We start from the raw sequence: 61,893 nt of genomic DNA on the forward strand, positions 1-61,893 counted from the left end.
AGATACCAAATTGGTCAATCAAAACATTAGGGAAATGGGTATTGAAGAAAAACAAAAACTTCAAAAAGATAAAATGGGAAAAAAAAAAAAAGGGGGGGGTGGTGGAACCTGTAACAATGGCAGTGAGGCCAGTAGCATCAATTCCTTGAGTAACTGCTTCAGCAGTAGAAGAAGCTGAAAATCCAGATCCTCCTTTCCTTCCAAAAATCCACATCTTTTTTGCTCTGAGTTTTTCTTTGGAGTGTTGACTTGTTGATTAGTGTAGATCAAGGAAATGCTGTAATTACTTCTTTATTTCTATAAAATATGAAATCTAATATATTACTAGTATATTATATTATTACGTTTTAAAGAGTAAAGACAAATTTTCTTTCTTGGGCACAGAGGTATTGATAAAACCAAGAATTTTACCTATAAAACAACAAAGGAAAAAGGCAAAGGCAATCCACTATTTGTTTCTTTTTAGAGTGGATTACACGCAAAAATTACACCATCAACTTAATATTATTATGAATAATTATAATATTTACCTTAATGAAATTATGGGTAAATTACTCTGATATTATTATTATTATTAAAGTCTTACTTTATTAAACTGACAAGGTGAAAAAGAATTTACTATCAAATCATTTAAAACGTAATTACATGTAAGTACTCATATCAAAAGGAATTATTAAGGTCGATTGTCGTCGTTGGATATTGATGAAAATAATGCAAGGTCCAGAAAATAAGTGCAATAATCTACAATTACAAATATGTAAAAGCCTTTTGAAAATTGAATTTAATTCCCCAAATGTATTTTCCTTTTTCCTTCTTTTTATTTTTGTGATTGATAGAGTAAGGCCATAAAAAATAATTTTATGGAAGATAAATTGAACTGCCGAAATTAATTACATTCCCTACCAAAAAGTATACAGGTATGTTATATATATATATATATATAATACACTATGTATGTGAATATACATTTATTAACAATACACTCTGCTTAGCTTTTGTTGTATAGGTAAATAGGTCATAACTTCCTATAGACATATACTATCGAGTATCTATTACCTCACACCGACATAAATTAAAAAATTATGTGTGTGACAGTTAAAATTTGAACCTAAGACTATTGTCAACTTTGCTACCTCTACCTATTCTTTAGCATTAACTGGTTCAAATCCAGGGGGAGGGGGAAGAGTACTAATAGTAATAGGATAAAATAAAGAACCTTCATTGATAGGGTGCAATACAACATAACCTGATAATTTACACACAGAATAGACATTTGAACACAAGAAAATCCACATTACAAATACATCAGAAGGAGAGGATTAAAATTTAACCCCAAAAAAAAGGTACAAAGTCTTGAAAATTCAGAAAGCTAAGGCTTCTTGAGCAAACTTAAGAAGACTTGTGGAATGGAATGGCTCTGATAATTATTTGGTGGTATACTGCAGCAAGTGCAGCTCCAATGAATGGTCCAACCCAAAAGATCCACTGTTGAAAATCAACAAAAACAAATTACAACTTGTTAGCTATAGCTCTTTACCATGCCACAAAAAAGATATATTGTTCTTTTTTTTTTTTTTGTTACAATAACGATGACGTTCACACCAACTTGAGAGAAAGAAATGTTTCTTAAGATTTAGATTGAACACTTACGTGGTCGTCCCATGCCTGATCTGTGTTGTAGATGATCGCAGCTCCAAGACTCCTAGCAGGGTTGATGCCAGTTCCGGTGATGGGAATAGTGGCCAAATGAACCAAGAACACCGCGAATCCAATGGGAAGTGGTGCCAAAATCTGCAACACCATCCAAAATTTTCACAATGATGTCTTGTTTTTAATAAGAATTTTTATGTCTCTACGCTGAACAGTGTAAAGTTATATTGTCAAATCACCAAAAAGATAACTACAGATGATCGTCAACACACAAGTTATATGTTATTAGTTTGGTTAGATTGGTGGTAAGGACTCATTGTTTCATACTACAACCAAAGAGCATGACTTGTGACCCAAATCTCAACTTCTCTAAACAAAGGCAGCCCGGTGCACTAAGCTCTCACTATGCGCGGGTCCGAGGAAGGGCCGGACCACAAGGGTCTATTGTACGCAGCCTTACCCTACATCAAGAGGCTGTTTCCACGGCTTGAACCCGTGACCTCATGGTCACATTACAACAACTTTTCTCAACTTTTCTAAAAGAAAGAGAATAAATTTTAAACCCTTTTTGGAGTAGATGAGAATTCTTTCAAACACAACTAGGACCACAACATTATGATATGGTGAATCCCTGCATTATTTCATCCAACAAAAAGAGCCAAACCTACAGTAGCTCATTCACGTGAACATCACCATCTTTAGCCAAACTCATATCATATTTTTCAATGGCATGGGTGCCCACCAAGATAACACACAACACCAACTAAAAGCACTTGCTAACAAAACCAAACATGCCACATGCTAGCATGGACATCATTTTTGCTGCACCAAAAAAGTAAGACCGCTTGTCCTAAATAATTTAACTTTTGTATACAATAACTTTTACACTATCGGTCTAATTTAACATATCATGTAGGTATCATGTCCTTTTCTCACGGTTACTAATTTCACTTTTTATAAATAATTTTATAAATAGTTACCATAGTAGCTTAAAAAGTTTTCATACTATTAATGTATAAACTCTTATTATTATGGACAGTCACTTATAGCCATCCTGAGTTCCTGATAATATAAAAATAAAAATTTCACTTTGTTTAAACTCTATCCTAAAACCAATCCACTCACCCACCCCCACAACTTCAGCTTCCCCAAAAGACCTTTGCACAAAGTAATACTGAATTCAGATAAGAAAGTGGGAAAACAGATTCAAGTAGAATTTACATCCAATTCTCTACTTAGCCATATGGTCACATGGTCACAAGGGTGGTCAGTCGACCGCCCGTCGAAAAATTGCACTGTGTATATAGATAAAATATTATGTTTTAGAAGTATATAACACATATTGAACACCCTTTATCGGGAATTTTTTTCACTTCTTTCAAATTTGAATACGAGAAATTCCTAGCTTCGCCACTGTTCCCACTATACCAAAGCTTACAAGTACAGGGTCAACAACAGCAACAAAAAAAACCCCTAGTGTAATTTCACAAGTTGGGTCTGGGGAGGGTAGAGTGTACGCAAAACTTACCCCTACCTTCAAGAAGGCAGAGAGGTTGTTTCCGGTAAACCCTCGGCTTAGGAAAGGTACAAGTACAGGGTCAAATGAAAACTAAATCTAACAGGTAAATTTTCAAGATAAGCAATTTCATATCACAAAAGAGTAATGATATTGAACCAAAAACATGTTAAATATGAAGTTACAATAGAATACTTACAGGAACATGTGAGTCTCTGGCATTTCTCTTAGCATCAGTAGCAGAGAAAACAGTGTAAACAAGGACAAAAGTGCCAATAATTTCAGCACCAAGGCCATCACCTTTGGTGTAACCAGGGTTAACAACATTAGCACCACCACCAAGTCTCTGGTATGGACCAACCATGAATCCCTTCACAACACCAGCACCACAGATTGCACCAAGGCATTGCATCACTATGTAGAAAACAGCCCTGGTTAAGGACAGTTTCCTTGCCAAGAACAATCCAAAGGTCACAGCTGGGTTAATGTGTCCTCCTGTTATTTCAAAACACAATATAAGTCAGTTTTAGAGAGAAATATATAAACCCCATATGTCCAAAAGGCAAATCAAAGAAGGAAAAGACTCCCCTTTTTGTAATTTAGACAGAGAAAGTAAACCATTAAACATGTTCTCAACCTCTAAAACAGGAAAAAACTGATCTTTTTTGCAAGTAAATTCAAGAATCCATTTAATTACTACTTGACAAAAGTATGATATACAAAGCAAGTAACTAAGAGCACAAATATGGTGAGCAAAAGAGAATAAGCAAGGAGGATTAGCCACAAAAGGTCGTATTAAAGTATAAAGAGGTAAAGATACAAGCTTGAGCAAGGCAAATGACTAAGAACCAACAAGAATGGAAGGGAAAACTCCATTCTTGTAATTTAGACACAGCAAGTAAACCAAATACATGTCTTGAACCTCTAAAACAGGGAAAAACTGAATCTTTTTATAAATACTCAAGAATCAATTAAATTAGTTGACAAAAATATGATTCAAGTACAAAGTAAGTAACTACGAGCTAAAATATGGTGAGCAAAATAAAGGGAAAACAAAGAGAATCAGCCACAAAAGGCCATAATTTAAAGGAACAAGCTTTAGCAAGGTAATGACTTAGAACCAACAAGAATCGACCATTCTTGTAATTTTGACATAGTAAAGTAAACCAATAACATGTTTTAAACTACTAAAAACAGGCTCAAATAAGTAACTACAAGCTCAAATATGGTGCCACAAAAGGCTATACTAGAAGTATAATAAGAGAAAAGGAAAAAACTTTAGCAAGATAATGACTAAGAAACAACAATAACAACGACAACAACAACCACTTGTATTTCCACAAGTGGGGTCTGGTAGAGAGGTGACCCTCGGCTAAAAAAAATAACTACGAAAAAACAAGAAATGGGAAGGAAAAAACTAACCTGAGATACCAGCAGTGCAGTAAACCAAAGCAAAGATCATACCACCAAAAGCCCAAGCAACACCTTGAATACCAACTGAACTACACAGACTATCAGATCTCTTAAGACCCATAACAGTCAAGATAGTGATGTACAAAAACAAGAAAGTAGCCATGAATTCTGCAATTCCAGCTCTGTAAAAAGACCATGATGATAACTCCCCTGGTTCAAACAAAGGAGCTGGTGGTGGCTCTTTGTAATCCTTATCTGTTTGAGCAGCTGTTCCTAATGGCTGTGTTTCTCTGAATTTGTTAGCTCCAAGCTTAACATCTTCTTCTTTGTTTTCTGCCATTTGAACACTCACTAAACTTAGCTTCTTCTTTTTTTCTCTCTTTTTTTGTGCTAAGTGGATAGTACAAAAACCAAGTTTGGTGTTGAGAAAAGATAGGGTTGTGGTTGTTTTATAGTGGAGAAATCATTATGAAGACAAATTAATTAAACTGTGACATTCTTATTTAATTGGTCTGGTTAATTATTGAGTTGGTCGGTCTATATCTTTTTTCCTAATTAGCAAAATCATTCTGTCATTAATCGTGAGTGGAACTTTCACGCAACCGGTAAAGTTGCTATCATGTAATCAAGAGGTTATGGGATTGAGTCGTAAAAATAATTTAAGGTAAGATTGCATACAATAAACTCTTATGGTTCGGCCCTTCCCCAAACCTTATGCGTAGCGGGGCTTAATGCACCGGACTGCCCTTTATTCTATCATTAACATATTATGTGTCATATCCTGTGGGCTAGTTTGGTACGAGGTATAAGGGATAACTAATCTCGGGATTAAATTTGAGATGGGTTTATCCTATGTTTGGTTGAAATAAAATCGAGACATAACTAAGATTAGTTATTGCGGGATTGTAGTATTATTTTTATTCATATGGGAAAGTGGGATAATAATCGCAGAATAACTGATCTAGAAATAATTAATTTTTGGATAACGTGTTTTGCCAACCAAACGATACCTATGAGAATATATTTAGTCTCTTGACAAAAAATAATGGTATGTATTTTATATCAAATACGAATGAATGCATGATATATATATATATATCAACTAATATATGTATTTCTTACTTCAACTTTTAATTACTGAACCAAAATTATATTTTACTATAAATATTGAGTGCTAGTAAGTACTTACACAAATAAATAAAAGTGTGACAAACTTATTGAAATGATATGATTAATTATTGGGTTGGTCTAATCTTAATTTATCTAATTAAAATAATTATTTTGTTAATGACATTATGGACAGTACTATATGAGAATATTATTAGTGTCTTGACTCTTGAACAGGGAAAGAAAAGAGTGTTCTGGAAATATGGGCCAGAGTGGGAGAGGGATGTTGACAGATTATTATTATTATTATTATTATTATTATTATTATTGTGTGGTTTATTTGTTATTCTTATCCTATACAGAGTGTCAGTATTAATTATTTGAAAACATTTTGTACTTGATTAGCTGGTCTGGAAACAACTTATTCACCTAATCTTTCAATAGTTGTAAGAATGTGGGCAGCTAAGCAAAATTTAGAAAATTAATAATCATCAGATAATGGGGTGCAAAACCTCTTAATTATTAATGAGCTCCAATAAAATTATTGCCTCAGAGAAAGCTCCATATATTTTCAATTTTTCAATTGCCTTAAATATTTTTCTGTTCCATTGTTACCATAAAAGTGGACTTGGTTAACATTCGGGCAAAATATAAAATTAGTTGGTCGGTCGAAATTATTTATATTTGCTAACAAAAAATCGATATATTTTATCTACTATTATTTTTTAGAGGAGCTAAAAATACAAATTTCTTAAAATTTCATGGATATCATCACTCCATGATGCTATTATTTGCTTTCTATCGATTAACAGCTTGTTTGGATGGTTGTTATCTACTGTATTGTATCGTATTGTTACTTTAAACATCATACTTGTTTTGATTGTTACTTAAATTTTATTATTTCGTATAGTTAAATTCGTTGTTACGTATCGACGGAAAGGACGAAAAGTGTCACTGTATGTAACGACGGATTTGGTGTTGTATCGTCGTTACCTTTCTTTTCTCTCATTTTGCCCTTCTTTATTATTAAATAACATATTTTATCATTTACCCTACTTTTTTATATAATGATTCTACTTCGTATCTTGTTTTTTTAGTAATATTGCAAGTTTATTCTTCATATTTTGGTGCGTGACATCATGAAACGATGACAAACGATATAATCTATCCAAAAATTGTATTCATCAAACAATACTATATGATACATTATAAAACGACATGTAACAACTTTCCAAACAAGCAGTAATTTATGCTATGTATTTTTCAAATATCTGTAATAAAGCAAAATTTCCATACTATGCAAGAATAATTCTGACATAGCAAAAAGAGATTGAGAAAATTGGACAACAATTATCACGACAATAGAAGAACTATTTATACTTTATCTTTTTTCTTTTTTTGGATGTTAGAAGCAAAGCCAAACTTTTAACCTTTCCAATGGAATATTCTAGGAGAACAATCACTTTTACACTAAAAAAAATCGTTAATCTTGTGACTCAATTCTTTCTTTCTTTTTTAGTTTTAGAACTCTTGAGTGTGTTTGTATGCAATATTAAAGATTGTAAAATAAAATTCACTTAATTGATATATGTACATACTTTCATCCAGTAATCAATGAATCGCTAATTAAATCTAAAAGGTAAAAGATAATATTATGTCTATTAGAGTTTGTTCATTTTGTCTATGAGTATAAAACTTGTGACGGCTCAACAAACCCTTGAATCAAAATCAATTACTAGCATATATTTTTTTTTAAATAAAGCAAAAAGAATGTTATCCTTGCGGCTTAGAAGCATAAGCTTACCTAAGCAAACCTAATAAAGCTCATAAGTCAAGCCCTAAACCATTTTTTTGGAGTATTATTATTTTTAGTTCGCGCCAGAAATTATTTATATTTGGTAGCTGAAAAAGTATAAAATTTGTATAATATTTGTATATAATATATATAATATTTATATATAAAAAGAATATATAAATTTTATATATTTTTTCGTCTATTATTTTTATATTGGCTATACAGTGTCAGTTTTGCTATTCTTTTACCGAGGAAAAACACATCCACAAACAACCACGGAAAAGGGGGGAAAATTAAAATAAAAAAATAAATAAATAAAAAGGGTGAAAAAGATGTGAAGTTAATCGAATGGCTGAGGAAAAAGTAGCCGTTTTAATTATGTGACCGTTAAGGAAAGGGACAGCCCTAGAATAAGCACATGGGCCAAGGCCCAACGGCTACGATGGGCTGAGATGAAGATCATGATCCATCAATGTCATTCCTAGGTGTGACATCAAAATGGGCCCCATCTTTTTGGAATTGTTTTCTATAAAAAATTGCAGAAATATAACATTTTTTGCGGCCGTCTTTAACTTTTGACCATCGCTTGTTCCATGGGCAGAACTTTAAAATTAAAAGTTAAAAGTGTTGTCCACGGGACAGAACTTTGTTAAACTTAAAGTTCTGCCCATTGGATAAGCAAAGATAAAAAATTCAAGACCATCTACTTTGAAGGCTATTTAAGACCATATTCTATTGCACCTATCACTAACTTAAGGGTAAAGCGAGTAAAATCATCGTTTTAAGCACCAAAATATAGAGGCTCCAAAAATAGTATAATTATATGTAATTATTAATTTATATAATTACCATTAATAAAAGGTTTCAAAAATATACATATTTTTTCTTTTTTGAATTTGGTTGAAGTTACTTTGATGAGTGAGTTACGGATTTTTTTTTCCTATTTCATTAATTATATATTTCTTTACCTTTCCTTTTGAGCTCTGATTTTTCCATCTCTAGGTACACTTCTTTCATGTTCTTGTTTCTGACCATTTTCCTTTCCAATTTCAACTATTATTAGTTGCTCTTTATCTCCGTTTGATTAGTGCGTTGATCATAATATTAAGTTCTTTTGCCTCATTAGTGATTAATGTATGATTATTATGAAGTTAGAGGGGTCTCCTATTATTTTATTTATTTTATTTGGAAAAATGACACTGTATCCGCACTCAAAATAATAACCAAACAAATATATATTGTATATATATATTATATATGTCATATACAAAAATATACTATAAAATTTATATATTTTTTCGGCTACCGAACGTAAATATTTTCTGGCAGGGGCTAAAACTGATAACACCCCTTATTATTATTTGACTTTAGGACCTTCAAATTTGTTAAAATATCATGGTATAGCCAGTTTTCACACTGGTCAATGAAAAATAGCCAGCGTTTATCAAGTCAATGAAAAATAGCCACTATTTTGCTGCAACAGGGACCGGTCCAGTATAATATACGGGAGTTCTGGTGCATTTGTGTACGAACTCCAGCATATTATGCTGGACCGGTATACTTTGCTAACTCCTGTAAAATTTGCAGGAGACTGGAGCACCAGTGCTCCAAACTCCAGCATATTATACTGGACAATTATACTTGCTGGAACTCCCGTAAAATTTGCGGGAGTTCCAGCATAAGTTATCCTGGAACTCCCGTAAAATTTACGGGAGTTCAAGCATACTTATGCTGGAACTCCCGTAAAATTTGCGGGCGTATTTTTCCGGATTTTGAACAGTGTTTTCGCTCAGATTTAAAGTGGCTAAATTTCGATGACTTTTGAAACTTGGCTATTTTTCAACGACCAGTGGTAAATCTGGCTATTTTTGAATTTCGCTTTTTGATGCGTGGATCAATCAAATGTGACAAAAAGGAATAGCTAATTTAGAGAATCTGAATTGAAATTAAAAATTAAAATAGTAAAAAATATGAAAAAGACTATACATAAAGAAGAAGAAAAATAGATCTGATGAGAAGGTAAATGTATCATTTAATTTAGTGAGAGAAATATTTTATCCTATTAGATTATTCAATCCCACCTCTACCCAATTTCAAAAAAAACTATTAAAATTTAAAATATTTTAATCAAATAATTAATATAAATATAGATTATATATATTATATAATCATATAATAGTACTTTATATTTTTTTGGGCCTTTAAAATATTTTAGGGGCCTAAGGTCAAGAGCTTCACTTGCCTTACCCTAGAGCCGCCCTTGTTTAAATTTTAGCTTAAAAATTAAATTAAATTAGTCTGATTCAATGGTGAAAATAGGTCACATTAACCATGGATAGACAGAAAGTAACAAGCACATGAGATTGGCTGGAAACCACACAAAAAAGTACTTATACTATAAGGTTTTGACTTTAGGGATTTATCGGAAATTTGACCTTTTGACCTCCGGAATAGTCTTAACTCGTAAACAACTCGATCCATCAGTTTTTAGGGGAATATAGAGATGATAGTTTTTGGCTAATGCTCTTAGACTATTCCACATACAACAACAGTCAGGGGTGTACATGGATCGGGTTGTTCGGTTTTTATCAAAATCAAATCAAACCAACTATATCGATTTGAATTGGTTTAGTTTTGTCGGAGTTTTCGGGGTTTTTGTTATATGAATATTATTTGAATCTTACTTTGTTAATTTTTTGATAAGTAAAGTATATGTTTAGTAAAAATTTAGAAATTGACAAATATATGATCTATTAAAATATTCTTATGAAATAATTTTCTTAACACACGATAGTTATTTTTCAGTCGTCTGACAATAATTTTATGTTGATGTACACTTACACGGTTAACCGAATTTAATAATTAAACATAAAAATAAATATGATCTTATATAATGATATGTTCTATTTAATTTTAAATTATCAAAATATCATTTCGAATTCGAAAAAGATATAAGAATTTAATAGATCTTCATATATGAATATAGAAGAACAAGGAGATTGACGTATTTTACTAACACTTGATAAGAAAGTGACCATACAATCCATTATTTAAAGTTAATAAATATGGAGCACTTCATATTTAACTAAATATTACATTCCATAAGAGAATCACAAATATTTTTAGATAGTTTTTAAAGAAAATCTATAAAAAAAATCTTATAAGTATATATAAAAATGATATATATTTATGTCGGTTTGGTTCGATTTTTTTTACTTAATACCAAATTTAATCGGATTATTTAATCGTTTTGTTTGACTTTTCGGATTGGTGCGATTTTCCGATTCGGCTTGTACACCCCTAAAAACAATGAACGAAATGAGTTCAATATTTCAAGTTACTAACACTAAACCTATTGAATATTTGAAATTGTATATTCAAAATATAATATTTATTAAAATTCAATGGCTTTCTCACACACACACACCCCATTCGGCAACATACTTAATTCGGCAAGCTAAAAAGCTACTTCCGCCGCTGGTGCGTTAATTGGGAGACTTATAGACAAATTCCAAGATTGTATAGACAAATTTTTAAGACGAATTGCGACAATATGTTGACGCTGTCTGTGCAACAGTCCGCGTACAGTACACCATTGGAAATAGTTTTCAACCAGTAATAAATGGTTCTCAATAGTAGCTGCTCATTACCACACATGCAAATATCGGATGATTCACAAAAGGTTCAGCCATCTGACAAAACTTGAAAGACATGAAAAATGGCTCGGACCAAAAACGTTACTACCAACTCAAGTCTAAGCTTATCCTTTAGTATATCTCATTCATAAAATCAACCTACTTTTGCCTCGAGCAAAAATATCATGGTTAGATTCCTTTTTTAAAGTATACGCACGGAAGCTAGTAATAAGTACTAAAACTTAGCAACTGAAGCTGCTTCAGCTTTACGAAGTAGTATTTTTCTACTAATGCTATGCTGTTTGTGAAAGTTGAGAAATGAGGGAGCTCCGAGCTGCCTCCAATGGAGGTTGTGGAAGCTTCTCGAAGAGAGAGGATAACAAAGAGAAGAGTAAAGTCGGTTAACTGAAATTGATATTAACCAAAAACTAACTAAAAAGGTTGCTCTCAGTACATATATATACATATTGACTTATTGACTAACTGATGCTAACTAATAATGCTGACTCAGCATTGATACAAATAAATATACAGTAATATTCTCAATACCCCCCTCAAGTTGGAGGTGAAGGAGTCACACCCAACTTGCCAAGTACAGAAGAATGTTTGATTCCAGTGAGGACTTTAGTAAGAACATCAGCAAGTTGTTGCCCAGTCCCAATGTGATGTAGTGAAATGAGACCCTCTTGGAGCTTGGTGCGCACAAAATGGCAATCCACTTCAATATGCTTGGTTCTTTCATGGAATACAGGGTTCCTAGCAATGTGTAAAGCAGATAGACTATCACAATGTACAGGTATGGGTAGATTTATTGACACAGTAAGTTCTTCAAGCAGCCTGGATAGCCAAACAAGCTCACCAACAACCTTTCTGAGAGCTCTATATTCTGCTTCTGCTGAGGAGAGTGAAATAGTTTCTTGTTTCTTAGACTTCCAACTAATTGGGCTTCCACCTAGGAACACAATGTACCCGGATACTGACCTTCTGGAATCTGGACAAGCTGCCCAATCAGAGTCACAATATGCAGTCAGAGAAAGATCACCTTCATTTCTGAAACAAAGACCCATAGTGGGATCTCCTTTTAGGTATCTCAACATGCGATAGGCTGCCTTCAAATGGGGCTCCCTAGGGTCTTGCATGAATTGACTAAGATGCTGAACCCCATAAGCTATGTCCAGCCTGGTATTGGTGAGAAAATTTAACTTGCCAATTAACTTCTATAGAAAGTAGGATCAGAAAGTGGGGTTCCCTCTTTGGCTTTCAGCTTGATTGTAGGATCAAGAGGAGAAGTTAGGGGTGGATAATGAAGACATTCATAGTCTTTCAATAAGTCTAAAACAAACTTTCTTTGAGAGACAACAATGCCATCTGACTTGTAAAGGATCTCCAGACCCAAGAAGTAATGTAGCTGTCCCAAATCCTTGATTTTAAACTTATCATGTAAGAAAACTTTGAGTTGATCAATCTCTTCATAATCAGTCCCTGTGAGCAACACATCATCCACATACACTGCTGCAAAAACAATAGAGGAGTTCTGTCTTCTGTAAAATAAGGAATAATCATGCATGGAGTGCACATACCCTCTGGAATACAGCACTTCAGTTAGTTTATCATACCATTGCCTACTTGCCTGTTTTAAACCATAAAGTGACTTGTTTAGTTTACACACTAGTTGTGAAGAAGACACTTCAAGACCTGGAGGAGTTTGCATGTAGACCTCCTCATGAAAATCTCCATGGAGAAATGCATTATTCACATCTAGTTGTGAAATGTGCCACCTCTTCTTTGCTGCTATAGCAATGAGTGACCTCACAGTAGTCATCTTGACCACTGGGGAGAAGGTCTCTGTATAATCTACATCAGCTTGCTGAGTGTATCCTTTAACAACCAGTCTTGCTTTATACCTCTCAACACTACCATCTGCCCTATGTTTAACTTTATACACCCATCTACACCCAATGGCTTGTTTTCCTTTAGGTGAGGGAACCAAATCCCATGTTTTGTTGGCATACAAAGCATCAAATTCCTGTGTCATGGCATTCTGCCAGGCAGGATATACTGCAGCTTCTTCATATGAAGTTGGCTCTCTATCATTGCAAATGTTCTCTACAATATGCTGACTATTAGGATGTAGGGCATCATAAATGATGTGGTTATTACCAGAAGACATGGCATGTACAGAAAAATTGGCAGTACACTTCAGATTTGGTATCTTATAAACATAATCATTTAGATGAGATGGCAATCTATGCTCCCTATTGGATCTCCTGAAGGTTGGTTGTTCTGCCGGAGGTTGAGGGGATGAGACCAGATCTTGTAGTTGGTCTACTGGAATTTGAGACTCATGACTAGGGGACATAGGGGAGGACACATCAGAGGATGTGTTGGAGTTTGAAGAACTGGTAGTTTCCTGGTTATTAGTATTTTCACTATTGTGATGGTGTAGTTGAACATCAGTAGAATCAGGGGAATTCTCAAAGAATGGTATATTAGGAAGGATAGATGGAATGTTTGATGTAGAGTTAAGAGTGAAGGGGAAAACTGACTCATAAAATGTAACATCTCTAGAAACATGTATTTTCCTAGTGGCCAGACTTAGTACCTTGTAACCCTTTGTACCAAAAGGATATCCTACAAATACATGTGGACTGGTTCTTGGTTCTAGTTTATCTCTGAATGGTTTTGGTACTGTGGGGTAGCATAAGCACCCAAAACTTCTCAAGTGAGAGTAGTTTGGCTTCCTTTTGTATAATAGTTCAAAGGGACACTTGTTCTTTAGAGGAATGGTTGGTAATCTATTAATCAAGTATGTTGCTGTCAGGACACACTCTCCCCAATATTTTAATGGCAATCTGGATTGAAAAAGGAGTGCTCTAGCTACTTCAAGCAGGTATTTATGTTTTCTTTCCACCACCCCATTTTGTTTTGGTGTATAAGGACAAGTTTTCTGGTGGTTAATTCCTTTGGATTGGAAGAAAATGGCAGCTTCATTGCTGGTAAATTCCAGACCATTATCAGATCTTACACATTTGACAGTTGTCTTGAATTGGTTTTACCATGGCTGTAAAGGCCTTTATTATCTGCAAGGCATTGCTTTTGCAACTTAGGAGGTGTGTCCAAGTGGACCTACTGTAGTCATCTACCAGGGTTAGAAAATATTTGAAGTTATTGTGTGTAGATACATGATAAGGCCCCCACAAATCCACATGAAGTATTTCAAAGATTTCAGTAGTTTCTGTTGTTCTTTGGGGAAAAGAAAGTCTGGATTGTCTGGCCATGGGGCAAATATTGCATGTAAAAGGCTGTTTGTCAGAAAAGGTTACAGGTATAGTAGGAATTCCTTTCATTTTACTAAAAGGCACATGGCCAAGTCTGAAATACCACAAAACATCTAGATTATTAATATGAGATGAAACAGAAAACAAAATAGGGTTACTGTCTTTATTCTTGGTGTTGTGAATGGAATTATTTACAATTGGAAGTGCATTGAAGGACTGAATTAGACAGTGTACAGCCCTTACATCACTAGAATGAATGGAAAGACAAGAAGGACTACATTTCTGTTTAGAACTACCTTTCTTCAAGCACCTGGAGCAAAGAAAATATAAACCATCCAGCAACTTACCAATCTCCAGAGGCCTCTTCAGTGAAGGGGCCTGCAGCAGACAGGAAGTGTCTGAGAATGATGCAATACACTTTAAATGAACTGCCAAGGAACTGATGGACACCAAGTTAAATTTGAATGAAGGAATGAATAGAACTTTGTACAGGATGATTTCAGGTGTTAGGAATACACTTCCAATTTCACTTACTCTGACTTTATAGCCATTTGGAAGCTTTACTAATAGAGGATAAGGGAGATTTACTATGTTGTGTAATTGAGATTTATCAAAGGTCATGTGGTGTGATGCCCCGGAATCTAATATCCACAAGTCAGCCTTTGCATTAAAGCATCTACATGATGGGTTGTCAAAATCAATTGAAGAAGTGCAAGCAATCATACCTGCAAAATTCATTGATGCTCCACTAGCCATGTTCACACTAGCTGAGCCTTCTCCAATGCTTCCCGTATGAAAATGTTTCAATAGGCTGACAATCTGTCCATATTGCTCTTTTGTAAGGTTGACATTTTGGTTTTGGCTTTCTCCTTGGGACTCCAGTTTTTCTCCTTCCTCAACACTTGTCACTGCATTTGCTGTGACATTTGAACCTTGTATTGTTGTTGTACCCTTGCGTAACCCGCCTATGTTGTTGTTGTGATCCTTGATTGAAGCTTTGAGGATAGCCATGGAGTTTATAACATTTGTCCTTAGTGTGACCTTGTCGTTTGCAGTAATCACAGAAAGGTCGAGCCCTATTGTTCACATTTTGGTTTCCAGTTCCAGCAGTATAGTTTGTTTTAAAATTCCTTCCTCCCAGGTTTGCATTCAGTGCTGTAGAATCAATATCCAGCTGATTTCTGGGCTTAAATTCCCTCTGTTTTTCTTCTTGTATCAGGAGGGCAAATGCTTGTGCCATATTTGGTAACAGCTTCATCATAAGTATACTCCTTCGAACAACTGTATAGATCTCATTAAGCCCCATTAAGATTTGTATGAGTCTCCTATCCTGCTCTGCCTTATGCATGTTCTCCTTCGCTCCTCAGGTGCATATGCAGCTACAATGAGCCTTAACACTGAGAGTATTCAATTCCTCCCAGAGTTTCTTCATCTTCGTGTAATATCCAGTAATATCAAGTACTCCCTGGCTCAAATCGTTGATTTCCTTCTGAATTTGGTACAATTTGGCCCCATTCGTCTGATCATATCGATCCTGAAGCTCTTTCCACAATTCGACGGAATCATTCACATACTCAACACTGTCAGCTATATCTCTCGATAGAGAATTCAGAATCCACGAGGTGACCATATCATCACATCTTTCCCATTGGCGAAAGAGTGGAGAAGTCACAAGAGGTTTTTGAGTATCTCCAGTAATGAACCCTAGCTTATTCTTCACAGAGAGGGCTCTGAGTACACTCCTCCTCCAGGAGCGGTATCCAATTCCATCAAAAGGCACCGGAACTAGACTAGATCCTGGACTATCGGAAGGATGTATATAAAATGGACTCCCAGCGTCAATTGTCGTCTGCATCGTTGTTGTTGCTGTGGTGGTGGTTGCTTCATCAACATGATCTGTGACCGCCATGAGGATTTTGTGATAAATCTGCGAATGATAGTCAGAGTGTTCTTCGTACAGCTGAAATTTCTTCAATTCGCTAACGGATCATCACTGAATGTGCTCGATCCAAATTTTCCCCAAATCGTGATTATCAAAAAAGTTATAAGAAACCCTAAACTGCTCGAATCAACTGAAAATAGCAAAAAGATATGATGCGTGGTCGTTGATCGGACCTCCGCTCTGATACCATGTGAAAGTTGAGAAATGAGGGAGCTCCGAGCTACCTCCAATGGAGGTTGTGGAAGCTTCTCGAAGAGAGAGGATAACAAAGAGAAGAGTAAAGTCGGTTAACTGAAATTGATATTAACCAAAAACTAACTAAAAAGGTTGCTCTCAGTACATATATATACATATTGACTTATTGACTAACTGATGCTAACTAATAATGCTGACTCAGCATTGATACAAATAAATATACAGTAATATTCTCAATACTGTTCTATATACACACAAACCAGCAAGAGTTTAAGCTGTTAACATGTTCTCAGAAGAAAAATATGTACAGAGTAAAATTGAGGTATTTCATAACTATATTTCCTAGCTTTAAGTTTAAGTTTGTTCAAAAAGCTCCTTAGATTTCATGCTCTGTGGAGCTTTATCAGTTTTGGCCTTTTGTCTTTTAGCTTCCTTTTTCGAAATCTTTGAATTATCAATATGGGAAACCTGCAAAAATATTAAGCACAAGTTAACGTGAGCGTACAAAAATTTATTGATAGAAGTAGTAATATACAGTGAATGCCTACTGAGCCTGATGAGAATAGATGTCTTAAGAGGAAAAAAAACAGAGAAGAGGGAAGAGGTACTCTATTCGTACAATGTGAGACTTCCACTCAAATTTGGAAAGCCCACCAGGGTCACCAGCAGCAGGTTGTGTATAGTCTCGAACATGACGAAATATGTGAATAAGAACAGCAGCATCAAGAGCAGCATATTCTAGCTGCACAACCGTAGAAATATTACTATCGAATAATACAGAACCATAAGCCAAAATCACTATTTACCTGCACAAGGATCAGATCTTATCATTCACTTTTTTTTTTGGAGAATGGTAACATCAGGTTTTATCAGTTCACAAGGACAAAGTCACCAGCTTCTTAATCTCATTTCTTTAGAAAATACAGCAAAATAGACAATTAAATTAAATACATTTCATTTGCTGGAAGCTTTTCCACATACTAGCACTTTCTGTTTATCCGTGATAGAATAAAACGTATAAACATATATCATATAAACCTGAAACTGAGTTAAAGGCCGTTTCTCCCAGTTGCTATTCCTTCTTGTTTTGTTCAATCCAGCGCCCAAGATTTTCTGTATCCAGAAAGAAACCAAAAAAAACATGGAGTAGAATTATTCATCGTTTTCCTTATAAAAATTGCATCTCTTTTGACTAAAGAACCAACAAGAATCTGTATCTTGCATATATATATATATATATATATATATACACACACACACACACACACACACATGGATACATGTGTGATGTGACAATGCAAGAATGCAGAAAACATGTATCGATTACCTTTGCCAGACCAGAGAGACCACCCCTTGGTTCTTTGAACACATTCTGGATATCAAGTAGCATGTCGTAGTGCTTGAAGCATTGCAACTGTCCATAAGACCCAGCAAGCTGCTTCATGTCACACTGGAAGTTGTAACCTGGAAAATACCCAATTATGACTGCAGAAATTTCTCTGCAAATAGAGTTTACAGACTGAAAATATACTGGTACACCAAAGAAAAGCAGGAATGTGTTCCATACAAATATATTGTGATATCAGCGTTCCCCCTTAATGAATGCATACTGTTCGATATAAGTAGTGCAAAAATTGAAAAGAAGCCATGAGAATCAACGAGTTCTCTTTCTTGGAGCATAAAAGGTGTAATGAACCTTTAAGCAGGAAAATGCCTAAGCAAATTAAAAGAATGTTGTTGTCATCTCCTACAAGACAATGTTCTCTCTTACCAAGCTTCAGTACTCTTGTTGAATGCAATATGCGGGTTAAGCAGTCATCCAATACATCCGGAGCATCTTCATATAACTTTATCAGATCAAGTATATAAACCTTGTTGTCAGAAGCAATCTGCATGATAGAAACCTGTTGCAGGGGGAAATAGAAAAGCTATTATACTGTTGAACGTGCATTTTCTTCACTCCAAAGGAGTCAGTCATATTAACGTATTCTCTATCATGCCTAACAACAAGGACACTCAAGTTAAAGATTATAAAGCTTTCGTTTCTAAATGAAGGGAAAGAATGCAATAAACCAGACTAGACTGAGAAGACATTGATGGAGAACATCATATCTTTACTCAGCCATTACAAAAGCGAATATCCTATTAGCTCCAAAATTCTCACCATCAATTTTTTTTTTTAAAAAAAAAAAAGCGGATACAATGCACAGAAAAGCATTGAAAGCGTACTCGCTAGACAGACCCTTTTATTCATCAGGAGAGACTCAAAACATTGGAACTTCCACTCATATTTCCATATTAGCAAGGGGTTGTTAAATCAGTTCATTGGAAAACTCGGAACCTTCTTTTACCTAGACAAAATAAAGAGATGGATGAATCATCAAATTATGTACTGTGCCTGATTCCAGAGGGAGAAAAATTAAACAAATAAGGAACCAGGAAACTTAGCCCAGAACTTATTCATGACCCATAATTAATAATGACATCAGAGCCTTATGAGTTCATAATAGATTAGAACAAAAAGAAAAGAGAAGAAAACGGGATTTACTCACATGCATACTTCTTTTGTCACATGAGTGAACCCATGAAACGCAACTTATTATGAATTGGTTTTTGGACTTCTAGGCTCATTTTCTTATCAGCCACGAGAGAGGAAGAGGACAGAGAAGCGAAATCCATTATGTTTCAGGGAAGAAGTAACTACTTTGTTGTGGTACTTTAGTTAGGAAGATATGTATTAACATAAATATCTTCACTTTGCCTGGGTAGATTAAGCTGACTCTGGTATAGTCCAAGATATTTCATCAGTCATACATTTAGATCCCTCTTTAGATTGTGAGAAAGAAGGGGAGCTTTGAGTTAAGTGGTAAAGTTGCTGCCATGTGAAGGTCACGGCTTCGAGCCGTGGAAACAGCTTCTTGCAGAAATGCAGGGTAAGGCTGCGTACAATTGACCCTTGTACTCCAGCCCTTCCACGGACCTCGCACATAGCGGGAGCTTAATACACCGGGCTGCCCAACCCTTTTTAGATTGTGAGAAATGAGGAACCAAATTTTTTTACCACCACCCTTTTAAAAATAAAATAGCTTTGATATTGAGGTGGGAAGGACCACTACTTAAACAAAGTACTCAGCTTTGATCCAAAATCACCTTGTTAGATGAGCTTCCCTTTTCGTAATTAGGCTTCCACTCACAATCAACGCCCACAACTTTACATTCTTCAATGTGGCATGTAGCATCATGCAAGCCATTCACTTCATCTACCCAGACTACTTCCTTTATTGACAATTCATCAAGCTGCAAGTATCGGTCTTTCGGAAAATTTGCCTCAAGCGCTGTACAAGTAAGAATAAAGTAGGAGTTAGACAAAACAATAATTTACTCGGAACTGGCAACTTTGAAATAAACCACAAGCCAGCATCCAGAAATAATTAGAAGAAAAAAAGTAATCAACCAGGTCCAGAAACATAATAGGCAGCATTTTATTAAATGAAAGCCTAAGAAAATTATACTGGAAACAACTCCGAAGAACTCAGAAATAGTGCATATGAATATATGAGAGGTTCTTAAACTCGGAGACATAACATCTTCATAGAGAACATGTTAGACATTCATTCTTGTCGTACATATCTCAGCTACTAGTGGATATATCTCGGGCTCCATCTCTTTTGTGAAATTAAAAGGCATGAATATAAGTTAGAATAATTCTTTTGCTTAGCCGGAACTACTACACCTTTCAAACCATCTGAAAAACCACTTCCAATTGATTATCTATCCTATTGGCGAAAGGTTTCTCAGATTCATGGATATCAGGTCCTTCACAATCAATTGGTTGTGCCTAGTTATGAAGTGAAAAGTTAAAAGGTTTAAATCCATTATGGATATGAAACTGATAGATCCACATGCAAAGTCAAATATTTCTAGAATCAACCAGAATGACTTCTCAAACAGCAATAAAATGAAATCACTTAGTTGTACATTTGAACGAGTATTCATGGATCTGCAACCTCTTAAATCACTTTCTTGGTTGACAGCTAGTAAATATCCCCTGTGTCATTTAAAGTCACATCATTTCAGAATAACCATACTTGGGTGGACCGCCTCAACATAGTCGATAACAAAAGCATAGACTTTGTACCAAGAGAATCTCAGCAAAGATCTAATGCAATGCAGCAGAAGAAAGCATAGTCAAAGGCAACCTTAACAGACTCAAATCTGCTCTAGTTCATATTGATTCAACATTTATGCAGATTAATACTTTTTGGAGAGGTCAGCAAATACAGCTCATTAGTGCTTAGATTTAAAAACTTAAAAAGTGCTTAGACTGGTTACTTAACAAGAAATAGAGGGATCCAATGTACCTCTGGCATTTATGAAACCTTCAAGGGAATACCGTTCACAGAGTTCCTCAACCTTCTCCATGTAACCAGCTTCCATAGCCAAATAAACCTTTTTCATGAAAAGTTTATTAAAAACGATACAAAGCCAACACATATAAGTTTTTACTCAAGTGATATAACACATTCACATATTGCAAAGTCACGAGCTACTTTTAACTGGTCTCTCATGAACATTAGTCTCCGAGTATCAGCCCAAAAACAAAAGAATTCAAGTTCTAAGGGATAGGTTCAACATCTAAAGGCTATAGGTACGATAGGAGGGTGTGGTTAAGCAGGTAAGCTCGCTCCCTCTCTCCCTCCTCCCTCCGGTCTTCTGTAAAGCCTTTCTGCCTATCTGTTATTTTTTTAATCTTTACTCAAACTAAGCAGATCGAAAGTACGAAAAGAAATGTCTTAGAATGCCCTTGCTCTAATTCAAAATCCATCTCTTTTTCATCAGATTACAAGAAACTGATGAGGACTAATATACTTATGAGATGAATCTGAAGCTTATATGTCAGGCTCTGTGTGCAGCGCTTCTCAAGACTACTAATAAGTAACAACTCATATCTTGACAACAAATTCAACAGCACAAGAATATGCACAATTGATAACAAATTTAATAGCACTAAAATGAATTAGAAATTGACAAGAGTCATTGCAGCTGTGTACTTGCCAAGTACTCAAGAAGTTGAGGATCATCCTTCACTCTCGCCTCTGCAACATCCCAGCAACCCTGTTCTGCTAGTTTCTTCAGTTTGCTGTAAATTAATACTGTCACAGTCAGCACTATTCATAGGAAAAAAAAAAAATATATATATATATATATAGCTGAAATGCTAAGCCACACAAAAGTGGACGAATCCACTTGCCTTTCTTTGTATTGATGATATATTTCTGGGAACTCCTTCCGAAGATTGTGTTGCCTTATAACATCAAAAGCATACTTTGGCAGTTTTCTGTCAACGTATTCTTGGACAAGGGTACACAAGATTGGCTTCCCCATAAAAGTTGCCCACTTTTCTGCCGCTCTGTATTGTTTGCTTTCCATCATTTTAAGCAGAAAAGATTCCCCAGATTCCCGGATAGAAAAGTGTTCCAACAAAGAAACTGCGGTCATGTATGACTGGGATTCTACTAACCTAAGAATATATTGTTCAACCAATACCTTAGCCATCTCCTGGCATGTTTGATCCTTCTCATCTGTATCATACATAGCTTTTTCTATGTTTGACAGACTGACATCAAAAAGTTCAAGGATTTTGACTAAAATTCTTTCTTCATGAACCAGAGTTCCATCAACAATAGCCAGAAACAATTTGGCAGCCAATAGTTTAGCTTTCAATATACCTTTCATGCCATTTCCCACTTTCAGGAAACGACGAAGAGCAGATATTATCAAATGACTGAATCCGTCACAGTGTGACTCAAATATAGGCAACACATACAGGCACTGAGCAACAAAGATGGCTGCTCCGGGTCGAGGATCATTGTACAGAGATTCAAACACTTGCTGTTGCAGAACACGAAACTTGGCAGTCGCCTTGCAGGTTCCTATGTAAAACAATAACTTGTGTGAGAAAAAATATCATGACCAAATATTATCAAATTGAGCTACACTGTAATCATCCATAGAAGAAAACAAATATGACTTCGAGATATTGCTCCTTTTATTGCCCTAAAATCTTGCTTTGGGTTTAGGAAATAAAGCTTAAGATATTTCAAACAATTTGGCAACAAATGACTAGTCAATGGTTATTAATGAAAGAATTAAGCCGGTTTCTCTACCCTCCGAAGACACCCTATGAAATATCACTTAATATGTTGACTGGCATGTCTGTTTTGCACCATATTGGTACCATATCAATAAACTTTTACCTTGTCAAAAAAAAAAAAACTGACTTGCGTGTAGCTTTTGTTCTCTTGCAACATAAACCTGCTATATCATCTCAAAAACTATTCTCATGAACTTCCTACGCACAGAAGATAGTAATAGTACTCATCGAATCCTTTTTGCATGAATGGAAGGAGTGCATAGAAGTCCTTTTGATATGTGGGAACACAAATATCTTACCTAGATCTTCATACTTCATACTTCATACTTCATATAGCCAAAGATGTTGAAGAATAAATAATTTTTTTGTTGATTATCAAGTTCTACAGTTACATTATCTTGTATAGTCCACTTAAAATCACCATTGGCTCGAATGACAACAACATACCCAGTAAAATCCCACTAGTGGGGTCATTTGGCTCGAATGACACTGGAGTGGAAATGGTTAATTCAATATATACAGCTTCATCTATCTATCTCCTTTTATGTATCCACAACTTCTCCCATCTGTCATTTTCCATGTCATATGCATGATATCCCCAATGTTCTTTACGGATGTGTCTATGGCACTTCGCATCAAGCCTCAATCATTGATGACATCGAAAGCAAAACACAATGTAACACAGTGGTCTGGCACAGTCATTTTGCTGATATAAAGTGCCTATTGCATCACTTCAACCCAAATGCAATTCTAACTAGTTAATACCAATCCAAGTTTTAACTAATTATTACCACTCCACATCATTAGGGCGGTTAAATGTACAAGGTGGACCAGTTGCTGATAAGCATATCTCACATGGTGTTTTTGACTACAACTTCAGAGAATGATGACAAAAAACTCATGGGTCAAGCTCGCTTCCTCTCCTTCCATTTTGGAGTCTGAAAGATTAAATGGTCTTTGAGACTGTGTAGTTATTCAGGCATAGAAATAATGTCATTGACAAGAGGAGCAGAGGTAGGATGACAATTCAACACTTCTTCATTATTTATCATATCAGATTGTCGCTCATGCCCCTCCTTGTTTTGATTCAATTTCTTGAAAGAAGAAAGTCGTCTAAAAGGAAAAAAAAAAAATATATGAAGCAGCCGACAAATGATTTGTCAAATCCTAAATTAATTGATCATTACGTTGGAAAAGGTTCAATTGTCATTTGGGTAAGAAAACAAAGAAATAACCAAAAGAATGATCAGATATTTAATTGCAAACAAAGTATTCAAAAAAAAGAGTTCCTAAAACTGATGGAATGATAACTTGGAGCAAACAGCATGTTTTATAAAAGAGACAGTGTGGGGAAGAACTTTACCATAGACATAGCATTCCTTTAAGAGGTAGAGGAAAACCACTGGAGAAACATTGGATAGATCACTGAAAGCATGCCTGGATACAGCCAAGGGATGTTGAACTTTATTTCGACTATGTAGGTGTAAAGGTTTTTCATTCAGACCCATGGTAGAAAGTTGAAGAAACCAGAAGCAGAAAAAACCTGCATTTTTTAATATGAAAGGGCAGAATAAACATTCTCAAATACCATTGCATGCTATAAGCTAGATGCCACAATGTCCCAATTCCTATGAACATAATTGCTTTTTTGCAAGAAGAAGACTTTTGCATTAAAGAAAGTCTTGTAAAGCTATCAGTCAAAGATAATGGAGGAGACAGGAACAACAAAATGCAATCCAAAAGAAACTGGCAATCTTATGAAGAATGACCTTAAGGCAAGAGACCAACTCTTCAAATAATTGTGGACACTGAGGAAGGGTAAACAATCAAAATAATATATATATATATATATATATATATATATATATATATATATATATATGTATGTATTACACTACTCATGAACAAAATTTAACTAACAGGCCCTACATTGTTGGTTACATTTTGAAGAGTTGTACAAGAAAATTTAGGCAATACATTCGACCTTGCTGTACAAGAAAATTTAGGCAACCTAATGGCATTTCTCTTTTTGGTAAAGCAACATTTTTATTAATTTGGCACGAAAGTTCCTGGTACAATTAGAAAATAATACAACATATATGATTCTCTATAAATATAACCTAATCATGGATTCATAAGAAATTAACTAACAGGCTCTATCAGTACTAAAATCATTTTCCAAAACGCTAGTCAATTTAGCAGCAACATCGCCAAACCAAAGTCATATATCCACACCCTCTTCTTTTATTATTCCTTTTCTTTTTTGAGTTAAAACCAAGACTGTCGATAGTTTATATCTCTAGCTCAAATTAATCTAAATTCTTGCATGAACCCCTGTAAGAAAGACAACAACAAGCACAAGTTTTGACAAACAAGACAAACAATAAATCTGTCATACTCATAATTGATCCACTAGGAGCACACAGTAATTTCTCCTAATTCTATTGAGCCTAGACTTTATTAAGAATCAGAGTAAAAGCATCAATATAATTAGAGTTATGGGCAAAAATAAAGGAAGAACATATTCAATGAACTCAGGTACGACTTTACAGTGTATGGTTGGTTAGGGGCTTTATTTGTTAACTGAGTACCTGGACTTGGGCATAGTAGCTGGAGCAGTGGATTTGCAAGCCTTGAGTTCGAGAGCTATATTATCAAATCAACAAAGCATTTCATGGGAAACAAAGAGGATGAGAATAATAAACTGTCAGTCACGTAGCAGAATTACACTACTCATGAACAAAAATTATCAAGCCACTTTTTGGGGTTAATAAGTAAGAGTATGGATATAGCTCCTTGGCACCAAAGTGGATACTATGAGGAGAAAGATATAGGAGAGCTTTTGAGTAAGAGGAAAATAATTTTACACAAACTATGAGCAAACTTTTTCTTTATTAAGCTTTTGGTGTACCCACGAGGTTCTAGTTACCATGACTGACTGGGCGTTTTTCGTAGAGAACTATGTTTTATTATATATTCTCCACTTTTCTGTACCACTTGTATACCAGAATATTTGCACCACATCAATGAATTATGATTATTATTATTATTATTATTTTAAAAGCTAACCAATATCAATATTTTGCCACATTGATTTCTCATTATACCTACTTCTAACATTGGCTTTTCGCGGAGTAAAGCTTTGGCCCTAGGGGAGGGGAACTGTAGTTTGCTCTCTGAACCTGGGGTAAACAACTATTGAAGGGACGCTTGACCTTTAAGGAAACCCCTTTGTTTTTACTTGCATCACATTGTCTTTATTTGGTCTCTTCAGCAAATACCCATCCTTATCTTTCTCCTTTTCTCTAATTGTTGTGAGTGCCAAAATTAGGTTTGAGATGGAGAATGATGAAACAATCAGATCATCACTAGACCTCTGGTTTGGTACTGATACCCTTAGAGAGGAACTTCCAAGTATCTATCAGATTGCCTTATTTCCAGATGACATGATCGCAGAACATAGAAGTGATAACTATTGAAACATACAACTCAGAAGAAATTGTCAAGACTAGGGCTTAGAGTCTCTAATGGCCTTAATGAGCATGCTGGAAAAAGCTAATATAAATTCTGAAAGACGAATAAAAATAAGATGGGCAATTGACTGCAGAGGAGTGTTCTCGGTCAAGACAGGATACGACGCGTTGGTGAAAACTGGTTATATAATTGAAATGTGGCCACGGAAGTTGATATGGAGCCTGTTTTAGCTGGATATTGATGCACGAAGCGTGTCTTACTCAAGAAAATCCGATGACGAGGGGCTTTTTTTATAATTATATTAGGGAAAAGAGCGGGGGAAAGAGGAAGGGGATGTTACACTAATGATGGGGTTTGAACCCTCCACCACAAATGTGGAAGGCAGGGAGCTCACCAAATGAGCTAACTGGGGGTCCAAGCTTTGCAATAGATGTTTTTTATGACGGTAGCCATGGAGGAACCCAAACACCGGATCCTACACTGTCAAGTTGCTAGAGAAGTCCAGGACATGTACATGATTTTTTTTGGTTTGCTGTGGGTAATGCCACACAGCTTGAAGGATGTCATTGTCAGCTGGTGTCAGAAAGTGCAGAAATCACGAAGACGACTATGGCAATCTAAACCAGGCTGTATTGTTTGGACTTTGTGGAGGAAAAGGAAACAAAGATGCTTTGAGGGAGTTTCAGTTGCTGTTCCTTCCATAAAAACTAGATGTTTAATGAACTTGTTTCGTTGGAGCAGTCATTGTGATGTAAATGATGTAAATCAATTTTTTGACTTTGTTGGCTCTTTAAGTTTTTTATAGGAGTTAAACCTGACTTTGTAATATTGTATCCCCTTGATGCATCGTATCAATGAAACTTATTTTTACTTGATTAAAATTCCCTTTTTGGTGCGCCTCAAACCAATCAAGAGCAATCTTCTATTTCTAAGGTACCTTTCTCAAGTCAGTCTAGGAAGAACAAGAAGGTGACCTAATGGTCAAAGAAGTGGAATGACAACAATGAAAAGCAAGGTTTGAATCTCAACAAAAGGTAACACTAAGTAAATTCTTCTCATCTGCCTAAGTTATGATGAGTAGGGTTGTCGATTCCTGTGTCGATGGGAGGTAGCAACTAGCATGTGCTCGGTGGATTAGTTAGAGGTTCAACATATCTTGTCCTAGAAACCACATTATATTCTTTTTATAACTGAGAAATCCCCGAGGGCCAATGGCACGCAGTTGAAACATGGTAGATGATGGGTCTGCTCTACCTTTTTCACTTGAATACTAGGCTTTTGTCTGCGGCAAAGTTCCAACCCATGATGTGCATCTAACTCACACACATTCGATAAACCACCACAACAACAAAAACCAAGTGAATTCCCACAAGTGGAGTCTGAGGAGGGTAGTGTGTACTCAAACCTTACCCCTACCTTGGGAGTATAGAGGTTGTTTCCAATAGACCCTCGGCTAGGGAGTGACAATCGATAAACCACATCATATGTTTATTGAAAAAATGTTTGGAGGGAAGGTAGCTAGGTTGTTAGGGTGAGAGAAACACTGAAGGTGGAAGCATGGCTCTTCCATTGTCCATATTTGTTCTTTTGGCTTCCTTCATCTTCTTTTTGATAAGGTAAAATTTAAATGGCTTCCTTCATCTTAAGGTAAGGTCGTTGAGTAGTTGGGGTGGACAGCATGAATTTGAGCAAGAGAAAGTGACTTTGGAGATGGGAGCACGAATTTTCTTTCTCCTTCTTTTGTTCTTTAGGCTTTTACATTTTCCTTTATGTTGTGGTTTGTTTACTCTTTAGTGATAAAATTCATAAAAGGGCCTCTTGGACAAATTAGTCAAAGAGGAAGGTGGTTAGAAAAGATTTTGAGAGGAAGTGCTTGGTAGAGAAAGAAACCAACCATAAAGGGTAGAAACCACTTAAGGGGTTTCAGTGCATTTTATGCTTCAACATATGTAAAAAGGGAAAGACACCAACCTTGCTATGCTTTCTAGAAGCATCATGGTGAGGATACATTTTGCAAGGCAAGAAAGCACACGGAATGGACCAAAGAAGACACTTCATCATCCTTCCATGCCAAAACCCATAAATAGTTAAACCTTGTGCATCTTTACAAAGTTTAACAGATATTTTAGTGTTTGTTGAATAAAGAAAATGACTGGAATTTTCTGAATTAAGTGCTGCACCTCCCAAATTTTAACTCTAGATAAATTTAGTGATTTGCAGCATATTCAAATTTTTAATGCTAGACAAACTTAGTGCTGTGTACCATATACAAAAATAAAAAGGAGGAAAGATAGTTCTGTCTTTAAAGTTTTATCCTACCGAAAAATTCAATAAGAGGAGCCATTTGACTGTATTTTCTTCTATTTTCTTTTTTCCTTTTTGGTTTTTGATAATTACAGTGCAGTGAGTACTGAGCGGGGAAAAACATGGCGGAGTGTTTTTCTTTACAAACGATTACATCATGCTGTAACAAACCACACCTAGAAGTTCATTGTGTTTCTCTTTCAACCCTTTCATGTCTAGTGGTAAGTTAATTTCATATTTCGGTGTATATAAGAAATATACATTTGGTAACTTAAGAATATGGATATAAGGATCTAAGGGAACAATGATTTTGGATACCCTTGCTTTGGTTCTATAAGACGAAGTTGTTGAAAGTACATAGTATGCACTACATTGACCTTTTCTCTTCATGCTTACATGGAAGAATTCACTCAAACCTAATGATAAATATTAGGTGAAATTAACAAATATCACAGATGTCACGTTTTGCAGAACAAGTAACTGCCTTTTTCATTTTCTTTTATTTACAAGTAACAACCTCTTTAGGTGAAAAAGACCCTAAGTTATCAGTGTTTTGGTAATCTAATATCTATAATGTACCCTTGCTCAATTACAAGATGCTTTAGATCAGTTTAAACAGATTCGTGCTAACCTCCTACCTCATGCATCCAATGAAGAAAAACCTTTCTTACCATTACTAAAAACACATAGGAATTCGAAGATCTTATATATGAAGGAGAAAGTTTAACAATCATAAGCATTATTATTCTAGCAACCAGTCTATCGTTTGCAACAATACCTCAGCAAGAAATTCTGCAAACCATTGTATGTACCAGGATACAGGACTTATTAAAGCATGATTACAGGGCACATCGCCCGCTCAAGATAAATTTGCTTCTTCATATCGACAAAAATGAAATAAGTGGTAGTAAAAGAAGTTTTCCCAAGTTAGACAGATCCTATCAGTAGTAATGCTCCCTGACTCAGAAATCTTATTTAGGAATTAGTTAAATTAAATGTATCAAGATGCTCCTTTATTCACAAGTTTCATCAAAGGGCAGCCAGAAAAGATACTTCAAGATCAAACTTAAAGACTTCAAAATTTAAAACTATGCTTCAATGCTTTTGTTTAAATTGACTCTTCAACAATAAAGAGGGGGATCCTTAATGTGAGAACTAACATGGGAAAAGAATATTATTGAATATTGATATTATATTCAGAATATAATACAAGAAGTCCTATTTATAGCTATACTCTACATAGTACATATTACTCCTATTCCAATGTGGGAATAAACATACTCATATACATCACTAACTAACACTTATTAAAATGTTACAAAGATATAAAATCATCTGTACTTTAGTGGTGTTAACCTAAATATTAGTTTCCACCCCCACCCCCCTCCCACCCCACCCCCCAAAAAAACAAGGGAACCTTTGCCACCGCTCAAGATATCACAGAAGGTAACAGTATGAGCAACAATATTACACTGCCAAAGGAAAGCATGAAACTGGAATGTGATAAATAGCAGCATAACAAGAGACATGGAACTAAGGAGGCAAGGATTAGTATTATTTGAACTTCAAGGTGGTGCAGTAAAACCTTTAAACCTACTATGGAACCAAGATTTCACTAAAGCAAATAGACACATCTCCATGAAAAATTGTTTTTATTATGTCTGGAAGTGGAAGAAAATATGCAAGAAAAGAATATGCGAGATAATGGTAGGGGAGGTTCTAGTTATGTTTGGAGACAATGTTCGGACAAGGGTGAGGATATTGGACAAAATTGATCCCGTCGCTCTCCTTCTCTTTCTTTCACCTCCCAGTTGGTGCTCAAAACTTGGACAGTTTTACATACAGTTTTCTTCACTCTTCATCTCTTATTACCTACAATTTAGCCAATTATAATAAAGATTAAGCAAGTTATAACTCCATTTTTTTCTCTTCATCATACCTCTTCCAATTGCTATTCATAGCATAAAGGTGTACCTTAACATTCTTTCCTTCAATTCCCAGCTGGTACCTAACGTCTAGAGAGTTCTATTTTGCCTTTTTGTTTTAGTTTTTCTTTTTTCCTTGACTCTATCTTCTTTGCTTCCTTTACCTCTCTTGAACTGGAGAAGCTAACCAAGCAGACAAGTAGAAATTCAACATTAAATTCAATTAAATATATCTAGATAAGCTCGTTTTCTGGAACTGGTCTAGTGAGGCACTTCCACTAGTTGTTTCCCCAAATCATCCTACAGTGGAAACCATTTCCAATAAATTATTTTTCTTTTCTTTTGACTTGTCTTTTTCTAACAGTTTTAAGATCCAAACAAAGAACAAAAATTAAACTATCAGTTAACAACATCCATCGAGGTAAAACTCAAACACATAATTAATCATCGTACTAGAGATTTTGCACATGCTAAACAAGCACTGAAGCAGAGCTTAACTTTTTGTACTATACAAGTCAATCAATGAAACAGTTCTAAGGAAAATCTCTCTATACAAACAAACCACTCACAAATCGAACAAAAGAAGAAGAAATAAATAAAACAACAGCCACAATTCCAACATTTTTTTTAAAACAATCACATCGATGAAACTAATCATGACTCACCGGTTCTTGAATTCTCGTTTAACCAACAAGCAAAAAACGAACCTACACACTCACCAAAACGAGCCTTTTGTTGTTCGTCTCAGCAATGCTTCAATAGCAATCTCCACTGCGGCCAAAATTACTACAAATACGAAAGTTGCACTGTCTCATAGAGTACTCAATAACAAGCAACAAACAAAGTCCAGTAACTTTACCGTGATTTCTCTTTCTTTCTACGGCCACAGCCACATAATAAGAACAATGTCGGTGTATTTTTCCAAACCAAAACAAAGCCAATTTTAAGGTTTTGTAACTTTTCTTCAATGGAATTGAATGCTATAAAATACTACTTGCTAGGGAATAAAAAAAGCCCTAGGGAAAAGGCGCAATGAAGATAAATAGAATGGAAGAGAAGAAAGGTAAAGCTTTCGCTTGCCAAAAATGGGAGAGGACAAATGTGTGTGTTTACTCTCTTTCCTCCATCTGTGGTTTATTGTTAGTTTTTGTTTCAGTCTCTGTCTCTGACTGCTGCGAGCTATTATGCGCAGGGTACGTGATTGTACTGAACGTGAGGTACAACTAATAGGTTAGGATGAAACGGAGGGTTATTTTGGACTTTTTATCTGCTCTCGTTCCCGATAAGGTCTACGTGTCGTTCTAAATGACGTGTTATACGACAAGTTTTATTGTATGTCTACACAACTTACATTAGTTGTGTGAGGTTCCATTTTGTCTCACAAATTTGTGGACCCCAATCTTACACTTCTGGGTCCACAAAACTGTGAAATAAAAAAGATACCACATATAACTAATGTCAATTGTATGAGACACAAAATAAAATTTTCCGTTCGAAACCAACCGGATCATCAACCGTTAGGATTGGGTAATGGGTAGGGGTGTTCATGGTTCGGTTTGGATCTGTTTTTCCTAAAAAGAAATCAAACCAAGTAAGTCGATTTTTCAAATATTAGAACAAAACCAAACCAATTAAGTCGATTTTTTCTCGATTCGGTTTATGTCGGGTTTTGTCGGGTTTTCGGTTTTTTCGGTTATTTGTCAGTTTTTTCTTAAATATAAGACATACACTACCAAACACATATTCCGGCGACCACATTTTCAATGTAACACTATCAAATTAATTACCCTTTGAAAAACCTATTATTTACCAAGATATATTGATGATAATTGAATTAAATAGTGATGAATAATTTAAGGACTCAATTAAAAATATATTATTTTTAACACGAAATGGATTCTTACACTTAACAAAAGAAAACTACCAATCAAATAAGAATGTAAAGGTAAAGAACTATACTAAAAGTGTAAAGCATTTACCATAAAAATTTTGAAACTTTGTATAAAAATATACATATATATAGGTGTAATAATAAATTTGAAATAGTTACTCCTATAGTCGGTTTGGTTCGTTTTTGTTTTTCCGGTTTTTTTCTGATTAAAACCATAACCAAACCAAATTTGATCGATTTTTCAAAATCAAAACCAAAACCAAACCAAACCAAAAAGTATCGATTTTTTTGGTCGGTTTGGTTCGATTTTTCGGGTTTTTATGAACACCCCTAGTAATGGGTCAAATGGTTTGGTAATTCCTGATGAGGGGATGAATATCAGAGCTCTAGATTTTTGTTTATCCTTTGCTGTAATAATATATCGAGATTTGTAGCGATAATTCGGTATATCTACTATACAACTATTAGCTAAAATATGTTGATAGTTAACTAATTGACGGACTGCGGGAATAGTCGAAGTCATACCCAATCGAAAAAGGATGTTATTCAAACGCATTTCATGTAATTGTAATAAAACTTGACCTGTTGACTCCTTGACTTTTCTGGCAATACAAACGTATTTAAGTAATTGTAATATATTTTTTCACGCAGTTTTTTTATTTCGCTCTTTGAATATTTTTCAAAGAAAAAATTCACTCATTTTTCAAATCTTTCAAAGAAAATTTAAAATATTTCTTAAATATCATTAAAAGTCTTTGGGTGGGTGACGATTATCTGAGGATAAAACCACTACACTGTTTTAGAACATAAGGAGTATTAAATTTTTAAAACTCATAAAAATTGTAAAATAATAGTATTTGTTGGAGTAGTATCAAATATTAGTGGCCGTCGTCCCAAGACAGAAAGAATGTCACCTGAATTGGCATGGAGTGATTAATTTGAAAGATAAAGTTAGGGATTTTCTTGACATTAATGAGTACTTTCTCAAAAAAAGAAATATATGTAAATTCCAGAGTTTAGTAACTCTTTGTTAGATAATTTGACTAATATTCTGTAAATTCCAGATTTTCGAACTCTTTGTTAGATAATTTGATTAATATTCCGGGAGATTTAATACAAAACTTTCTTTCAAGAATATGATAATTATCCCTTTTTACCGAAGGTAAGAAACAAGCGTTTATCCCATATTGTACTCGGTTGAGAGGCTACCAAATCAAATGGTTTAAATTAGTGTTAATTTCAGGCGTCTTTCTCGTAGTCTTTTCATGGCAAATGTACAAATATAGTAAAAGGAAACAATTTCCTGGATAGTGACTTTGGAGGCTGCAGACAAAATTGTTTGATCATCATTCATCATACTCATTATTCATCCATGGAAAGAGCAGGACACTACATTTTGCCCTTACCACAATTGGAAAGGCTGCTTTTTCTATCCATTACTTTCAAGCTCTTCATTATTTCACAAAGAATTTTGAGGGTATATTCCAGAAATAATATGTCATTAATAGTATTGTTGATGTGACATTTTAACTAATTATAGTCGTATATTGCATGAGACACATCTACAAGAATTCAGACAAAAGAGATGGCTTTCACAATCACGTAAAGTCAAGAGCCTTTTTGTCTCAAAGGAAATGCTATTGAGGTTGATGTTCTTTTCTGTTATTATCTTTTTTCACAAGAAACAAGTTAACGAAAAAATAATTAATTGAAACTGAAAATAAACGTTGAAATAACTTTGAAGTTTATTAGCGAAATATGCAATTGTTAATTTGGAAAGTATATTGTTGATTGAACAAGTAAATGAATGTCAATTTTTATAGTATAAGGAATAATAGTAGAATGATTTGAAACTTCTCAGGTTTTCAGACTAGTAGATGGACTAGGTTAGTAACAGTTTTGGTCAAACCTTAAGTGGTTATAAGCTTAAAAATGATAAGTGGGATGGCCAACTTATGATTTTTGGCCTATTTTAGCTTATAAGTATGTTTGATTTTACCTAACACGTAAATAAGTCAAAAGTAACTTATAAGCTGGTTAAACCAACTTATAAGCTTAGCAAAACACCCTCTTAGCATAATTACGAAAAATTGTATGTTCTACTATGTTATGAAGTTAACCTTAAAACACATTCTTTAAAATTAAACATGATTCTACTAAATAGTCGAATCCTTTTATTCTTCAAGATGAAGCCATTCAACATGTACATTTTTCTTAAAAAGAATCATTGCATTAACATAATGGCTAGGAGGATTCAAAAAGCATTATGACACTAAGATTTCAAAGTTTAACCCAAGGGCCCAAGGCCAGGCTCAGCATTCCAATACTCGGAACGTGTAAAAATTGTGTGGGTTGGCCACTTTTTAAAGTGGTATTTACTTTTTATCCAGCATTTTTAATGCTTAGCAATAGTAGCCACTAGTCTATTAAAATTAATATGAAAAGACTGTGTTACCCTTTCTTCTATTTTTTTCAAGTGTTAGGGAGAACTGTGCCGCAGGTTTCAAATAGATCTCCTGCTGTTAACTTTTCGTCATGAGCTTATTAATTACAGAAACAAATTTTATGCTACTGCTAATTAATAGACTTGGAATATCTGTTTGCTTCCATTTCGCAGTGTATGTAAACTCAGCATCGACTTCCTTATCTTCTGTCAGACCCAAAACAGAATGTGGATCCGTTCTTGCTGTGATCTCAATAACACGATCCTTATTGTAAAGGATATCGAAATGTATGTGTTTGTACAGAAAGTATTTGTAGTCTTTTGGATCATCTGTTTCTTCTCTATTCTCAACTCGTCCAATAAGACCCCATATGGGCAACTCCTCATAATACATTTCAAAGTAATAGTCTTTATCTACTGCTCTTCGGAACTGAGCTACTTCTTCCTTTGTTAGCTTCTTCCTACAAAGAATTTTCAAGTCTTTCTCTATTATCCTTATTGTGTGTTTGCATTTAATTTATTTTGTGTTAAAATAAATTAAAAGTTAAGGACAATAGGTCCTGAACTTAGGCTAAGAAGCCCAAAAGTTAAGGACAATAGGTCCTGAACTTAGGCTAAGAAGCCCAAAAGTTAAGGACAGACAGTCCTTAACTTACAGTTACAAATTCAAAAGTTAAGGACAGACAGCAGTGACAAGTTCAAAAGTTAAGGACAATAGGTCCTTAACTTTGATTTTCAAGTTCAAAAGTTAAGGACAGACAGTCCTTAACTTACAGTCACATCCAAAAGTTAAGGACAAACAGTCCTTAACTTATAGTTACAAGTTCAAAAGTTAAGGACAGAAAGTCCTTAACTTACAGTTACACGTTCAAAAGTTAAGGACAAGCAACTTCAAAAGTTAAGGACAATAAGTCCTTAACTTTGACTTAGAAGTTCAAAAGTTAAGGACGCTTGGTCTTGAAGTTTGAGTTCCAAGTTCAAAAGTTAAGGACATGTAACCTTGAAGTCCTGAACTTAGAGTTCCAAGTTCAAAAGTTAAGGACATGTAGTCCTGAAGTCCTGAACTTAGAGTTACAGGTTAAAAAGTTAAGGACATATAGTCTTGAAGTCCTGAACTTAGAGTTTCAAGTTCAAAAGTTAAGGACATGTAGTCTTGAAGTCCTGAACTTAGAGTTTCAAGTTCAAAAGTTAAGGACATGTAGTCCTGAGTCCTGAAGTCCTGAAGTTAAGGACATGCGCAGAAGGGTATTTTCGTCCGGGCAGTTAAAGTTTATTAAACCAGTGGCTAAAGACTAAAGACATTTAAAACACTGGCTTTAAAATAAAGACATGAGCCGTTAGTGGCTATTTGTGCACATCGCAATTGATTTTTTGAACAAAGAAGTATGCAATGGAAGTATGGAATCAGGTGAAAATATGCCTGAATCTGATCTTCATGGAAAAGGCTTACAGCTGGGAAGAGAATATGATCAAATGCAAGTTCGCGAACAAGATCATAAAATGGACAGTTTATCTGAAAGCTCTAAGAAAAGATCCCGGTTGCCTACTAATGATGTGAGTGTTAATATCTGAACTTGTAATGTTTCATCTTGTTATTAATTAGTTTCTGAATATATTTCTGATATCTAATATAGGTGCCGAAGAACAAGAGAAGTGTAAAGCCAAAGAAGAATATGAAGAGTATTGTTGATGATGAGATTGGAAATAAAGAAAACAATAGTAATGTGCTTCACAGGCAGAGTTCATTTAGTTGCTGCTCAGAAGATGAATCTAATGTTTCTAATTATGATTTATATGGATTGGCTTCGAGCGATAACTCAAAAGGAGTTTCTGCGCCCCTCAACTCAATTGGAAAATCCAGAGCCAGTAGGGGCTCAGCAACTGATCCCCAGAGTCTATATGCAAGGGTAAGCATCAACAGTTGGTCGTTAATAAGCTTTTTTCTTGTACTGAAAGTGCTTATCAATCTGCCACAATATGACTAAATTAGGATATTTCTTTCTCTTATTACAGAAAAGAAGAGAGAGAATTAATGAGAGATTGAGGATCTTGCAAAGTCTCGTCCCTAACGGAACAAAGGTATGTGGAGTAGTAGTACTAAGTGAAACTGCATCAATTAATGGTCATGTAATTAATCTGCTGTGAAAATTAGAATCTGATTAGCAAGGTAATCATAATATATAGGTTGATATTAGCACCATGCTTGAAGAGGCAGTCCAGTATGTCAAATTTTTGCAACTCCAAATTAAGGTAAGATATGTCTTCACAAACTATTTAGGATGCAGGTTCAATTGAGCTCATTATTTCAGCTCAAACGTTGTATATATATGTAAAAAAAAATTATAATCAGGTGACACTTATTCTTAATTCACTTTATTTAGATCCTGATTGTTTTTTGTTTGGATGATGCAACTCTTGAGCTCTGATGATCTATGGATGTATTCTCCCATTGCATACAATGGAATGGACCTTGGACTTGACCTGAAGATTGGCATTCCAAATTCATAAATTGAAACTAAAGCTCAAGGCATGGTTGTGGTGGATTTCTATATTAGTGGATTGAGAGCATTATCATACACGTACGGGATGGCAAATTATAGCAACTTTTATAATTTTCTATTTAACAATTAACTAAAACACTTTGGCTATTATTCTGTTATCCATGACCTAATCATTCTAATAATCAAGATTTAAGTGTAATAATTTCCTCTCTGGCTGCCACCACAACATGATGGAGGTTTAGATGTTCTATTTGTTCAGCATTGTCTCATAATGTTGGGGTTATCGGGAAAGGGTTTAAGTTATATACATTGTCAAGATAAAGAATATCTTCACGATATATCAATGTAATTTAACCTATTACTTATATATAACAGGTAATTACTCTATTGTCCAGCTTATAATATCATACTTTTTATGAAGAGTTAGATATTATCATGGGCGGATCCACATATATCCTTGTGGGTGCTAGAGCACCCGTTGCTCCCTACGCAGTGCCAATACTTTCTACCAATAATGATCAGTAATTTGGGAATTATGTTTGTTGAGCACCCATCAACAAAGAAATTTAGTGGGTGCTTTGGTCTTCGAGGTTGCTGAAGTAACGGTTGTAAAGAAAATTGTGCCGAATTGAATATTGTGGCGTGCATTTATTTACTTTCATTTCAACCCATTCTTTTTTTCTACCTTTTACCGTAAATTGCTTGCCTCTTTTTCCCCCCTCAAGAATTGTTTTCCTTTTTACTCTCTTTGTCATTTTTACTTTCTTTTACCTTTCCTTTTATTTTCTTTTCAATTTTTACTATCTTTTCCATTTCCTAAACCTGCTATTCTCCAATACAGAATGTCCTTTTTTTCTTGTTGCTTTATTTCTCTATTTGCTCTCTTTTCTTTTTTTTACTTCTTTTCTTCCTCTCTCGGGTTCCAACAATTTGACTTTTTCCTCGAGATAATTCTCGTTTCACTTGTCATTTTTCCGGTATGACTTTTGAGGCCGAAAGTTAATCTAATATAGCTTAAATTTATTCTTATTCATTTGTGTAATAAAATTAAAATTTTCAATCCATATTTAGACTAGTCGTGCACTAAATTTTGATGTTGGAATAAATTTATTGTAACTAATAATGCTATTATTCATCGCCTTTCAAAATATCAAAACTCCAAAGACAAATGTAGATATATTGATCCTTTAATGATAATATTAAATATGTTTGTCAAATATTTATACTATCAAGTTTGAAATAGTTACGCAATTATAATTTGCGGTTGTAATAAGTTTCCGTAAAGGCATTGGAGCACCCCACGACTTTAAAATCCTAGATCCGCCACTGGATATTATTGCACGTTAACTTAATGTGGTGGTATGAAAAGTTTATGAATTATAACTGACGTGAACTTGTTAGACTGACGTGATAACCAACTACACCACGAAACCACCCTTCAACAGAACTTGTTCAAAGATATATAGTTGTATAGACTAAAAGTAGTACTAAAATGGTTCATAGCGACACTACTTATTCTGGTTTTTCATACCAGCATATCTTCTTCATGCTTGTGACCTTCATTTGGCCAAACCAGTGGTTATCTACTAACATTCTCAGGTTAATAACATTGTGACCTAGAGAATTCTATACAGCTTGCTTCATTTAACTACATTTGTCCTAGTAGATATGTACATACATAGCTTAAAAGAGCATAGATGAACGTGCTTGAACAGAGAAAATATTTTGATGAATCACAGTTCTTTTCATTGTCCTAGACACCTTCACAGGGTTGTGTCAGATTGTGTACTAAAATGGACCATTGCAACGTAACCTGCTTAATTCCCCTTCATCTTCTTTCACTTTTTTCCCTTTCATGTGGAAATGGATATCAGATAGTGGGAGAAGAAAAGGTAGGCGAAAGAACATGATGGAGGTTTAGATGTCTTTTTTCAGCAATGTCTCATAATGTTGGGTTATCGGGAAAGGTTTATGTCATATACATTGTCAATATAAAGAATGTCCACGATATATATCAATGTAATTTAACCTATTACTTATATATAACAGGTAATTACTCTATTGTCTAGCTTACAGTATGGGACTTTTTATGAAAAGTTACATATTATTGTACGTCAACTTAATCTGATGGTGTGAAAAATTTATGAATTATCACTGCAAAAACCTAAACTGTATGAGAAAAGCTGAACTTCTAGTTCATTTTCAGCTGAAAATTCGCTACCTTTGTTCTAAATTCCTATGCTATTGCTATTTTGGGAGGTGTTGAATGGTTTCTTGCCCTATTATATAGGGTTTTTTGGTAAACAAAAGAAATTTTATTACAAAATAGCGTTTTGTACATGAAAGAAAAAAAAAATGCAGATGCATCTTCAATCTGCAGCACATCATCGCAATAACTACTCAACCTCCAGCTAGCTATCTATTACAGATCGCATTCATAAGAATAATAATTCAATTGAGCNTATTTCATCAACATGTCACATTTGAACCCACATTCATCATTGCTACTAGTCCACAGCTCATACTCCACACGATCATCTGGGTGGGGCACAGCTTCTCTCCAATCAAGATTCACATTAACCATTTCTCCTGCACTCACAGCTTTCTTCAACTTCTCTGCAAAGCTTTTCTCAATAAGGGCAGATGGTATTGTTATGTTCTCAACGTATTTTGCAGAAGAACCATCCGCTTCAGGTGTATCCATGGTTATCAGCCTTTCGTCAACATCATCTGCAACTAGAACTGCAGCGGCGCCCGCATTTTGGGCATTCCAGACCTTCAGAGCGAAGAAGCAATCTGCCAACAAGAAAAACAGTAACTTCCCATAACTCGTGATAATTTTACAGATGACCTCTTTCTCAATATAAAAGAGTACATTGACTTAACATATCAATCCCCAATTACTGCTCAAAGTATTATTGAACTATGACTCCTCCTGGGATCCAAATTTTCATTTCCAAAATTTGAAATGAAAATTATAATAGGAAAAAAGAAGAAAAAAGAACAGAAAGTTTGACTAGAAAGAGTTGAGGGACTCAAAATCAACAATGACGGTAGCCTATGTAACGCAAGCCAGCTGAAAACAATAAAGCATTCAAATTTATCAGCCACTGTTAGGGAAAACTAACAAGTACTACAAATGATATGACACTTAGAAACAGTCGGAAGAAAAGCAATGGGATACTTCAAGAACTAACATATCAACTTCGTATCATTAACTTAAACCAAAAACTACTGATACGGTCCAAAGAATGACAATTAGAAAATTCCCCAAAATAACAAAAATAAACTGAGACATCAACGCAGTGACAAGGACCAAAACAACAACAACAAACTACAACCACACCTCAATATCAAACTAATTGGCCGAAAATATGAATCCTCAATATCCATTCAACTCAATTTACACCTGTTCATTCTAATACTCAATAAATTATCTTTTTTTTTTATAACAACGACCAAGTAAAATTGCTACTCCCTCCATCCCATATTATGTGATATTGTTTGATTGGAAACAAAGAAACAAGTCATAGATACTATTGTGGCTATAAATCATCTCAGTAAGGTTAACATAAAAATTTTAGAGTTGAATCATTTCTAAATAGAGAAAGGGAGTATTATTTTTCGGGACAGACTAAAAGGAAAGCATAAATTGAATCGAGGAAGTACAATTTACAAGAATGTTCTAGAAAGAGCTATGGGAGTTGGTTACATACCTCCACGATCGACGAGAACAAAGGTGGGCATAGCACCAGATTTTGACTTAAAAGAAATCCCAGAATCATCAAAATTTCGACAACCCTTTTGGTTTCCTTTTGGATAAACCACAGTACCGGGAAGACTACCACCATATTGTGGAATCCCAAAGTTGCCAATTGCACTATCGTAAGTGCCTTTAATATCATCAGGTGAGACGACCCTTAAGCTGTTTTTCTCCACTACGAAACGACCCACTACTGATTGGAATAATAGGTTCAGCCATAGAAACCCTAAAAAGATTGTAGCTTTCCAAGTTTTAGAAACCCCCATTTTCTTTTCTTGGTAATCCAAGAACGAGTATTTTAAAGCCAGTGTTTTAAATGTCTTTAGTCTTTAGCCACTGGTTTAATAAACTTTAACTGCCCGGACGAAAATACCCTTCTGCTCATGTCCTTAACTTCAGGACTTCAGGACTACATGTCCTTAACTTTTGAACTTGAAACTCTAAGTTCAGGACTTCAAGACTACATGTCCTTAACTTTTTAACCTGTAACTCTAAGTTCAAGACTTCAGGACTACATGTCCTTAACTTTTGAACTTGGAACTCTTATTTCAGGACTTCAAGGTTACATGTCCTTAACTTTTGAACTTGGAACTCAAACTTCAAGACCAAGCGTCCTTAACTTTTGAACTTGTAAGTCAAAGTTAAGGACCTATTGTCCTTAACTTTTGAACTTGCTTGTCCTTAACTTTGTAACGTGTAACTGTAAGTTAAGGACTGTCTGTCCTTAACTTTTGAACTTGTAAGTCAAAGTTAAGGACTTATTGTCCTTAACTTTTGAACTTGTAACTGTAAGTTAAGGACTGCTTGTCCTTAACTTTTGAATGTGTAACTGTAAGTTAAGGACTGTCTGTCCTTAACTTTTGAACTTGAAAATCAAAGTTAAGGACCTATTGTCCTTAACTTTTGAACTTGCTTGTCCTTAACTTTTGAACGTGTAACTGTAAGTTAAGGACTGTCTGTCCTTAACTTTTGAACTTGTAAGTCAAAGTTAAGGACTTATTGTCCTTAACTTTTGAACTTGCTTGTCCTTAACTTTTGAACGTGTAACTGTAAGTTAAGGACTGTCTGTCCTTAACTTTTGAACTTGTAAGTCAAATTGTCCTTAACTTTTGAACGTGTAACTGTAAGTTAAGGACTGTCTGTCCTTAACTTTTGAACTTGTAAGTCAAAGTTAAGGACTTATTGTCCTTAACTTTTGAACTTGTAACTGTAAGTTAAGGACTGTCTGTCCTTAACTTTTGAACTTGAAAATCAAAGTTAAGGACCTATTGTCCTTAACTTTTGAACTTGTAACTGCTGTCTGTCCTTAACTTTTGAACTTGGAAATCAAAGTTAAGGACCTATTGTCCTTAACTTTTGAACTTGTAACTGTAAGTTAAGGACTGTCTGTCCTTAACTTTTGGGCTTCTTAGCCTAAGTTCAGGACCTATTGTCCTTAACTTTTGGGCTTCTTAGCCTAAGTTCAGGACCTATTGTCCTTAACTTTTAATTTATTTTAACACAAAATAAATTAAATGCAAACACACAATAAGGATAATAGAGAAAGACTTGGAAATTCTTTGTAGGAAGAAGCTAACAAAGGAAGAAGTAGCTCAGTTCCGAAGAGCAGTAGATAAAGACTATTACTTTGAAATGTATTATGATGAGTTGCCCATATGGGGTCTTATTGGACGAGTTGAGAATAGAGAAGAAACAGATGATCCAAAAGACTACAAATACTTTCTGTACAAACACATATATTTCGATATCCTTTACAATAAGGATCGTGTTATTGAGATCACAGCAAGAACGGATCCACATTCTGTTTTGGATCTGACAGAAGATAAGGAAGTCGATGCTGAGTTTACATACACTGCGAAATGGAAGCAAACAGATATTCCAAGTCTGTTAATTAGCAGTAGCATAAAATTTGTTTCTGTAATTAATAAGCTCATGACGAAAAGTTAACAGCAGGAGATCTATTTGAAACCTGCGGCACAGTTCTCCCTAACACTTGAAAGAAATAGAAGAAAGGGTAACACAGTCTTTTCATATTAATTTTAATAGACTAGTGGCTACTATTGCTAAGCATTAAAAATGCTGGATAAAAAGTAAATACCACTTTAAAAAGTGGCCACCCCACACAATTTTACCGTCTTGTCAGGATTTGATTATTTTGGATGGTCCTAAGACCCTTTCCCTTTCCTGTCTTTATATTTACATTTCCTGTTAGACTAACTTCACAGTTTCACTTACCCTTTATCCAGATTTCACTCTTTCGGCATATTCCCAAATCAACAGACAATAGAAATAGTCAGTGGAGGCTATATTTCATATTTGAGATGGCTATCCTCTTCATGTATTCCAATGTAACGCAGAGCAGAAAATAAAATACTGATAAACCGAAAAACTCAGTTTTGTTTTTTTTCGTTTTTAGTTCTGCTACTGTGAAGCACAATATTTGAGAATCCATAAAACAAACATAACACATCAGCCCTTGAGTTAGGGACAAATGCATCTGCAAATTGATGTTGCTGTTTTAGAGTCAAATCAAGCTTATCGAAAGGAAAAGGAAAAAAAATACATAAAACAAACTTACTGCCAGAAAGGAAATCAGACCAAGCTCTTGTTCTAAACAACACATTGTTCTCCACTTTATAATCAACATAATTTAACTGCCATAACAAAGCAAGAACACGGGACGAGAGGCGTGCTGTTCTATATGTATACTTCTTCAGTTAAAGCTGATAATAACCAGACCACAGATTTTCTAAGATTACATAAGAAAATTACACTTAAGTAAAAGAATTACAAAAATAAAAGATAAGTACATTATATTCCAACTCCCTTGCTCGGAAGTAGGCAACAATTTTTGCTCTCTCCATCCAGCAACTATTCACTAGAATACTGTAATTAACTGTTGCTTGTAACAGTTGAAGTATCCGTGTATGTGTCTGTGTCTATGTCTATATATATGTGTATATTATGTGTGTATGAGTGTGCATATAACATACATTAGAGATTTATTAGTAACCAGAAAAGCATCTCACCATTCCTAACATCTCTTCCAGATTATGGTAAAGTGCTTGAAGTGACAGCAATTGACAATCTTTCCTGGAACACCTAATAAAATGTATAACATGTGATATAAATGAATATATGGCATGATAATCTATGGAAAACTGGAAAAAAGAACAAGGAATATATGCCAAGATTCCATCAAAAAATTCTGGTATAGGCTGCAGAAAAAGAATGCTGGCCACTGCTCATTACCATTCTGAAGTGCTCCAACTCTTTACCAAGCTCTGCCTCAAAGTCTTTCACTGATGGCAGCACATTATCAGGGGAGGGCAAATTTCCTGCTTCAAGCACCTACAGCATTTGTGGTGTAAATTACGTGACAATGCAAATGCTTAAACTTATAAGGATGCATAGTCAGGAAAAGAAGTATGCATTTACTTCTACAAACAATTTTAATTATTTAATATTGGTCCCAGCTCAAATTTATTTACATGAATACATAAGGGTTGTAGCATATGGAGAAAAACTTCCATGCAGCTAAGCTAATTCTTAGATTGCTGAGGTTAAACCTGTGTCTTTAATTAGCTAAAAAAAGAGGTACTTCGGAGTAGGTCACACTTTTCATCCTAGACAAATTGGAGTTCGTCAATATTAGTGTTTTTGAGTCCAATTGATTAGAAGCATCTAGGTATATAGAATTTATTTGTGCCAATACTTGTAACCAGGATGTTGATGATGATGTTCTCTTCGTCTTTTCTTTATAATATAGTTTACCAAAATAAAGTAGAGCAAATGTGTCAAATGGTCCACTCGTCTGAACCACTATGTCCTCAACAACAGTTATTCATCACTTGATAATAAAATAAAAATTAGCCTTCAGAAGGTAAATTCCACCTCAAGCAACTTTTGAGAATTGAGATTGTTGTCTAACAATTAAAAATTTGGATCAAGAATAAAAGCAGCAAATGTGAATCAATAACCGAAACATATCATGTATCTTCAGATGACAATGGGACTTGTTGCCACTGAGAGGAAAATATCAGATCGACAGAAGATATAACACATGATAAAATGTCAGAGGCATTTTCGCCTCCTTCTATAGCATTAAGAAGTTATACCACAAGAGATCAACTGAACAGAATCACATGGGTTCCTAGAAGATATAAGGAAGAGAAACATAAGGATGACTGTAAAGGTGATATACCAATTTAAATCCTTCACAGGTATGTGAGAATTCCACATTGTCGATGTTGACCAACTGAAGTTGTTCTACTGAAGCAGATACACGTAGAATTGCACAAAGAACTCTGAATTTCCCTCTCATCTAAGGTAGAAAGATAAGGGTTAAACAAACATAAGAGCTTCCATCTATGCTAACATGGTATCTGCATTTGACTTATTCATGTCAATTTACTGACATGGGTGTCGGTACTTCATGCATATCTACAAAATATATTCAAAAAATTGCTAAAAGTTCGACATATACATTAGGGGTGTTGGTACTTAGAGCAGATTCTTCAAAGTTAACATAACTTGCTAAAAACTGAACGTATGCATACCAGATACACACCCATAATGGAGTTAGAGAGTGTACGTCTCTATAGCACAAAAAAATTAAGATAGCTCTTGGTCAAAACACAATATGATACCTCTTCTGTTAATTCCTCAAGCACAACATGATCACACTTGAGAAGTTTCTTTCTATGGTGCCGCACAAGTAGAGCTATTAACTGGAGACAGACGAAAATGCCATCAGTTTTCAATCTGAATCTTATTCTGAGTAAATAAGGGAGACACCATACCTTAACCTCTTCATCATTATAACCATGCAGATGGTCGCCATTCTGCACAGTGAGTTATGCTTGTCATAATAAACTACATGGCACTCCCAATAACTATTTCTCAAGGTAGATAAGAGGACTGAATCAGCTGAATCCAGATAACTTAATCATCAATCAATGACAGAGGCCTCAGAATATCTATCCCTCTATATCTCTATCTTTCATATGAGAAACTATGGCCTGTTTGGTTTGGATTAGTTCAGCCGATTTAATCAGTATGTTTATTTAATTCTTTTTTATAATCAATTAATGTTTCGTTACTGTTTAAAAAATCGCCTTTCTCAAAAATGACTATCATCTCAGTGAAAGTTATTTATTAAATTACCTAGCTATCACTATTCCACATCAAAATCAGTTTCAAAAATATAAACCAAACAGGCCATGACACAGCTATAATTATGCAATGCTACTCATTTGAAACTCTTACACGCAAATACACCAATCAAATCTTTTTGTCACTTTATGCTCGCAACATTACATGCACAAAAATTACCAAAACTCCTTCACATGCAATGGCACAGAAATTTATCTGAATCTTCCGAGTAGAGAAATAAACACATACCATTATAATATGGTAAGACTGCTTATGGTAGCCCTTTTTACCAACATAAAGACCGACTTTGTGAAGCAAACAAGCTGCCTCAAGATACTCAAGATCTTTATCCTCCAAGGATACAACGAACCCATCAGAACCATTGCCTGTTTCATACCATTTCCTCAAACCATCAAACATCTCCTACATCAAGAACATTAAGAATATCATCTCAAAAACAATATTTCCCCCCTAAAAATATGGAACCAGAGATGGTGAACTTCTTATTGTTTCCCATTCCGAATTATCAAATACCTTCGCAACACAATAGCACAACGCAGCAGATTTCATGCGCTGCTTGTTATTAAACCTTGTCGCGAGCCTCACTACAGACCTCCACCTCGCATTAGCCCTCGGATCATAGTGATTAAAAACCTCCCCTAACTTCTCCGCAATCACACCCTCCCCTAATGCATATCCAGAAACCTCCATCTCCTCAATCTTAAGTTCCTTAAATATCTCCTCCAATAAAACTGCCCCTGCCACAATAAATTCTGACCTCTTCTTGAAAAAGCCCTGCCTTTGAACCTTCCCCCCAACTCTTCTCTCTTCCTCGCTCAGCCTCTCCACTAAGCCCCTCAATTCTTCCATTGTAAAACTCCAATCCCTCCTGCTTTCCTCAAATATGCCGACATTTCCCTCCATATTACTTGCATAGCCATGGAAAATCGCCTTCTCAATATTCCTAATCGTCCCTGATGAACCAATCACTTCATCAATATCGTAATGCTTAGCCTTCTTGTTCAAACCCGAGGCTTGGATTATTCCCTTAATATGTTCCCGCATTAGTGTAATTTCAGGAAATTTTTGAGTTAAAGTGACATGCCCCAACGCTAGTGAAATGGAGAACAGAATGTTGCCCTCTTTTCCAATTACGAACTCAGTAGAGCCACCTCCTATGTCAATTGTAAGAACTGTACGGTCATGAACGGGGTGGAATTGAAGTATACCTTGGTATATAAGGCGGGCCTCTTCGAGACCGGAGAGTACGTCAACTTGAAGGCCTAGGGTTTCATGAATCGATGTAAGGAATTGCGATTGATTGGAAGCTTCTCGAACAGCTGAAGTGGCTACGAGGCGGGAATGGGAGGGAGGAACGCGATGGGACTGAAGAAGATTCTGGAATTTTCGAAGTGCTGTCGTGGCGCGTAGTTGGGAGGCAGTGGAGATAGTGGCGGAGGTAGTGGTGGTGGTAGTATCAAGGCCGAGGAGTACTCTTTCCTTAAACCGATCGAGGGTGAGGAAACGGCCGGTGGAAGGGTCGGCGCGAACTATGAGGAGCTTGAAGGAGTTGGTGCCGAGGTCTACGGCGGCGAAGAGGTTATCTCTGGTGGCGGGAATTGAGGTGGCGTTGGGAAGAATTGGGAGATTGGCCGACATTTATTCCGGCGTCGACTGAAGTATGCCAATTGTTCCTCTATTTAGCTATCGCTTTTTTCCTTTCTGACAGCTTGCTTTCCCGCATATAAATCCCGCATAAATTATTTGCCTGGTGCGACTTATTAATTACATACTATCTTATCAGTCGCATTAGATGGATGCGTATTATAAATCGCACTAATAAGTCACTAAATCGCCTTACTAATGCCTCTTGTGTATGCCACTTATACATCACATTTATGCCAAAAACACCCTTAACAACGACTTGACGAACAAACCTAAAAGTAAATTGAAGGAAATAGATAATATACCCTAATTTATATAGAGTACAATAAAAATTCCTCTTTGAGAAGAAAGAGTATATACACGAGTAGGGGTGTTCATAAAAACCCGAAAACCAAACCAAACCGACAAAAAAAACTGGTACTTTTTGGTTTGGTTTGGTTTTGGTTTTGAATTTTAAAAACCGATCAAATTTGGTTTGGTTTTGGTTTTTATCGGAAAAAAACCGAAAAAAATCGAACCAAACCGACTATAGGAGTAGCTATTTTAAATTTATTATTACACCTATATATATGTATATTTTTATACAAAGTTTTAAAAATTTTATGGTAAATGTTAATAGTTTGCCACTTTTAGTATAGTTCTTTACCTTTACATTCTAGTTTGATTGATAGTTTTCTTTTGTTAAGTGTAAGAATCCATTTCGTGTTAAAAATAATATATTTTTAATTGAGTCCTTAAATTATTTATCACTATTGATTCAATTATCATCAATATATCTTGGTAAATAATAGATTTTTCAAAGGGCAATTGATTTGATAGTGTTACGTTGAAAATATGGTCGCCGGAGTATGTGTTTGGTAGTGTATGTCTTATATTTAAGAAAAAACCGACAAATAACCGAAAAAACCAAAAAACTGAAAAACCGACAAAACCCGACATAAACCGAATCGAGAAAAAAACGACTTAATTGTTTTGGTTTGGTTCTAATATTTGAAAAACCGACTTACTTGGTTTGGTTTATTTTTAGGGAAAAACCGATCCAAACCGAACCATGAACACCCCTATACACGAGTATATCCAATCTCTAGCTGAAACCAACCAAGATGTATGTCATATTGCCCGGTCTGACCTCAAACTTTTTCTTTCCGACCTACTTGACTCTTTGACCGAAGTTATTTAGGTGGTATTCCGAGATCCAACTCTAGGAACACATGATCAAAAATGACTTTCACTAGAAGTTGAAAAGAAACTTATTTTAATATATTCTGACTATACGGTATATTTAGAAAGTAAATTAAAAAACTAACAGAAGTCAAATCTTGAAGAATTTAAGATTATTACTCTTAATTCTATTCTTGCAAAAGTAAGTCTCTTTGTCAAGTTTGATCACTGTTGGGAAGAGTAGATTGCCAAAAGTATACTCTAGCCGACTTTCTTTTTGTTGGAAAAAGAAAAATCTTTCTCCTTTTCGATCTTTTCCTTTTGAAAATATCCTGGAGTAGCAACGTGTACCATTACTTTCCCCTCACAACATTACAAATGAAAACTCGCCTATTATTAAGTTTTCAAGCATATATCCCTCTCTTTTTTAATTATTTGTATCATTATTGTTTTGTTTATTTAAAGATATGGTTATGGTACATGTACGAAAACCGTCAACCTCGTCATGTAAACTGCTGCTTTGTACACAAACTTGAAGAATGGCAAATATAGCCTGTGTAACCGAGTGAGCCAAATTGATTCCTGCAATGTGCTTTTCTAAGTTCAACTTGTTCACAAGCTCATTTACTTTCTCTGATATCAAAGTGTCAATTTTTAATAGTAAAAACTTCATACCGAACAACTCATGCAAACTGCTGTAAGAACTTATTTGCACCAAGCGTTTACAACCAAATCTATTCATGGTGTAATGTGTATTAATTAATTATGGTCTAATGATAACTATATATTTATAAAAACATGCGGCATGTATGTACTGTTTCGTTTAAACGCAGGTAATGTTTTACCCAAATCTATAATCCATACCAACATGCTATAGCGAATCCTTTCAGTTGCACATATTAACCCCGATCCCAAGTGAGAGTCATTGGAAGTACAACCGGAAGGGCAGCCCGGTGCACTAAGCTCCCGCTACGCGTGGGGTCCGCAGAAGGACCGAACCGCAAAGGTCTATTGTACGCAGCCTTACGCTACATTTCTGCAAGAGGCTGTTTCCACGGCTCGAACCCGTGACCTCCTAGTCACATGGCAGCAACTTTATCAGTTACGCCAAGGCTCCCCTTCAGAATACCCGATTTGCTTCAGCATTGGCTTCCTATACTAGCATACATTCATTTTTCGTTCATCACCGGTGCGGATTCTCTTGAAACAATAAAATAATGGCTACAAAATTTAACATCTTGAAACTTCAAAATTGGGAAAACATTAGAAATGTCACACACAATTCTTCAGCGAATCGCCAGCACCCTGGAAGAAACAACAAGAGAGAGCAAAGTCAGCTATGAATATGCCAACAAGAGATAAAACTACTGCTGAAGTAGTCGACTCTCCAACCCCTTTGGCACCTCCCAATGTGGTGACCCCCCAAGCACAGCTTATGATGGATATAATAGCACCAAACACCCCTGATTTAATCATTGCACTAATAAGGTCCCATGATCTAAGAGCTCTCTGAGCAGAATCCAAAATTATGTTTATGCTAATTCCATAAACGCCATCAGCCAAAAGGGCGCTGGATGCCATACCAACTGTAAAGCACATTAGGGTTAAAAAAGGTAAGGCTATGCAAGACGCAATCACTCTTGGTGTCACCAAATAATCAACAGGATTTGCACCGAGAACTCTCAACGTGTCAGTCTGCTCAGATACCTGCATAGTGCCCAGTTCAGCAGCAAATGCACTACCGATACGCCCAGCAACTACAATTGATGTGACAACTGGACTTAGCTCTCTTGAAAAGGCAAGGGCCAATACCCCACCAACAGATCTGTTTAACCCTAATCTAGTGAACTCTCTAACAAATTGGATAGTGAAGGCCATGCCGACAAAAGCTGCTGTTAGCAGACAGACACCAACCGACTTAGGTCCAACTCTTTCCAACTGTTGAAGAGTATTCCTCCAGTGGACTTTACCCTTTATGATCCTAATAATAACCTGCCCTGCCAAGATAGGAACTGATAGTCCCCTCCATAAGTACCTGGGAGGTGACCACTTACTCAAAAATGTTTCTCCTCCATTTTCCCATTCTTCCACTGTAGATGCATCCTCTTTAGATGCAGTTGTGTCCTCTTCAGAGACAGGAAGACTTGGATGACCATCATTAGAGTTAGGAATCACACAGAATCTTTTCAGTTTGATAGGTTTTAGAACCTTACAGATCTGAGCTCCTTGATTGAAGTCAAATCTCTGAGGAAGCCAATTCAAGCTCAAAACGTTTACATTTACATGACTCACCTTACTATAGCTGCCTCTGCAATCCATATAAAGCTACTGTAAGACAATCTATGTGATGCAGTCTTATTTTGAAAATCCACATCAGTAACCATGTGCAGTAAATGGAAGGTGAACATAAATACATCAAGTTGCATATTATACATTTACAGACACATAATAGCAAGTAAACATACACTTCACATATATACACAAAACCAAAAGGCAAAGAGAGAGAACCTTCCGGAAAAGTGAAGAGGATAACAATGAGAAGCAGCTTGCATGTTGGTTTTGAACTAGGGCCCTTTAAGTGAAATCTTTGGTCTTTTAAGTCACTCGCAGCACAAGAAAATGACCTGCTTTAAGTAAAATGGAGCGTTAAATCATTACAAATTTAGAATCTCAACCCCAAGGGAGTACATAATTTTAGGTAACAAGATTTGCAATGAAGCAAGCAGATGGTGTCAGTGAAATATAAGACATCTGATGTAGAAATCTGAGACCTTGGGAATACAAAGAAGAGCAAGTATCTTCTACAGTCAGCATCATCATATGTCATCAGGAACATCACAACGATGGAGGGAAGCCCTCCCCGTCAAAGTGGCACCTACACTTTTGGCCCTCTGGCCCTCTACTAATTCTTGTGGCATTTTGACCTTTAAAGAAATAGAATTTCATCTTCACAAAGATAGTCAAAAAATTATGACAGGGTAAGCTAATAGGTAACTTTTCAAATGCACTTTGAAGCCATTAATCAATCTAATAGAATTTCATCTTCCAAGTCAACATTCTGGGTTAATAAAGCCGGATTAATTATTTAAGGGGGCATCGCTCTAATCGTTTATGTAGTAACATTCCTTTTGAATGCCTAGGTTGTAACCTTTATAGCGATAGCGCGTCAAAAAAGATCTTTCGATCAGAAAAAGGTAAAGCCTTCAGCATTCTTTACTAGAAGGCTTTTTTTTCTCAACTAGATAGTGTTTTTGTAAACGATCAAAACAAAATTAGAGATAAAATTGAGGTGAAATGACAACAAAACCAAGAAAGAACGGGACTTGCCCAAACAAAAATCCAGAACATTCCCATTTTCCACATGATGAGTCTGATACCAATTCCTACAGTTCTACCCCTTTTACTCAAATATTTCATCTGCTTCATACCAGTAACTCATATATTTCATGAACTACCTTGTACAAAAGTCAAACAAGTTCTCACTTCAACAATAAAACAAAAAGAAGGCAAGTGAAACCTGTTTTGCACTAATAATTTAGCACTGTGAAATCTCAGTTCATGAACAATACATAAGACCAAGAACTAGAATCCTCTTCAACTAAACTCATCTTACTCTATCTTTCACCAATGTGATACGAGTAGCTTGCGTCAGTGGTACCTCATGCTCGTTAAGTAGTACGGGGTAGTTAAGTTAGTTGGGAATAAGGCTGAAAACAAGTTTGAGAAATGTTTAGTTTAGTCCACTTATGTTTTAAATTATAGTTTCCAGTAATTACACATTAGCCCTATAATTTTCTGTCTTTTATACGAGAGGTCCAGGATAGCCGTTTAGGAAATGGCACGAGTGCTAGCTAGGGAATCTTTCCTCTCTCACTCTATATATTGTACTTTTTGCTCTTAGCAATCAGAGAATATTCCCTTTTATTTTGCCCTAGTTATCTTCTTCTTCCTTTATTTGTTTCATTGCATTTCCTTAGCAGCTTTTCCTTCTTTCTTTTACTGTTTCATGAGCAACTCAGAAGAAATGGGAAGCTGGTAGTAGGCCCTGATGAACACCTAAGGAAGAACATTGTACAACTGTGGCACAATTCTCCTAGTGGAGGACACTCAAGAATTGATACAGGAGAATAGCTGCCCTTTTTTATTGGAAGGGCCTAAAAGAGGATGTCCAGACTCATGTCAAGCAATGTGATTGTCACACCCCCTTTTTCCTCACTACACCCCCGGAAGAGTATAATAAAGGGAATTTTTTCCAACTTAAAGTGACAATCGAAACGGGATTGTTTATTAAGAGATTCGGAGTCGCCACTTGGGAGATTTATGGTGTCCCAAGTCACCGGTTAAAATCCCGAATCGAGAAAAGGGTTTGACTCTGTTCAACAGTCCGCGAACCAGAAATCCGAGTAAGGAATTCTATTAACCCGGGAGAAGGTGTTAGGCATTCCCGGGTTCCGTGGTTCTAGCACGGTCGCTCAACTGTTATATTCGGCTTAATTATCTGATTTTAAAACATGTTCATCCTATAGTGCAATTTAAAGTTATTTACCGCTTTTAATTAATTTTAAGGAAAATTGAACGTCGTTTAAAAGTGTCTTTGGATCGCGTCACATGAAATGCACCCGCAATCCGAAACACATTTTATCCAACGTTTTAGGATTTGGATTTGGGTCACATGAAATGCACACCCGAGTTTAGGAAGGTAAAATTATTAAAGAACGCGCCTAAAGCAACTAACGCGTTGTTAACTTTCGAGGGCCACGGAAATTCATCTAGGTGGCGCGCCTCAAATTCTAAGGATTAAATCAAAACTAATTAAACGAGGGCCATGCAATTGATATTTTGTTTGGCACGGCGCACCTCGATTTTACTCTAAAGAAAAGAAAATCGAGTTACCTTTGGAGGGCCAAGAACTATTCATGTTATCTAGTATTGTTTATGGCACACCTCTATCTATCCTTAAAGAATCGTAATAAACTCCAAGCGCGCCCAGTAATAAAGCAGATAATTGAAAATTTAGGGACGTTTATTCCAAAACCATCTTGTTGTAACATATTTAAAATTAGCAAACAAATACAAATGCATCCTGCAGGACCAATTCTAATTGACATTTTACACCTCGGAATTCACCACTCCAGATCAGAAATTATGCAAACAGGCACGGCAAAAGAATCGAAATCTTTTTCCCTATTACAAGTTACAATCTTACTTTTGTCTTTATGGATGTAACATAAGATTTCACCAAATACGTACAACTTATACACATGTAACTTAATGGTACACCTGTGCCTAATGTCACAACCTCATCCTTGAATTGTAGCCAAATATCTAAGTCACAGAAATACCAACAAACTGGGACAGCCGGTATATTGGATCAACAAGACAAAGAAAAAGAAGTTGGAGCTGAGATCGTCGTTCAAGCTAATCTAGACATTAAATTTCTAAATATGATAAGCGATAGTTTCACTTCTACATTATCCATGAAACTTGAAATTCTACAACCAAATAAGAACAAATAATCGGTGAAAAACATATCTCCTTCACACAGGTTTCACAAGGAGAAAGATAAGGAGTCATTGACATTGTGACAACACAAAACTCAAACGGAAACAGCTCCCACACACACCACTGTGTAGACCAAAAATCCAACAGATCTTCATTCAATATCAATATATACAAAGAAGGATCATTAAAATTTAATTAAGAACTAACCTCAAAACCCCAGTAGAGGAGATCGAAACCAAACCAAAACAGAGAACCGGACCGGAAACTAACGAACGGAAACTCGGTCGAACTCGAACTCGACGACAATCGGACCCAATTCCAGTGACTCAAACCACGACCAAAAAGTTGCTTGTACTTGAACGATTTGAGACCTATTTGCAGCTGATTTCGCTGCTTCTAATGGCTGGAGTTCGGAGTTGATTCAAGCGCGTTTTCCGCTAGGATTTTGATTGGGGTTAAGGTCGTTTCTTCAGTTGTGTTTGTGTGTGACCGAACTGGAAAGGAAAGGATCGTTTTCCGTCGGGTTTCAGGCAGTGAGGTCCGGTAGTTACTGATTTTCTGAGGCTAGGGATGAGGGAGACGAAGGTCGGGGGGTGGGGGTCGTTTCTCTGTTGAAAAGCTGCGCAGCCTTTTAGCAGCTCTTCAGCGTTATTTTTGTGTATTGTGTATTTTTTTTGTCCCCCCTCCTTTAGCCGATAGGCATTAGTTTATATACATGGAATTAGGTCTAAGGTCTTTTCTTTGTGTATTTGCCAATTAATCCCTAGGTCCTTTTGTGTTAAGTTATTAGGGTTTTTTTATTTATTTTTTATCCTAAAGAAGAGTCTAGAAGGGTCCCTAGACTACACAATGTCTTTTAAAATAAGATAGAAATACTACACCATGTCAAAACTAATCCTAATTAATTAAACTAAACATGAAACTATTTTTATATTTTCGAAATTATATAAAGATAAAAAGGGTACTATTTTTTGTATTTTTTTTCAAATTTATAAAAAATACATAAACTAAAATATTTTTTGTAATTTTCATTTCTGGTAATAAAATAAAGTAAAAGAGTCAAAATGAGTTGAAATAGCTATATTAGGCCTAAATTAAATATTTGCGGGCTAAAATATAAAAAATCTTGGGGAGGGTCAAAAATCACATGTCTACAGCTAATTGCCAAAGAAGCAAGTATGAAACCACACCTTACCCAGGTCTAGTTCAGCCCCTCAAACTACCTTCACTGGCTTGGAGTAGCATCAGTATGGATTTCATTGAGGGTTAGCCAAAGACCCAAGGAAAGTCAGTCATTTGGGTAGTCGTTGACAGGTTAACAAAATATGCCCACTTCATTGGAGTGTCACATCCGTACTCAGCTGATGAAATTGCCAAATTATTCATGGAACATGTGTTCAAACTGCATGGGATGCCAGAAGATATAGTCAGTGATAGAGGCCCTATATTCACTAGTAAACTATGGCAAGAATTGTTCTCTATGCATTGAGTCACACTCAGTACTTCCACAGCATATCATCCTCAATCTGATGGGCAAACAGAGGTTGTCAATTGGTGTTTAGAGACACATCTCACGTGCTTTTGTTCTGACTCCAAAAGGACAGGTTCTCTTACTTGGCATCTGCTGATTGGTGGTATAATACCATATTCCATTCCTCAATCCAAACCACACCCTATGAAGCCCTGTATGGTCAACCCCCACCACTTCACTTACCTTACATTGCAGGAGATTCTAACATGGAAGAGGTAGATAGAAGTCTGCTCACCAGAGAGTTCAAGTATAAGCTACTGAAATACCACCTACAGAGGGCCCAACAGAGGATGGCTATATTCACTAGTAAACTATGGCAAGAATTGTTCTCTATGCATGGAGTCACACTCAGTACTAACACAACTTATCATACTCAATGTGATGGGCAAACAGAGGTTGTCAATTGGTGTTTAGAGATATATCTCACGTGCTTTTGTTCTGACTCTCAAAAGGACAGGTTCTCTTACTTGGCATCAGTTGAGTGGTGGTATAATACCACATTCCATTCCTCAATCCAAACCACACCCTATGAAGCCCTGTATGGTCAACCCCCACCACTCCACTTACCTTACATTGCAGGAGATTCTATCATGGAAGAGATAGATAGAATTTTGCTCACCAGAGAGTTCAAGTACTGAAATACCACCTACTGAGGGCCCAACAGAGGATGGCTACACAGGCTAATAAGCATAGGTCTGACGGGCAATTCAAGGAAGGAGAATGGGTGTACCTCAAAATCCAACCTTATAGGCAAATCAGTATGTCAGGCTCTCACTTCTCCAAACTCTCAGCCAAATATTATGGGTCATATCAGATCTTACAAAGAATTGGAAACGTAGCTTACAAACTATCACTACCTTCTCAACTCCTTCTGCATCCTACATTTCATGTGTCCCAGTTAAAACCTTGCCACAAGATACCTGAGAAGATCTCACACCCTCCCGTCATCGATATCTCTAGTCCCTACTGCCCTCAACCTCAACAATTTTTAGACAGACGAATGGTGCAAAAAAGGGACAAGGACATTGCTCAGGTACTTGTTCAATGGGAGCAAACAACACCAGAACAGGCCACTTGGGAGGATTATCAATCTCCAAGAACTAGATTTCCTTCTTTCCTTCCTAGAGGACAAGGAAGATTTTGACAAGGGGATCTGATACAAGTAGCTTGCGCCAGTGGTACCTCGTGCTCGTTAAATAGTACGGGGTAGTTAAGTTAGTTGGGAATAAGGCTGAAAACAAGTTTGAGAAATGTTTAGTTTAGTCCACTTATGTTTTAAATTATAGTTTCCAGTAATTACACATTAGCCCTATAATTTTCTTTGTCTCTTATACGAGAGCTCCAGGTTAGCCGTTTAGGAAATGGCACGAGTGCTAGCTAGGGAATCTCTCCTCTCTCACTCTATATATTGTAATTTCTGTTCTTAGTAAAGATCAATCAGAGAATATTCCCTTTTATTTTGCCCTAGTTATCTTCTTCTTCCTTTATTTGTTTCATCGCATTTTCTTCTTTCTTTTACTGTTTCATTGCCATTTCGTATCACAATGCATCAAAATCCCACAAATTTTCTGAACTTGTAACGAATACATTAGAAAAACATATTCGCAGAAATTACCATTATTTTTTGCCAGTTTCACCAACATTTAGCATTATCTCAGCATCAATTCGCACTCGGCACAAAACTAAATTTCCTAATATAACGCGAATTTAAAATCACTAAAATCAGGTGCTACGAAATAATTATCGAAGTTTAACAGCCACAGCAGTTCAATTCACATTTCCAGCCATACTACAATCAGTTCAAGCTAATTTCATTATTCAATTTCGAGAAAACAAGAAACTGTTGAAAGAATATCGAGAAATTGACCTTTTGGGATCCGAACTTGCTTTTGGCAGAGACAGCCTTTTTCTTCTCCACTATGCGTTGCATAGAATGTAACGACGCCGTTGTTACCCGCTTCTTTCCGGCCCCCGGAGCAGTTGTGAGCTTTCCCTCTATCAGTCCGTCGGCTATTGCCAGTCTTACTTTTCCGAATTCTTTTTCCATGTTCTTTTTTTCTCTTTTATTTTGTTTCTTCTGAAAAGAAAAGACAGAGAGATTTTGTTAGTCCCTACATTTTGTTGTAATTTCATTTTGGTACTACATTTTTAACTAAGTTTATTATCACCTCCACAGGTTAATAAATTGAATTTGTCAATAAGTTTGAAATTGTTATAAATATATATTATATTATGGATGTTCATTTAGTACTCCGTCGTAAATAAGCTTCCTGAAGAAGCTTATCATTTCGGTACTCCGTTATGGATGAAGATTACCCCGACAGAAGATTATCTATATCTAGTACAGAAGCAGCTTACAAGCAACTTACAAGCAGCTTACACAACAGCTTGCAGTAGCAGCTTACATACCAGCTTGCAGTAGCAGCTTACAGAGCAGCTTCCATTCTTCTATAAATAGAGGAGATTTCAGTTCATTATGTACATCAGTTTGGAATTCAAATAATATATCAGTTTCTCTCTATTTGTCTTTACTTTACAGTCTTTATTTTATAACACGTTATTAGCACGAGACTCTGTCATATCGAGCAAATCTTTGAAAGTATCCATTGAGAGGTTTAGGAGCAGCTCGTGATATAAGGAAAGGGGATTTGATTCTTAAAGTTCCAAACGAAGCGTTAATGACTAGTCAAAACCTTATGAATTATGATTAACGATGAAGTGCTGTCAATTTCTGTCAAGAAGAACCCTTCTCTCTCCTCTACTCAGGTGATTCCTTCTTATTTTCCTCTTTAAATATAAGAATTAGAACTTGGGTTTTGTGTTTTTTGAACTAAACGCAATAACTTTACCTTTTTCCAATTTTATATGCTCAACCAGTAGTATGAACTTTCTTGTTCTAAATATATGTTTATCATGTATGTTAATCACGTCTTTCTAGCCAACTAATGATGTAGATGTCATTTTACTTGGAAGAAATCTCGTGAAATTGGAAAGAAAAAAAATGTTTTTTCTTAAGCTATTATATGATGGCGAGACTACCCTAGTAGTTTCTGTGGAAAACGATTGGGGACTATGAATACTTATACAGTCGCTATTTTGCTGCTTATTTTCCTTTTGATTATCTTAATAAAGGATTACAAAATGGATAAAATTATTAGATTCACTTAAACTCCAGCAGAGTTTGCAAGAAATATACAACCATCGGAAGTGGTTATGTTTCGTACAACTCATTGTAACAAAATTTTGTTAACCACCACAAGTGGTATATGCCTATGACCACTAGAAGTGATAATTTAGGCTTGCTATGGTTACAACGAAGATAAGTTAGAGAAAATTTCTCTATATTACATATATACCTCGATTTGCTCCTGAAGTAGCAAATATATTAAAAGAGGTCAGACGCCATCACAATTTAATATGGTTATTGCACGTTCAGATAATTATGTTCCAACTCCTCAAGGAAGAGAACTTTTGATAATATTAATCCATTCCCTGAAGTGAATGTGATAATTTTAATAAAGCCCGTAAATATGAACACGCTCTTGATGTAAATATATTACAATTCACCTCCAGAGAGGTAATATGATTGAGAGAATATATACTCAATATTTCGTATTTTAAAGTTTCTCCTGAAGAAGTAACATAATTAAAATTTCCTTCTGAAGTAGGAAAATATTATGAAACTATGTCTTTTTGTGCTTAAATAAAATAATAAGCAATTCAAAGTTATTTTTGAAGCACATTTTCATTCACTAGAGTGAATGAAGAAATACCACAACTCACCTCCTGAAGAGGTAGAATAACAAAGAATATAAATCTTGTTTTTGTGACATAAAGATCATTGTCGCACGCGCCCGTTGTACGTCAAATATCTTGAATAATTTTATTAAATATCATTCTAAGGCAAAAGCATTCTTGTAGAATGCTTTGTACTACAACCACATTAATATGTTATGGTTAGTTATCGAGTTCCTTGAAGGAAATAACCACTCATGTAACCTTCCCTGAAGGATGTAATGAATATGTGGTTGCCGCTTTGATATAAAATATTGAGATGTTAACGATATTTCTCCTTAGAAGGAGATATTTGTCACAAATTTAGTGGTAGAAATATTAAAATTCTTAATTTTCGTCATTTATAAATTTAGAATTGGCTTTATATTGTTCTTTTGATTATGATTTTCTCTCATGACACTAGATGTGTCTGAGCAATATTTGATAGTACAAAATTTATCAAAAACTCCTTAAAAGCTAACTGTTTGTCTAGAAGACAGTCAGACAAATGACACCAATAGTGTCTGATAAATATTAGATTGTGGATAATAGACGAAGGTTCTCGAAGAGCTTATATACAAATATGTCATTCATATTATATGATTATCGTCAAAACATATGTTGTACTAAACCTGAAGTTTACCAATACAAATGGCTATCATATTGAGACTACAAATGATTGGAAGATTGAAAATCTTCATATTTCCACGATCATAGGGGGTAAAATAATATGTATGTGAGAAGTTACCCACCTTATTCTTTAATTTGTACTATATCATGTATCAGAGTAAATCACACGTTTACTATAGCAAAAGCAGTCACAGTAAATCAGAAGTTTTACGGAGGCTAAAGTAGCTACAGTAAATTAGAAATTTGCTGATACAAAAGTAGCCACAGTAAATCAGAAGTTTACCAATGCAAAAGATTATGCCATAGTAAACCAGAAGTTTACTAAGAGATAGCACATGCTGTGATAAACTTGAAGTTTTCATTTGCCATTTTTAAATGAGCTATTTGAGAATTCAGATAAGCATAAACTGAAGAACTAGAAGATTCTTCAAGAATTCTCTTGTGTTGCTTGTTCTCATAATAAATATATTATACCAGCTAAAGTTGGGACTAAGACCCCTGATTCTGAAATATATAAAAGGTGAATATGGGCCCATTCACCTATCATGTAAACCACTTATAGATGCATATATGAGATGGTTACATGTGTAATTAATGTCAACCTGCAGTTTGGTATTTGGAATTGTTTTTCTCGATTAAAAGCATAATTTTCAGATTATAAAATCAAGACAGTTCATCTTGATAATGCTGGTTTATATCCAAGCTGGTTTAGCATTGAATACCTCTTATTAATGGCTAAACCATTGCTTATGAGAATAGAGCTTCATGTGTTGGTCTAAGATTTTCTAAATTGCATCTAGAAGCACTTGTATGTATCAGATCAACAATATATGATAAGTCCTCCCCTCACAATTGGTTTAGGATCAGAAACCAAATATGTTTACTATCTTTTGTGGCGTGGTATATGATTAATTTCTCTATCATAATACACAAAGATATGTTTCCCAAAGATGATTGGGGATATATGTTAGTTTTTCTAACATTTGGGGGATGGAATAAACAGCTGAAAAATATGCTATATGAATCGAATTATCATTAATATGATCCTCACTTAGAAGATAATTCAAGTCGAATGCCAGAAGCATTTGCTGATCTAAAATTAAATATCATATTTCAGCTGCAAATGCTCCTATTAAAATTAAAGTCCATGAAGGATAAAGTTTACTACACGCATGAAGCGTAGTAAATCGACCGGTTCCAAAGGTAACAATCCTTGAAAAGGATAGGAGCAAATGATCAAAATGATCATAATGAGAAGGAAATGAGCTCTAGAAGAGCTCATGACATAACATTTCATGAAACTCCAGAAGAAGTTCAGGTACCTGAAAATAAATAAAGTAATGAGATCTCAACAATTTATGTCACTTACGAACCGATACAATATGATCGTCGACGATATATTTGATATAATATAGTGCACAATACTGTGAGGATCGGACTAATAGTCCAGACACCTGAAGATCTCATGCCATTTAAATGCAAGTCGTAAC

General features: G+C 35.5%; 6 protein-coding genes and 1 long non-coding RNA gene across 13 annotated transcripts in view; 1 reads left to right on the plus strand and 6 right to left on the minus strand.

The window, feature by feature from the left end:
- LOC109221074 (short-chain dehydrogenase TIC 32, chloroplastic-like) overlaps positions 1 to 397 on the minus strand; it is a 5,767-nt gene extending 5,370 nt beyond the window's left edge. Inside the window, exon 1 of the mRNA XM_019385557.1 lies at positions 109 to 397. Within this exon, the coding sequence (XP_019241102.1) occupies positions 109 to 214 (106 nt within the window). The 5' untranslated portion in view covers positions 215 to 397. The remainder of the gene's footprint in view (positions 1 to 108) is intronic.
- On the minus strand, positions 1,199 to 5,056 carry LOC109221149 (probable aquaporin PIP-type pTOM75). The gene is made up of 4 exons (XM_019385643.1): positions 4,589 to 5,056; positions 3,366 to 3,661; positions 1,651 to 1,791; positions 1,199 to 1,485 (listed from the first exon to the last, which is right to left on the minus strand). The coding sequence occupies exons 1-4, from the start codon at positions 4,917 to 4,919 to the stop codon at positions 1,390 to 1,392; spliced, it is 864 nt and encodes a 287-aa protein (XP_019241188.1). The 5' UTR covers positions 4,920 to 5,056; the 3' UTR covers positions 1,199 to 1,389.
- Positions 15,758 to 16,303, minus strand: LOC109234101. Its single transcript, XM_019399947.1, has one exon. The coding sequence runs from the start codon at positions 16,301 to 16,303 to the stop codon at positions 15,758 to 15,760; it is 546 nt and encodes a 181-aa protein (XP_019255492.1).
- LOC109221234 lies at positions 16,620 to 31,592 on the minus strand. 6 transcript variants are annotated; one of them, XM_019385777.1, is made up of 14 exons: positions 31,248 to 31,592; positions 31,108 to 31,174; positions 28,131 to 28,221; positions 25,277 to 25,331; positions 24,049 to 24,228; positions 21,783 to 22,464; positions 21,587 to 21,671; positions 20,893 to 20,980; positions 19,682 to 19,866; positions 18,303 to 18,435; positions 17,859 to 17,995; positions 17,570 to 17,644; positions 17,151 to 17,273; positions 16,620 to 16,999 (listed from the first exon to the last, which is right to left on the minus strand). In XM_019385777.1, exons 3-14 carry the CDS (start codon positions 28,218 to 28,220, stop codon positions 16,886 to 16,888), a joined length of 1,947 nt encoding a protein of 648 aa, XP_019241322.1. In that variant the 5' UTR covers position 28,221; positions 31,108 to 31,174; positions 31,248 to 31,592; the 3' UTR covers positions 16,620 to 16,885. The 6 variants fall into 6 exon arrangements, with proteins under 6 accessions (XP_019241322.1, XP_019241267.1, XP_019241431.1 ...); XM_019385722.1 differs by having other exon boundaries at positions 28,131 to 28,261; XM_019385886.1 differs by lacking the exon at positions 28,131 to 28,221.
- On the plus strand, positions 36,573 to 36,972 carry LOC109240421. Its single transcript, XR_002070066.1, has 3 exons — positions 36,573 to 36,629; positions 36,736 to 36,801; positions 36,907 to 36,972. It is a non-coding gene; the product is annotated as an uncharacterized LOC109240421 (long non-coding RNA).
- LOC109221563 (putative exopolyphosphatase) lies at positions 39,692 to 47,891 on the minus strand. 2 transcript variants are annotated; one of them, XM_019386060.1, is made up of 8 exons: positions 46,675 to 47,891; positions 46,390 to 46,563; positions 45,789 to 45,830; positions 45,636 to 45,716; positions 45,191 to 45,310; positions 44,239 to 44,337; positions 44,016 to 44,088; positions 39,692 to 40,019 (listed from the first exon to the last, which is right to left on the minus strand). In XM_019386060.1, exons 1-7 carry the CDS (start codon positions 47,797 to 47,799, stop codon positions 44,038 to 44,040), a joined length of 1,692 nt encoding a protein of 563 aa, XP_019241605.1. In that variant the 5' UTR covers positions 47,800 to 47,891; the 3' UTR covers positions 39,692 to 40,019; positions 44,016 to 44,037. The 2 variants fall into 2 exon arrangements, with proteins under 2 accessions (XP_019241605.1, XP_019241657.1); XM_019386112.1 differs by lacking the exon at positions 45,191 to 45,310.
- Positions 50,139 to 58,044, minus strand: LOC109221696 (protein TRIGALACTOSYLDIACYLGLYCEROL 1, chloroplastic). The gene is made up of 3 exons (XM_019386181.1): positions 57,867 to 58,044; positions 51,475 to 51,590; positions 50,139 to 51,274 (listed from the first exon to the last, which is right to left on the minus strand). The coding sequence occupies exons 2-3, from the start codon at positions 51,516 to 51,518 to the stop codon at positions 50,239 to 50,241; spliced, it is 1,080 nt and encodes a 359-aa protein (XP_019241726.1). The 5' UTR covers positions 51,519 to 51,590; positions 57,867 to 58,044; the 3' UTR covers positions 50,139 to 50,238.

This window comes from Nicotiana attenuata, chromosome 1 (assembly GCF_001879085.1).
Source record: "Nicotiana attenuata strain UT chromosome 1, NIATTr2, whole genome shotgun sequence".
In the NCBI taxonomy this organism is placed as follows: domain Eukaryota; kingdom Viridiplantae; phylum Streptophyta; class Magnoliopsida; order Solanales; family Solanaceae; genus Nicotiana; species Nicotiana attenuata.

Bases quoted from the DNA above. Each gene is read 5' to 3' on its own strand.
- LOC109221563 (XM_019386060.1), bottom strand. From the start codon at position 47,799: ATGTCGGCCAATCTCCCAATTCTTCCCAACGCCACCTCAATTCCCGCC. The intron at 45,311-45,635 runs GTATCATATTGT...TTTCTACCTTAG, and splicing joins TTGAGGAATTAACAGAAGAG to ATGAGAGGGAAATTCAGAGT. The intron at 44,338-45,190 runs GTATATCACCTT...CAAATGCTGTAG, and splicing joins CCTGTGAAGGATTTAAATTG to GTGCTTGAAGCAGGAAATTT.
- LOC109234101 (XM_019399947.1), bottom strand. From the start codon at position 16,303: ATGGCGGTCACAGATCATGTTGATGAAGCAACCACCACCACAGCAACA.
- LOC109221696 (XM_019386181.1), bottom strand. From the start codon at position 51,518: ATGCAAGCTGCTTCTCATTGTTATCCTCTTCACTTTTCCGGAAG. The intron at 51,275-51,474 runs GTTCTCTCTCTT...TATGGATTGCAG, and splicing joins CCTCTTCACTTTTCCGGAAG to AGGCAGCTATAGTAAGGTGA.
- LOC109221149 (XM_019385643.1), bottom strand. From the start codon at position 4,919: ATGGCAGAAAACAAAGAAGAAGATGTTAAGCTTGGAGCTAACAAATTC. The intron at 1,792-3,365 runs GTAAGTATTCTA...ATGGTGTTGCAG, and splicing joins CCAGAGACTCACATGTTCCT to ATTTTGGCACCACTTCCCAT. The intron at 1,486-1,650 runs GTAAGTGTTCAA...GATTTTCAACAG, and splicing joins ATCAGGCATGGGACGACCAC to TGGATCTTTTGGGTTGGACC.
- LOC109221234 (XM_019385777.1), bottom strand. From the start codon at position 28,220: ATGATGAAGTGTCTTCTTTGGTCCATTCCGTGTGCTTTCTTGCCTTGC. The intron at 18,436-19,681 runs GTGATTTTGGAT...CCCCTGCAACAG, and splicing joins AGGGAAGCTCATCTAACAAG to GTTTCTATCATGCAGATTGC. The intron at 17,645-17,858 runs GTAATCGATACA...TTCTGGATACAG, and splicing joins GTCTCTCTGGTCTGGCAAAG to AAAATCTTGGGCGCTGGATT.